This window comes from Ochotona princeps, chromosome 9 (genome assembly GCF_030435755.1).
Source record: "Ochotona princeps isolate mOchPri1 chromosome 9, mOchPri1.hap1, whole genome shotgun sequence".
Lineage (NCBI taxonomy): Eukaryota > Metazoa > Chordata > Mammalia > Lagomorpha > Ochotonidae > Ochotona > Ochotona princeps.
This window is the reverse complement of record NC_080840.1, coordinates 57,978,910-58,050,765: the sequence shown is the minus strand read 5'-3', so window position 1 is coordinate 58,050,765 and position 71,856 is coordinate 57,978,910. Positions and strand designations below refer to the sequence as shown.

Sequence of the window (71,856 nt, the reverse complement as noted above, 5' to 3'; positions counted from 1 at the left end):
ATCTGAATGGACTTTCAGACTTCTGGATTCAGCTTGGCCCAGCCCTGGCTATTTGTAGTCATTTGGTGAGTGAAGCAGTAAATGCAAGATCTCTCTCTTTCTCTGTGTAACCAACTTTTCTCTGCCTTTCAGGATAACAACACCTGGATGGGTTAGTTTTCCTTGGTTCTGAGCATAGCCAGAGGCTTGCATCAGTCAGTAGGCAATGATCCTTGGCATGGAGCAAAAGGGTACAATGACTTCAGAATGACAACGTTGATCTTTATTTTCAGCTGTGCTCAGGAGTTATTGGCTCAGGTTTCATACTGTGCCTGCTATTGCACAAATTCTTCAGTTTTGTTTTATCTTATTTTTGCTCCAAATGGGGGTTTTTAAGCTCAAAGACTCCTACATGCTATATGGAGTCAGTGACCCAATGCAAGACACAACAGAAGAGGAATCAATTGTATTTCTTGTTGTGGAGCATCTTCAAATTCCCTTTGAAAGCAGAAACTTTGCAAGAATGGACAATTGCACTCTGTTATTTTTCAAAGCACATTCCTGTCTTTCATCTCATGCTGTCTGTCACAGATATTAATGGCAAATCCAGGGAGAGAATTCAGGTTTCCTGAACTTTGGCTTCATATTCTGTTGGCCTCATTCTCCTGAAACACTCTTATCTCAAGAATGTTCTTCCAGCTACTGGGCAGATAGGACCAAGGAAGGACAGGAAGGGGGAAAGGAACAGAGATGTCAATAAAGAGAGAGAGAAAATGACAGAAACCTAGATAAAGAGATAAAGACAGAAAGGAGAGAGAAGGAAAGACTTACAAAAAGGAAAAGAGAACAAAAGGAGTGAAGGAGAGGAAGCAAACAAAAATAGCAAAGATTAAGGAGAGGAAGAATAGAGAAGGAAAGAAGAAAAGAACTACAGCCTGAAATCCTTGAAGGACAGTTGGGAGTTGTAACTTTCCACCACGGGGCACAGGAGTAATAATTCAGGGTCTCTGGGTGAGCAACACGCTCCTAGCCTCCAGAGAAGTGTGACGTCAGACAGCAGTCACACCTTCTTTCTTCTTGGCTCTGTTCCCTCCCCTTGAGGGAGAGCAGGTTGGCTTAGCTGCTCCCCCTTCTCCCTTGATGATGTATTTGGCATCTTAGAGAGTCACATGGAAAGGTTATCTGTCTGCAGGCTTCCTGACATTGTTCTCAGGCCACGGTCAGGTCAGGATTGTGGGTGCGTGGACACACCATGCACGAGCAGCCCATCACTTGCTCTCCAAGAGTTCCATACTGCTGTAAAACCACAAGGCATCTGGAATTCTCTATGATAAGATCAGGTGGAGATGAGGGAGGGAAGTGCAACTGATGAATAGACCTTTTCATCAGCATCAACTTGACTGTTTCAGGATTTAGACCATAAAAGATTTCCATAGTAAATGTGAGAAGGCTCAAAATGGTTAAAAATGTTTCAAAGGAAGAACTCTTCATAATAATTGTTTGTTTATTTTTATTTTATTGTCACACACACACAGAAAGAGACCTTCAATATTCTTGTTTACTTGACATAAATCTTCACATACATCCACAACAACTGGGCCTAGACCGGGCCAAATCCAGAGCTGGGAATTGAATACACGAGAGTGGCAGGAACCCATTTACTTGAGCCATCACCTGCTGCCTCACAGGATGTGCTTCAACAGGAAGATGAAATTAGGAATAGAGCTGGAACTCAAATCCTAGCACTCTATTGTGGATGCCAGTGTCTAAGCAGTGACTTTGCCACAGAGTCAAGGACATTTCTCAGAACATAGAATGCAAATGAACTTACATACCTGCATAATGGAAGATAATTTACGTAAATAAGCTGTAATAATCATCAGGATGGCCAGGTTAAGAGATAAGAGGAAAGAAAAGAAGAAATGCTGCTGAGATGTTCTGAGGTGCATTATGCACTGCTTTGATGCTTAGTACCACAACCATCTCAACCATTTGAGGGTTCTTTCTTACTTTTCAACTATACTCTGATTCACTGTACCCACAAAAGGATATCTTCAAAGGCAATCAGGCTCTTTGCTCAACATTTGGCCCATTGTAGGTACTCAGTAAGTGGAAGATTGGAACTGTCAGTGGGTTGTCCGCCACCTGGGATGCCACATTCCGTGTAAATGTCAATTCAAGTCCCAGCCACTCCACTTCCAATCCAGCTCCCTGCTGGTGTCCCTGGTGCACAAGATGGCCCAAGTTCTTGGCTCTTTGTCAAGAGTAGTAGAGGAGACCCAGATGGTGCTTCAGCATGGCTCAGCCTTGGTTGTTGCAAGCACTTGGGATACACCTGAGAAAGCAAGATCTTTTTCTCTTTTTGTATGTCTCGCTTTCCTTATATTTCTTTGAAATAAGCAAATTAATCATAAAATAAAATAAAACATAGAGGGTGTTCAAGGATCTTCTTAGGGGGCGAGAGGACTCAATTCTTTCTTGGATGGGAGTGTGGGAATCAGTAAGAAGGATGCTTTGGTTTTATGATTCCTAGGATTCCTCAAAAATTCTGAGACTCTATCCTTTGATGTCATTAGAAAAATTCAGAAATGCCAATGTCTGCATCCAAAAGAAGGGTTATTTAAGATATAGGGTGCTCTGTGGGTTGTTTTTTTGTTTTTTTTTTTTTGGCTTAAGTTCCAAATTTTTAATTTTCTCATCTATTTAACTTCTATTTGGAAAAGAAGAATTCTATTTTGGTAACACAATTGGAAGCCAAGAATCTGATGAGTTGCCTTTGCCATATTATTTTACATAATTGAACAAGTATGTTTTCAGAATTCCAAAAGCAGCTAACGACGTCACATGCCGACAAAACACAGATGGCCTCTGCCCAATGTACATACTCTGGGGACACTTTAAGATGGCTGTGGGGAAATGGAGTTAAAAGATGACCACTTTCTATGAACTTTTTGAAGTATCTTCCTAAAAAAGAATCAACCCATGTCTTTCAAGTCTGTTCCTAATACCATCTGTAAGCTTCCCTGAAGCACAGCCTGCTGAGTGAATGCACCCCCTGGTGATGCTTGGCCTCAGCACATGCAAAACATATTCTGACATTCTACCTGAGTAGGCAGTGAAAAATTTGAAAAGAACAAATATCCTAACTATGAAAGAAAAAAAGAAAATTTGAATAATACTTGGCTTTTGACAACCATCATTGCTTTATAGATACAAAGGATCAAACATCTAGCACTGTAAATCCTGGAAAGATCTGTCAGGTTCTGTGTTCTAGAGAAGAACTGGAGTGCTGAGGATAGAATTTCTTAGGTCACTGCAGACACAAATCATACTGTCTAAAAGATGGTCAGGAACTGGCCAGGAACCTCCGCATCTTATAACTGTTCCTGAAAGACTGGGAGTTTGAACCTATTTAGAAGTATTATTTGTGTTTGGACAAGAAAGATCCCAAAGGAAAGCTGTAGTGACCAAGTTAGAGTGACATAGACTCAAGCTGTAGCCATCCATTGCCAAGAAAGCTTTCTTCAGCCTCTGAGATACCTTAATGAAAGTGATATACAAATCTTAAGTGGGGTAATACAGAGTGTCTGTTGTGGCATAGCAAGTTAAGTCACTATTTGGGATGCCTGCACCCCATCCTAGAAAGTCTGGTCTGAGTCTTGCTACTTTGTGCTTTCAATCCTGTTTTCTGCTAATGTACCTGAAAGGAAATGGATAATGGCCCAAGTATCTGGTTTCTCCCACCCCCATGGGACATCTGGATGGAGTTTCTGGCTCCTGGCTTTGGCCTGGTCTAGTCCTCACTATTGCAAGTATTTGGAGAGTGAATCAGTGGATCTAAGATCTCACTCTCTGTGTCTTCCCTTCAAATAAATAAGCATTTTTTTAAATGAAGAATTTTGCTTGTATTAAGCAGAAAAAAACTGTCATCACCTGAACACAGTCATCATTTTTTTCTAATAGTGAGAGAAGTCATTATGTTTCTGAAGTCATGCTTTATGAAATGTTTCATCATTGTCAAGTGTGCTTATCTAAGAATGTGAATCAAAATATAATCAAGCCTGAATCTTATTTGAAGTTTACAGGAAATGCAAAGGTTGAAAAGCTTAACCATCACTGTGAGGAAGGAAGGAAGGAAAGACATTTAGAATGTGAGACCTTCTGCTACACACCTGACCGATTGTTTCTGCAGATCAATGGCATGGGAAGTTGGCCAGAACAAACCAACATGGACTTAGTTTGATCCAGATTAAAGCAAAGAAATGTTAAAAGAAACAAACAAAAACCTGGGAGTAGCTGAGAAAGTTAGACTATTGGATGAAGGAATTATTGTTACGTTGTCTTAGGTGTGATGTTAATCTCATGGTTGTATAAGCAGTTCTCCTTAAATCTTAACAAAAAGATGCTCATGCAGGTTATTATATGGAAATAAGCATCAATAAACTCCCTTAATGATTAAGTCAGGCTGAATTGAGTTTTCTTAACAATATGTGGATGTTGATGGTGTTTATCCAGTTGAGAGGAGACAATTGATGATTCAGGAAAGAATGTGGGAGAATTTCTGGAATAATGTTCCTGAGTAGGCAGGAAGAGTTATGTCCTGGTGCAGGGCCAACTGAGCTGCACACGGCCCCGGGCCAGTGTACAGTTTGTTACTGGGCGTGAAGAAGTTTGGTGTGGAAGTTAACAGTGCACATTGACAGCCTACATAGCAAGTCAAGAGCGATTTTATGCACATCAAGTCAACAATTTTACAAGTGGAGTGGGGCTGGCATTGTGGCCTAGCAGATAAAGCCCCTGCATATCCCACCCAACTCCTTGCTAACGCAACTGAGAAAACAGTGGAAGATGGCCCAGGTGCTAAGATTTGTGCACCTTCATGGGAGATCCAGAAGAAGCTCCTGGCTTTGGACTAGCCCACTCCTTTGGTTGTACTCATTAGGGAGTACATCAGTGCATGAATGATCTCTCTCTCTGTCCCTATAACTCTGTCTTTCAAATAAGTAAATAAATAGATAAAATTTTTTAAAGGGACTTAAAAGAGGATTTTCTCTTATCTATAGCAGATTTACAATTGATACAATATTTATAATTTCATTTTTACCATTTCTTGTTTCCCGAGCTTCTTGACCTATATCGTTAGGTGTGCTTCAGGTGGCCTGTGAATCCCTTGTAGTTGTGTGTTAAATGGGATTGCACACAAACACACATGTAGAAGTATTTGTGCCCTGGTATACATCATCTGCTGAAAGTTTTTATCAAGAATGAGAAGACCCCTTGGCCTGAACAATCCTTCCCATTTTATATAGAGTTGCTTGTGTGGATTGCTGTGGTTCAAACACATCTACCCTGTATTGATATTTGACTGTCTTCGTGTTGGTCTTGATTTTTGGGCCCTTTAAGAGGGATTTGATGCATTTCCTGCAGCAGGTTAATTCTTTAAAAAAAAAAAAAACATTTATTTATTTTTATTGGAAAGTCAGATACAGAGAGGAGGAGAGACAGAGAAGATCTTCCATCCCCAAGTGGCTGCAATGACCAGAGCTGAGCCCATCCAAAGCCAAAAGCCAGATGCTTCTTCCAGGTCTCCCACACAGGTGCAGGGTCCCAAGGCTTTGGGCTGTCCTTGACTGCTTTCCCAGGTCACAAGCAGGAAGCTAGATGGGAAGCAGGGCCACAGGGACATGAATTGGTGCCCACATGGGGTCCTGGTGCATGCGTGGCAAGGACTTTAGCCGTTAGGCTGCTGTGCCGGGCCCAGCAGGTTAATTCTTGAGAGACTGAGCTAGTTGGTTAAAAAGTGGGTCTGCCTCTCATGCCAGTCTTTTGCCTACAACCACTTGCTATTCTGTTTGCCATCATGAGTTGAAGCAGCACAAAGCCCTCCCCCTGCCCCAAGAACAGGTGCCAACATCCAAGCCTCTCAAGCTCAGAGTCAAATAGACCTCTACTGCCAGCCTCAGGCACTGTCGCAGCAACAGGAAAGGCACTAAAATGCAGATATTCCTTTTCTCTGTGTTTGAAATATTTCAATTCTAGCTCTGTCTCAACACAATTGTATGGCCTCCTTATTTAGGGTTCTCAACATGCAAATATCTTGGATTGGCTGCATTCCGCATCCCTTTGCTCAAAGACAGCTCTTAAAACAAACACTTCAAGGAAACTGGAGAGGCAGGCAGCTCCCTGTTTCACACCCAAACTGAGTGCAGGACAAGGGAACTGAGAACTTTCTGAAGCCTCAGGCACCTAGCACTCAGTTATTGCCCATCTCAGTTCTACCACGTTGGCAGGCTCCATTTGAGCAATTCTTTGGCTGAGCCACCCTCACACGATTAACTGTTTAAACAAATTCCAGAAAGCACATCAATTATTACTAATGAATTCCAAGTCAAATCATCCAGAACTACAAAGGACTGCCAGATGTTTCAGGCAAGGAGGAAGGAGGGGGTGGGAGCCATGGGGAGAGGAAGGATTCTTTCCCACCACTCTCTTCGCTTGGATCTGAAGGCTGTAATTTATCAGGCACCCAACATGAACAGGCGTCAGACACATTTGAAAATATTTCTTGGAGATTGTTCTAGTATTACTTCCATACTTGTTGATATTGTGCCTAACAGAAACTTTTCCCATCTATGACCATACCACCCTGAACGCGCCCGATCTCATCTGATCTCAGAAGCTAAGCAGGGTCAGCCCTGGTTAGTACTTGGATGGGAGAAACTTTTCCCACCTCTTTCACTTATTGTGAGAAGACAAAAGTGTAACAGATTTAGAGATCCTCACTGGCTTTTCCTTGCAGTTGTAGAATTGGGGAACACCTCATCCTGTAAAACAAACTGTGTATGATGATGAGTGCAGGAGGAGGCTGGCTTTATAAACAGAATGAGGAAAGCAAGACCAGGGAACAAAAAGTGTGTTGATCATTTCAAAGGAACTTTCTTTGTAATGATAAAACAGAGACTTCCCTATCCTACAAGCTATGACTGGTCTGTTTGACTAGTGTCTGTCTGTCTGTCTCTTTCTTGCTCACTCGCCATCTGAACTCTTGGAGCGTCAGATAAACAGCTTAGTGAGAGCTTGGTGGGGTGGAAATTTAGCATGAGTAACTCCATTTCGGGTTGGTCTGTTATGTCTAATGCAGGAGTTCAGTCCAAGCTGATGCCTACCACCAATTTTATTTAATTATATGTATTTCATTTTGTCCTCAGAGTATCTGAGGGAGGAAGCAAAAGTTGTGACTATATCCCATTTTTTTCCCAGATGAGCAAATTAAAGTACAGTAAAACACAGGTTTGTTTTTCTTTAATAGTAGGGCTGTGCTCTAAAACCAGATGTTCCTGTTGGCCATTTTCAAGCATCAGTGAGCTACTAGATACAAAAACTTTCCAAGGAATAGGGTGTGGTGAGTGTTTGGCTCAGTGCTTAAAGTATTACTTGGGACCCACCGCATTCCACGTTAGTTTACTGGGGTTGGAGTCCAGGCTCTGTTTCTGATGGCAGCCTCTTGTTAATGCATTTCCTAGCACGCAGCAGTGCTCAGGCACTTTGGTCCCTGACACCCAGGTCAGAGACCTAAACTGGGTTTCCAGCTCCAATCTCAGCTGCTGCAGGCGTGTGGGGGAATAAACCAGCAGATGGGAGATCTATGTTTTTCTGTCTTTCTGCCTTTCAGATTATCATACTCAGTTTCTGAGGAATAAGATCCTAAGGGACCCTATGACTGCCATACATTTGAAGGGATGTCTCTCAAGGAGCTCTACTGAAAGGCAAGAAAACAAATCCACTTGGATGAACACAAGACCTGAAGTGGGAGCCTGGAGGTGACAGTGGGCAGTCAACCAATGTAGGGTTGAGGCTCTTGGAAGGAGGGTAAGGAGAAAATGCCCTTTAGGCACTGAGATACCATGGGCATGGATCTGGGACATTTTTTGCATCACAGATCTGGTGCAAATGCATCAATGGTAAATCACAGCTCTTCAGGGAGCAGCTGCATTCCCTCCGGAAGTTTACTCCATGGTAACGTTGAATTAAGGCTTTCCATGAGAATTGGGACCAAAACCAAAACATGTCACAGGCAGCAGATCAGTGTTACAAGAAATGTGAACAACTTTTGAGGTGACTAATAAGTTGGGGAAGCCAGGTAGGAGATGAAACATATCTGACTGCATCCTTTTGTCTCTCAGAAGAGGGGTGTGCGATGCAGCCAGGATCGGCTGTTCACCAAGGCCCTTGCTTTTCCAAGAATGAGAATGCTGGTATGTTGAGATGAGAGAGTCAGTAAATCACACTCATCTGGTTGTTCTCACCCCCACACTCGTTTTAAGCATTCATTTATTTCCAGTGGGATTTAAACATTTAAAACTCATACTTTTATATGTTGAAATGAAGAAGAATTGAATGCTGAGAATGATGTTTGACCAACTTGTTAAGACCTCCATTTCCTGTATCAGGATATCTGGTAGTCTACCCGGCTTTGCTCTTAACTTCAGCTTCTTGCTAATGCACACCTGGGACACACTGGCGATGGCTCAGGTGACAGCTCATGTCACTGACACAGGGAGACCTGGATTGTGTGTCTTGCTCCTGGCTTTGGCCTAGCTATCTCTGATGTTTTAGCATTTGGGGAGTGACGCAACAGGTGGGAGATCTCTCTCACTGTCTGTCTCTGTCACTGCTTACTTGTCTTTTTCTACCTCTCAAATAAACAATTGATTAATAGGTGGGCTTTTTTTTGTCTTCCTTACTATAAATTCATTAAGGTAGCCTAGTTTTATCTAAAGATAGATTTCTAATATTATTTATTTTAAAAATAACACTAGTTAAATATTCCAGTAAAGAACTTCACGGAGAGAAAAGTCTTGTGAATAAGCTTTGCTTATCCTGTGTAGAGACTGCCGGATAAGGCTGAATTTCTGTTTGTGATTGCACTTCATACTGCATTCCTGCTCTACTATATGATTGATTTATAAAGGGCATACTTTGGAAAAAGATGTGGTCTGGGTCAGAGTGAATTTAATGGAATAAACGATCTCTTGCAATCACCAACATTCCAACACCATTCTCCAGGATGATTATTAGGCCAAAACCCACAAAAACGATTTTCTCTAATTTTCACTATACCATGTGAATCAACACAAAAAGGAAAAATCCCTCTTACTGGCTCATTAACATACTTCGCTTTTCAAGTTGAAGATCATTTTTCTTTTTTTTTTTTTTTTTTTTTTTTTTTTTTTTTTTTTTTTTTTAATTATTTATTATTTAACTTCATTAATTACATTGTATTATGTGACACAGTTACATAGATACTTGGGTTCTCCCCACCCCTCCCCAAACCCTCCCACCATGGTGGATTCCTCCACCTTATTGCATAACCACAGCTCAAGTTCAGTTGAGATTTCCCCATTGCAAGCGTATACCAAACATAGAGTCCAGCATCTTATTGTCCCGTCAAGTTCAACGGTTTCTTAGGTATACCCTCTCTGGTCTGATGACAGAGCCAGCAGAGTATCATCCCAGTCAATTGAAAGCTCCAACATACCATCAGCAAAAATTTACATCATTATGGAATTAATTGACATAGTAATGAGTAACCAATATGTTAAAAGTAAATGCGGGTTCCCAGCCACCTTCTGTGACCACCTCACCTATACTTCAATTTTAGTTTATACACAACATATAACATTCAAAACATAACATGTTATACATAACATCATATCATCTTAAATTAAGGCAAACATGTGGTATTTAACCTTTTGGGATTGGCTCATTTCCCTTAGCATTATGGTTTCCAGTTTGGCCCATTTGGCCACAAAGAACTGCATTTTGTTTTTTTTAATAGCTGAGTAGTATTCCATGGAGTAGATGAACCATAGCTTTCTTATCCAATCCTCTGTTGATGGGCATTTTGGTTGTTTCCATGTTTTTGCAATTACTGATTGTGCTGCTATGAACATAGGAGTACATGTTGGTTTCTCATAGAACAAGTGTTCTGGATATATTCCTAGGAGTGCTATTGCTGGATCATACGGTATGTTGAATTTGAGTTGTTTGAATATTCTCCATACTGATTTCCATAGAGGCTGTACCAGCCTGCAGCCCCACCAGCAGTGGAGTAGGGTTCCCTTTTCCCCGCAACCTCGCCAACAAGTGTCGTTGGTGCTTTTATTCATGTGGGCCAGTCTTACTGGCGTTAGGTGGTACCTCATTGATGTTTTAATTTGGATTTCCCTTATTGCCAGGGAACTTGAGCATTTTTTCATATGTTTATTTGCCATTTGGGTTTGTTCCTTTGTGAAGTGTCTGCCCATTTCCCGTGCCCATTTCTTGAGTGGCTTGTTTGTTTTGACATTTTGGTTGTTTTGTAGCTCTTTGTATATTCTGGATATTAGCCCTCTATCACCTATGTCGTGTGCGAAGATCTTCTCCCATTCTGTGGGTTGCCTTTTTACTTTGTTGATTGTTTCTCTAGCTGTACAGAAGCTTCTTAGTTTGATGAGGTCCCAATTGTTTATTTTGGTCTTGATTTCTACTGCATCTGGAGTCTTTTTTAGGAAGTGAGGGCCTACCCCTAAGTGTTCCAGTGTGTTTCCAACGTTTTCTTCCAAAAGTTTGAAGGTTTCTGGATGTAGGTTTAGATCTGTTATCCATTTAGATCTGATCTTAGTGTATGGTGAGAGATGTGGATCTATTTTTTTGTTTCTGCAGGCTATCAACCAGTTGTCCCAGCAGCATTTATTGAACAGACCTTCCCATTTGCCTGGGTTGTCGTTTGTCTTTTTGTCAAAGATTATTTGGCTGTATCTGTGTGGGTTTCCTTCTGGCGTTTCTATTCTGCTCCATTGATCTTCCTCTCTATCTTTGTGCCAGTACCAGGCAGTTTTGATAACCACTGCCCTATAGTATGTCCAGAGGTCCGGAACTGTGATTCCCCCTGCTAACTTCCTGTTCTTCAGGATAGTTCTAGCTATCCGTGGTTTTTTGTGCTTCCAGATGAACCTTTGGATCATTGTTTCCAGATCTGTGAAGAATGTTTTGGGCAATTTGATTGGGATTGCGTTGAATGTATATATTGCTTTTGGCAGTATAGACATTTTAATGATATTGATTTTACCTATCCAGGAGCATGGGATATTACTCCATCTTTTGAGGTCTTGTTCAATTTCTTTTTTAAGCAGATTGTAGTTTTCTTCAAATAAGTCTTCTACATTTTTGGTTAGATTTATTCCCAGATATTTCATACTTTCCTCTGTTATTTTGAATGGTATCTTGCTGGTTAAGTCTTTTTCCATCTTGGGGCTGTTCGCATACACTATGGCTGTTGATTTTTGTTCATTAATTTTGTACCCTGCCACTCTACCAAACTCTCGTACAAGTTCTAGCAGTCTCTGTATTGAGTCTCTTGGCTCTTCTACATAAAGAATCATATCATCTGCGTATAGTGAGAGCTTGACTTCTTCGTTTCCCATTTGGATTCCTCTGATTTCTTTTTCTTGTCTTATGGCCTCAGCGAGTACCTCTAGGACTATGTTGAATAGTAGTGGAGAAAGTGGACATCCCTGTCTTGTTCCAGATCTCAGTGGGAAGGGTTCCAGCTTTTCTCCATTCAGTATGATGCTGGCGTTGGGTTTTTCATATATTGCTTTAATTATGTTGTGGATTTTTCCATCTATGCCTACCTTGGTTAGGGTTTTTAGTAGGAAGTGATGTTGGATTTTGTCGAAAGCTTTTTCCGCATCTATTGATACTATCATGTGATTCTTGTTTTTCAGTTTTTGGATGTGGTGTATCACATTTATAGATTTTCGAATGTTGAACCATCCCTGCATTCCAGGGATGAATCCTACTTGATCTGGATGAATGATCTGTCTGATGTGTTTTTGAATTCTGTTGGCTAGGATTTTGTTGAGAATCTTAGCATCAATGTTCATCAAAGAGATAGGTCTGTAGTTTTCCTTCTCTGTTGGTTCTCTGTCTGGTTTTGGGATTAAGGTAATGTTGGCTTCATAGAATGAGTTTGGAAGGGTTGCCTCTTTTTCTATTGTTTTGAAGAGTTTGTAGAGGATTGGGGTCAGCTCTGTTCGGAATGTTTTGTAGAATTCTGGAGTGAAGCCGTCTGGGCCTGGGCTTTTCCTTGTTGGGAGGTCTTTAATCACTGATTCAATCTCTACTTCAGTTATGGGTTTGTTCAGGTCGTTTGTTGCCTCTGGGCTAAGTTTTGGCAAGTGGTAGAAGTCTAAGAACTTTTCCATTTCTTGGTGATCTTCTGATTTGTTGGAGTACAGTGCTTTGTAGTAATTTCTGATTATGGCCTTAATGGATGCGGTGTCTGTTGTTATGTTGCCTTTTTCATCTTTGATGCTGTTAATTCTTGCCTTCTCTTGTTTTTTCTTTGTCAGTCGGGCCAGTGGAGTGTCTATCTTGTTTATCTTCTCAAAAAACCAGCTTTTTGATTCATTGATTTTGTGTATGGTTTTTTTTATTTCTATCTGGTTGATTTCCTCCCTTGTTTTGATGATTTCTTGTTTCCTATTGTGTGTGGGGCTCTTCTGCTGTTGTTTTTCCAGTTCCTGGAGGTGTGTGTTTAGTTCCTGTATTTGGCGCCTCTCTTGGGCCTTGACATGAGCTCCAATTGCGATGAGTTTACCCCGTAGCACTGCTTTGGCAGTGTCCCACAAATTTTGGAATGTTGTGTCAGAGTTTTCATTGGTTTCCATAAATTTTTTGATCTCATCTTTAATTTCTTCTCTGATCCATTGTTCGTTTAGTAGCATATTGTTCAGCCTCCAAGAGTTTCTGTATTTCCTGGGGCATTTTGAATTGCTGATTTCCAGCTTCATTCCGTGGTGGTCTGAGAGGGTACATGGTATGATTCCTATCTTTTTGAAGTTATTTAGGTTTGCTTTGTGTCCTATCATGTGGTCGATCCTGGAGAAGGTGCCATGTACTGCTGAAAAAAATGTATAATCTGTGGCCTTAGGGTAAAAAATTCTATAAATGTCAACCAAGTCCAGTTGTTCTATTGTTTGTATGAGTTCTGTTGTTTCTTTGTTGAGTTTTTGTTTTGTTGATCTGTCTATAGTTGTTAGTGGGGTGTTAAGATCACCCACTATTATTGTGTGCATATCTATGTCTCCCCTTAAGTCCGTGAGTAATTGCTTCACGTAGCTAGGTGCGTTTGAATTTGGTGCATATATGTTCACAATGGTAATTACTTCCTGATGGATCAGTCCCTTCACCAATATATAATGTCCTTCCCTGTCCTTTTTGATGTGTGTCAGATTGAAGTCCACATCATCTGAAATTAAGACAGCTACCCCAGCCTTTTTTTCTCGTCCATTGGCATGAAATATCTGTTTCCAACCTTTCACTTTCAGCTTCTTTGAATCTCTTCTGGTTAGATGTGTCTCTTGTAGGCAACAGATAGTTGGGTGCTGTTTGATAATCCATTCTGTTAATCTATGCCTTTTGATTGGTGAGTTCAGGCCATTTGTGTTGAGAGTTAAAATTGAGAGGTTGTGATTTTGCCCTGCCATACTTGTTTTTGTGGGTGTTGATATCTGTGTTATTGCCCTTCCTTGTGTGGACTTTAGTGGGGAGACCTTCCTGTTTGCCATCTTTGCTTATGATTCACCTCCTTTTTTTCTGGAATTAGTGCATTTCTAAGGAGATTTTGTAGAGCTGGTTTTGTGCTGGCATATTCTTCTAATTTCTCTTTGCTGTGGAAGTATTTGATTTCGTTCTCAAATACGAATGAGATCTTTGCTGGGTACAATATTCTTGGTTGACAGTTGTTCTGATTCAGGATTTGGAAGATCTTTGTCCATTCTCTTCTTGCTTGTAAGGTCTCTTCAGAAAAGTCAGCCGTGATCCTGATTGGTTTTCCCCGGTATGTGATCTTTTCTCTGCTTCGTACTTGTCTCAGGATTCTTTCTTTGTCTTCGTTGGAGTGGAACTTGAGCACCATATGTCTGGGTGAAGATCGCTTTGGGTCATATCTGCTGGGAGTCCTCTGACCGTCCTGGATTTCAGCTGGATTCATGTTCCAAGTGTTTTGAAAGTTTTCCTGTATAATTTCGTCGAGCACCATTTGCATTCCTGATTCTTTTTCCGCTCCTTCAGGAAGGCCAATAATCCTAATATTTGATTTTCTGAGGTTGTCTTTCATTTCTTGTATGGTCTTATTGGCTTTGTTCAGACTTGTCTCCAGCTGTTTCATGAACTGGGTGTGTTCGTTTTGTGTGTCTTCCGTTTCAGAGATCCTCTCTTCTGCTGTATTTGTTCTGTTGGTTAGGCTCTCAATTTTGTGCTCTAAGTCAAGGATTTTACTTTTCATTTGTTGTATTTCTGAGGCTATGTGGTTCTTGAATTCCTTGAAGTCCTCCCAATTCTTCTCATTGTCTCTGACATATTTTAACATTATTTTTTTGAATTCCTTGTCTGGTAGATCTTCTATGTCTTCATCTCGCATCTCCGAAATAGACATTGGCTTTCGATCCTTTATTGGTAGGGTGTTGGCACTCTCATCTGGATCATTACCTTTTCTGGTATTTCTTCCCATTGTGTTAGTGTTTCTTTTTTGAGAGACCTAGGCACCAGTGTGCTGAGGGGTCTCCAAGCACTATCCTGTAGAGATCGGAGTCTGCAGGCGTGGAGTAGCAGGGTGTGGGAATTTTCAAGGCACTTTTGGTGCGTCTCCAGAACACTGGACCTCAGGGCGCCTCTTCCAGGGCCCAGAGGATTCAAAGCACACTCTCAGCTCGTCCCCTACAGGTATGCTACCACAGGGCGTGGGGGAGTGAAGGCACTCTCTGTGCGCGCACCCTGTTTACTGGATCACAGGGCTCGGAGCAAGGGACTATAGGGCGTGTTCCAGGTGCTCTCTGGAAACGCCTCCTGCGCAGGTCCGCCCACCCCAGCACTTGCAGGGGACCGACCGCCCCTGCGCTAGCAGGGAACTGCCCAGCCCAGAGGCGTGCTTGGGTTCCTGTGGGATAGCACCGCCCAGCTGAGTGCCACACCGCAAAGGCACAGGGGAGTATCCAGTGTGCCTTTTGCCTTTCTCCCAGACACAGTTTTGGCAGTCTCAAGGCACTCGCCCTGTGTCTCTAGAGGCTGGAGCCTGGGGGGGGGGGAGGGGCGGGGAGGCCAATTGTGATCAGGCTCTGTCCGTGCCCCTGGGGGGCCAACTCCCGAAGCCTCCAACCCACCACTGTCCCCACCCAACTCACTCAAACCTCAGGTTCTTGCAGTCTGCCTCTTCCTCTGGTGGGAATCCTGGCCGCCAGTGCGTCTCCCGACTGCTGCGTCCGTTGCTGGTCTCCGCGCGGGTCGCGATGGAGCCTGGAGGCTGCGGCTGGTACAGGTCCCGGGGGTTGGCGACCAGGGTGGGCAGATGCCGGCGGGTCCCGGTGATTCAGGGTCCTGGTGTCCGCAGCGGGGCAGGTCCTGGCGAGTCCTGGTGACCAGGGTGAGCAGATGCCAGCGGGTCCCAATCACCTCCGGTCCTCACGGCCACAGCGTCTTCAGGTCGGTCTTTGGGTGGGTTCGGCGGCTTTCAGCGTCTGCCCTCAGAGGTGACTCAGCAGGTCAGGAGCGGAAAGTCGTCTTCCCTGTCCTTTGCTTTGTTTTTCCCTGGTTGCTCTTCCGAGTTGTGTGGATTTTTTTGGCTCCACGCTGTCCAGGGAACTTCACGTTCTTCTCCCTGTAGTTCTATGCTGCTCCACTTACGCTTTTGTCGCGTTCTAGCCCTCTCTGTCTGTGAGCTCTCTCACAGTCTTCCTCCTATGTCGGCCATCTTGCGAGTCTCCCCTGAAGATCATTTTTCACACAAGTTAAAGATCAGTTCCCGCACCATACATTCTTTAAAATAATGGTGTGATGGTAAAATTAGAGTTGCATTGCCTTTTTCCTTCTTGTCCCTTTGTCCTCCTATTAATTGGATTTTAATTAATTTATAATTTAATATAATAGAAGAATCTTTAAGGTTTAAAAATTTTGAATTTTAAATGAAAAGCAGATCAAAATTAGAAAAAAAAAAATGTGAATCTCCATCAGACTCACCTCTGACAAACATGATTTTTTCCTTTCTGCTGGACCCTATGGCCAAGTGCCACACTGTAACAAAACCCCAGTGTCTCTTTAGGAGTGAGACTTGGAAGGCTTGTGCTGCATCATTGGGGAGCAGAAGTGCTGAGTGAGGCCACTGCTCAGACCTCCTGAACCAGCCGAGCCTTGCTTGAGACCTGCTTTCCAATAGTGAAATCATTCAGCATTTATTGAGTGTCAGCCGCATGCCAGGAGTTGGCTTTCAAAGTCCCTGCCTTGCAGGAGGTGCCAATCCTGAGGGCGAGACAGAACCATGAACAATATAGCCTCTCACTGGAACACGCACAGAGATGAAGAGATTATAGCAACAACAGCCAACATTCATGGGACATTGCCAAGGGCATGGCACTGAGCTAATGATGTGCCTAGTACTGAGAGAGTATGGGGAAATGACAGGAGAAGCTACGAAGGTGAGCGTCGGTGCTAGCAATGAAGAAAGAATGCAGGCTTGCCCCAGCCCGTCTCCCCCTCCCCCAGAAGATGACCTGTGATGGAAGAAATGCAAGAAAGGCCAAAACCAGCTGACTTCACGTCCCTTTATTTTCATTGCCTCTTAAAGCCTGAAATGACGGATATTTCTGAGCGTTTCTTCCCTTCCTCAGCCAGCCCTGAGCCTCATGTACTTTTATTCTCACTTAAGCAAAGAAGTTAGGGTCTGGAACAGGCCGAAAACGCATTTTTATTTAATACTAAAGATTAAAAAAAAAAAAACAACTCCACAGCAAAATGTTCTTGACTTGTGCACCATCATGGATACTAAAAGAATCGTATCAAAAACATGGCTTTGGGGCCCGGCGGCGTGGCCTAGTGGCTAAAGTCCTCGCCTTGAACGTGCCAGGATCCCATATGGGCACCGGTTCTAATCCCGGCAGCTTCACTTCCCATCCAGCTCCCTGCTTGTGGCCTGGGAAAGTAGTCGAGGATGGCCCAAAGCTTTGGGATCCTGAACCCACGTGGGAGACCTGGAAGAAGTTCCTGGCTCCTGGCTCTGGATCGGCACAGCACCGGCCATTGCACTGACTTGGAGAGTGAATCATCGGACGGAAGATCTTCCTCTCTGTCTCCTCCTCTCTGTATATTTGACTTTCCAATAAAAATAAATGAATCTTTAAAAAAAATGGCTTTGGTTTTTCAACTCTGGCTCCCAATTTCAACTTCTTGAGATTATGGACCCTGGGAGGTGACAGGTGATAGCTCAAGCATTTGGGTCTCCATCACTCATGGGGGAGACCTGGTTTGAGTCCCTGGTTCCAAGCTTTGGCCTGCCCCAGTCCTGCTCATTGTAGGGATTTGGGCAGTGAACCAGCAGGTGGGAATACGCTCTGGTTTTCTGTGTCTATGTGGCTGTCTCAGCAAACCCATTCAAACCTGGCTCCAGGATCTGCAGCACTGAATCCTGGCTGAGGAGCTGGTGTGTGATCCTGAGAGAGTCATCTCACTGAATCCTAGTTTATTCCTCTGTGGAATCAAACTGAGGATCCCTAATCAGTAAGGTTACTGCAGAGACTGAAAAAGGAGTTAATAAAGTGTGGTTTCCAGCACACCATCCTCAAAACAGTAGTTACAGTGGCTATTCAGTTATGCTAGGCTCCAGCACCTGGGTAGACCCAGACCTGGATACGTGGTGTGTATTTACATGGGCATGCATGTGTGTATGCATACTTTCATGGGTGTATGTTCATTCATATTTGTGTATACCCGTTCATGCATGCGTATGTGTATGTTTTTGTGTGTATGTGTATGTGTCTGTCCTTGACATGGAGCACAAGGAGAAGAAAACAACGGAGGGGGTTTTGCACAGTAACCTACTGGCTAAAGTCCTCGCCTTGCATGTGCTGGGATCCCATGTGGGCACTGGTTCATACCCTGGCTGTTCCACTTCCCTTCCAGCTTCCTGCTGGTGGCCTGGGAAAGCAGTAGAGGATGGTCCAAGGCCTTAGGACCCTGCACTTGCATGGGAGACCAGGAGGAGACTCTTGGCTCTTGGCGCCAGATATGTTCGGCTCCAGCCACTGCAGCCTTGTGTATAGTGAACCAGAATCTGCCTTTCCAATAAAAATAAATAAATCTTTTTAAAAAAAGAAATACAATAAAAAGAGGAGTCTGTAGCAGGGTTTCTCATCCTTGGCCCTACTGGCACCTTGAACTGAGTCATCTCTTATTCCTGGGGCTGTTCTTCCCCAATAGATGTCTACTACCCACTAGATGTCAGTACCCACCCTTCCTGTAGTAATAACCAAAAATGTCTACAGACATTGTCAAACTTCCCCTGGGCAAACTTCTTTCAGTTGAGAACCACTTCTCTGCACACTGGCATTTTACTGCTCATGTTGTCAAGCAGAGATCACAGCAATGAGAACAATGACTTAGCAAGCCCAGGCAGGTCTATGTTGTTTCAACTCTTGCCAGCAGAGCCCTCTTGGTTTGGGAAGTCAAAATGTTCCTTCCAGAACAATCAAACCCTTCAGGTTCCATGACCCAGCCACAGGTTTTCTTTCTTCTCCCAAATCAGCTCCTTTCCCAGATTGCCAGTATGCTCACTCTCATTTTGTCCCGGTGGACACTGTCTTGGCCCCTTTCTTGCCTCTACCCCAGCTGAAAAGCCTCTCACTTCCTTCCCACCCATCACTCCATCTGTCCCTTACAGAACTGTTTCCAAACCCTGCTCCCCGGGGGCATCTTTCCTCTGTCTAGTGTCTCTCTTGTAGTGTCTACTGGTTCTCTAGTGATCTTTATTCTCTCCAGCAATGTTCCCGCAATCATAGCCACCCACTCCTCAATGAACAGATTCTGAAAAGAGCATCATTTGATAACACAACCAGTGGGGGGAGTAAGCGACTTCATCACATGCAAGGACATGATTCACTGCTCTTGGCCATCTTTTCTGAGCTGCTTTTACCCAGTACTTGTGGTGAATTTTAAAATTGCCTCTCACATTTTCCTTGTTCTGTGTCTAGTGATAGTATGATTATCAATGCTCATAGAGTAGGTGATTTGCCCATTGAAAAAGCTCATCGAATACATGGACCACAAATTCAAACCCTATACCCCAGGCAATCTGTTCTCCCTCCTCATTCTTTCTTGCCTTTACTCCATGCTGTAAGTAACTTAAAATTTGATTTTAACTTATTTTCATTTTTTTTAAGTAGAGAAAGGCAGCAATCTACTGGAGTGAGAACAAGAGGAAGAAAAGAGAGAGGAGGGGAGAGAGAGAGAGAGAGAAAGACCGAGACCTTTCACCTCCCGATTCACTCTCCCAAAACTGCCAGAGCTAAGGCAGACCCCCAGAACTCAATTCAGGTCTCTCAAGTAGGTATGAAAAGCCCAAGTACCAGGGTGGTACTGTGATGTAGCAGGTAAAGCTGCTACCTACAGCCTTAGCATCACATACAGGAGACTCCACTTTTGATTGGGCTCTCTGTTATCGCACCTGGGAAGGCAGCATCAGATGGCCCAGGTGCTTGGACCCTTGCTACCTGAGTACAGACTAGACTAACTTTGGCCATTTCAGCAGTGAACCAGTAGGTAGTAGATTTCTTTCTGTATCTCTGGTTCTCTCTCTCTGTAACTCTGCCTTGAAATTATGTAAATAAAACCTTATATAAAAAGATAACTCAAATACCTGAGCCATCATCTGCTGCCTTTCAATATATGTGTTAGTAAGTTCGATAGGAAGTAGATGCAGGACTCAAAATCAGGCGCTCCAATGGAGGATGCAGGCACCCCAAGGCAGCCTTAGCCATTGTGCCAACTGGCCTGACCCTCCAAGTTAATTTCATTTTCCAATTCTGTTTTTTTTCTGGAAATTAATTGTCCAGTTTTTGATAGCTTCCTTATTGTTCAATTTTGGCTGTACATTTATTAGTAATGTTTAGTGAGAGAAATGACTTAAAGAGTTAAATAAAGGACTTGGAGTGGAGAGGGAAAGCAAGGTTTCAGGAGAACATACTGTGAATTTGCGATGTTCCTAGCCCACTTATGTCAAAATATATTCATATTTTCAGGTTTTCCTTTCATTTAGCAAATAACAGTATCGAGGACTACTTAGTATACTTTAGAGGAAGATGTTTAGGCACAGCCTGTTCTTAATGAGCCTAGTTGCCAGCAAATCTTATTCAGAGTAATGAGAATGATTCGTCTGAATGAAAATATGGAATAGACCACTGTGTTTTTGATTTAAAAAAACAAAAAAAAACAAAATCCCTGGAGTACTCGGGCATCCTGGTTTTCATTAGCTACATCTGGTAATGTGTCTATGAGCTGTCAGACTGATCACTCCTCTTCCCAACGAAAGGACTAAATGGTCATTTCTTGGACTTGCCCTCCTGCTTTTAACGTCTTCTCCATCATTGGACCAACTTATTAATGAAAAAATTGTACATTTTTCACTGTTATTGTCCCCTTTTCACTTCTGTGGGTGCTTACTGATGTCAGTTTTGTCTCTATTTGTGTGGATAATCATTTAAGACGGTCAGCAAGGATTGGGAATTGTGGTATAGGATGTTAAGCCGCAGCCTATGATGCTGACATCCCATACCAAAGTAGTAGCTGGAATCCTGACTGCTCTGCTTCCTTTCAACTTTCATGTTGATGTACCTGGGAAAGCAACAGAAGATGGACCAAGTACCTGGGTCCCCACGATTCACATGGGAGACCTGAATGAATTTTCAGTCTCCTGGCTTTGGTCTGGTCTAGCTCTGGCGTTTGTGGGCATTTGGGGAGTAAACCAGCAAATGGGAGATTCTCTCTCTCTCCCTCAAAAAAATAAATAAAATTAATACATACGTTTAAAATTTTTTATTTGAAAAGCAGATGTACAGAGAAGGAGAGACAGAGAGATCTTCCATCTGATGGTTCACTCGCCAAATGCAAGAGCCAGAACTGAGCTGAGCTGAAGCCAGGAGCATCCTCCAGATGCAGGGTCCCTCTGCTGCTTTCCCAGGCTACAATAGAGAGCTGGTTGGGAAGTGGAAAGGCTTGGACATGAACCAGTACTTATATGGGATATGGCACTTAGAGGCAGAGATTTCGCCAGTTGAGCCAACGTGCCAGGCCCTAAAATAAACACTAAAAAAAGGACTCAGCATGCTTGCTACTCCTTTGACTACGTAATAGTTCCCTGCTGCTCATAGCAGCTCATGTCCCTGTCCTAATCATTTTATGGATCCCTGGAATATGCAGTGATAGAAAACAACCCTGTAGCAGTTTTTGCCAGGATAAAAGTTTCAGCTAAGTTATGCTGCTTCAATCCAGTTTTACTTCAGCTTTCCTGCTGCTCATCCAAATTGAGTTTATAGTGCCAGAACTCCTGTTTTCTCGATGTGTTTCTTTTTATGAAATGTCTTTCATAGAGTTGCCAGAGGATCAGATGAGTTCAAAATGTAAAAGCACCGAAGACAATACCATCATAAGGACTCAGAAGTAAGAATCTCTACTATTATGTAAATTGTGATCAGAGAAGAGAATCTAAAAGTAGTTCTTTAATTTTAATATTTGATGGTTTTTTGTTGTATAAATTTTATTATTGATACTTTTTGCATATTTGGTTAGGGTGCGAAAGTCAAGGGCTAGAGGAAAGTGGGTGTGATCATTGTTTTGGCATTCTCTTTTTCCTTCCTGTGTCTGGGGGGAGGGGAGAGAAAAGGGGAGAAGCCACACCCAGCCTCCCAACCATCCCAGGGTTCCTGATGTGGGGCATGCTCTGAGGGTCCTGCTCAAGTGGTTTTGATAGTTCAACAGTCTTGAATTGCTGCCAATCTTGCCACTCCAATCACAGTGAAATTTCTCCAGAATCCACAAGTTGACATAGTCCACCTTAGAGTCCTGTTTGCCCAAGTATTCACTGCCAACTTTTTGCTGGGGTAGTTGATCGATTTGTTCTATCCTCTGTCCTCTGTTAGGGTACCAGGTGTCTTCTGTGGGTTCCAGTGTACTGCCAAATCCTCCATTTGCACCTGGATATGCTGTCCACTGCTCCATCTAAGCCACTGAGGTGGCTCAGCTCTGACACATGCATTCCTCGGTCAGACCATGGAAACTGCAATTCCCTTCATGGTTAGAGTTTTGATTCCAGTGATTCAGTTGCAGGATCCCTGAAGAACCTTCATCTGAGGTGATCCCAGACCTGATTCTTGTATGTACATGCCAATACAGGGTCTGGCACAGTCTGTCACCCAAATCGGCCTACACATACAATGTTAGTTACAATTGCTGGGTCAGTTGTCTGCAGTCCTGTCTTCTAGGCAAATCAATGGGTGTTGTAGTTCAGTCTGATCCTGCCCACCACACACTCAGCCCCCGTGCAATCAGTGGGAGTTGTAGCCTAGTCAGAGAGAACCACAATAACCCTACCAGGCCTGCCCCCTGACCTGGTTCCCATGCTTGCCAGTATGTACAGCAGACTGGTTCTGTCTGTCCCATGTCCCATTCAGTTCTCATATGTACCAATGGGCTTTGAAGCCTAGTTCAACCCAATCAGCCCACTATCTAACCCACACATGTGCTAGCAGGTGCCACTCTCTGTCTAGCCATGCCTGCCCCTACTCCTGGTTCTCATTCACACCAGTCAGAGTGGCCCACTCCCCCTCCCAGTCCTGGACCTTGCACTCTCCAGATGGTACTGCAATTTAGCTCGACAGAGTTTCTGCCTTCCCACCCATGACAGCATCTGCTAACTGATGCTGCGGTAAAGCCCATCCAACCCTTACCTCCCTCTGTCTTATGCATGTACCAGTAGGAACAGTCTGCCCAGCCTGGCTTGTCCCTGATCCAGCTTACATGCAGGCCAACAGCTATTGTAGCCCTGCCCGGCCTGGTCTGCCTCTGATCCCAGCTCTCACGCTTACCAGTGGGAATAGTGGCCCAGCAGGGTATCTCCCTGCAGCCCCCCTAATGGGTATGCTCACTCTCCCCCAGGTCTCACATGTGCTGGTTGTATGCTGTGGCCCAGTCTGGTATGTATGGTCTACCTCACCTGGGCCATTTATCAGTGGATGCTTTAGCCTAGCTCAGCTCAGCCTGCCCCCCAGTTCCAGCTTACACTGGTGGAAACTATAGCCTAGCCAACCCAGCCAGCCCGGCCAGCCCAGCCAGCTCCCAGTCCCAGCCCTAGTGTGAACTGGCTGGTATTGTGGCCCGACCCAGCATGACTCACACACCATTCTGGCTCTTGGATTTGCCAGTAGGTGATATTAACTTGTCCAGTCAGGCTCACCCCAGATCTGAGCCAAAGGTAAGCCAATGGGCACCATAACCTGGCCTGGTCTGGGCTGCTCTTTGTCTTGGTTCTTGTACTCACCTGCAGTGACTGTGTCCCAACAGAGGAGTTGCCAAGCTCTTCCATCAGAATCTCTCCCAGTACCAGATCTCAGGCACACTGGTAGGTCCATGGGCCAGCCCTGCTTAGTCTACCTCCTGTCCTTTCCTGACCATCCCTCACCCATTCTGGTTCTTATTGTTGGGTGCTAGCCTACAATAACCTGGTCTAGCCTGGTCCAAACTCAGACATAGCTTACACATGGCTCAGCAGGGACAGAGACCTAACCCAGCCATTCCTACATCCATCCTGGTCCTCATGAGCTCCAATGGGTGCTAGAATCTAGCCCAGTCTTGCACACTCCACACCCAGTCCACACCCGTGCCGAGGAAGATTGCATCCATATCCCAATCAGACCACATCCCCCACTCTGGCCCCTATGCTCACCAGTGGGACCCACAATCCAGCCAGGGCATTCCCTTAGTACCCCAACCAGACCTGATCCTAGCCACTGATCTCGCGTGTGCCAATGGTGACTGACCTAGCTTGGCATAGCTGCTCACCTGTCTCGGCCTTTACTTTGGATGCTGCACCCTGGCCTGGCACAAGCAGCTCCCATTCCCAATTTTCTCTGGTGGGTGCTGCAACCTGGCCCTGCCCAGTCTGCTCTCATCCCTGACTTACGCAAACCAGTAGGTGTGGCAGCCTAGCCTGGCATGACCTGCACTCTATCCTGGTTTCTGCACTTGCCAGTGGATTATGGTTTGCTTGGTCCTGCCCAGTCTGCCCCCTTCCAAAATCAACTTACTAACAAAGGGAGTTACCTTTCCAAGCCTGCCAAACACCCAGGCCTGGACCACATGCTCATCAGAGGGAGCTATGACTCACTAGGGGAGTTTCCCAGGTTCCCCTGCTGGGGCATTCCCAGAGCCAGATCTCGCACATGTCAGCAGGTGCTTGACATTCATCCAACATGGCCTGTCCCGTCCGTCCTGGCCTTTGTATGAGCTGATGTGGCCCGACCTGCCCCACACTCTGGTTTAGGGTGCTCATGCAGTGCTGCAGCCTTAATCTGCCTACTTGTTCCCAGTCCCGGTACTGGTGAGCATTGGTGAGCTCCATGGTCATGCCTAGCTCAGCCTATCACCATCCCAACTCTCAAGCTAACCAGTGGGATTTGTAGTTCCATAGGGTTGGGCCCATAAATCCCCCACAGAATCTATCCCTGGACATGGTTCTCTTGTATGCTCGTTGGTGTCATGGCCCAGTCCAACGTGGCCCATCTGCTGATCTGACACTCACTGTCAGGTACTGGGATCTAGCCCTGCCACACAGGCCTCCAGTCATAGCTTATGTGTATGCTGGTGTGTGGTAGTCAGTCATGTTTCATGCTAACAAGCCCAACCCGAGACTTCCATTTAGGTTGGTGCCTCAGTCTGACACAAAAATATCTTCAGGTCTCTCCCCTCCAAACCACCAGGTCTCAGTCCCTCACTTACCTGCAGTACAGTGGCCCTGTCATTGGGTGTCACTCAAGATTCATCCCTCACCTACATGTATTATGGCCTTATCCATGGATGTCCCTAGGCAGTAATTCCATACCCCCAAGATCCTAGAGCTCACTGCCAAGTGGCCAACGGGTGGAGCCTGGTACCAGTTGGCTCACTGGCAGCCTACAAGCCCAAGACCCTTCTTCCACTTAGCAGCGCTGCATGGAGAGCTAGGATCCCTAACAGGAAGTCTGGGCTAGCACGAGTATTCCCAGCCACTCGTGCTGTGCCATGCCGCTGTTCAGAATTACCGCAGGAGTTCTTAACCTTTATCTTGAAATGGAGTCAGAGAGAGAGAGATAACAAGCATGAGTCAGGATGTGAATCTTCATTATCCCTCAAAGTTAGAAATATCATCTATGGATGATTTCCTGAAGCAATAAACATCCCATTTCAAAGTGAACTACAAACAACTCAACTGAAAATTAGGCAGAATTGGTCATTGTGGCACAGATATGAACTACCTTCTGTGATACCTACTTCCCATATCAAAATGTTGATGTAAGTACCAGCCACTTCCCTTCTGATCCAGCTTCCTGTTAATGCATCCTGCGAGGCAGCAGAAGATGACTCAAATGCTTGAGCACCTGCTACCCATATGGAAGATCCAGATTAACATTTGGCTCCTGGTTAGGGCCTGGCCCTGCCCTGGTGGTGTGAACTTTTGGAGGGGGAAAACCTCTCTGGTTCTCCTTCATTGTCTCTGTGACTTTCAAGCATATGAAGAGAATTAATCATTCAAAGCTGGACAAAAGACTTGGCTAGACATTTCTTTTCTATCTGCTGTTTTACTCCCTAGATATCTGTGACAGCCAGGACTAGCCACATAGACACCGGGATCCTGAAACTTCATCTGGGTTTCCCACATTGGTGCAGAAGCCAGAAGACTTGAGCCATCTTCCCCTGATTTTCTAGGCACATTTGCAGGGAGCAGGATTGGAAAGAGCAACAGGGACTCAAATCAGTATTCCAGTATGGGATGCCAGCAATACAGGCAGCAGCTTAGCCCACTGTGGCAGAGTTAGCTTCTCAAATTTCTTTTTAGATGATATACACAGCCAACTAGCATATGGAAAGGATCTTCACATCATCAGTCATTTGGGGAATGTGAATCAAACCACAATATGGTATCACTTCCCATTCACCAGGATGGCTATAACAAGTGTTGGTAGCTGATGGAGAAATTGGAACTCTTGCACATTATTGGTGGGAGTGTAAAACAGTGCAGCTGCTGTGGAAAACAACTCAACAGTTCCTAAAAAAGTTAAACACCGAAAGGCTGTGTATCCTTTTGATTCCACTCCTAGGTCTATTATAAAGACTTGAAAACAGATATTAAAGCAATTAGATTTATATACATTTTCAGAACAGCACTATTCAGAACAGCTAGAAGGCAGAAGTCACCCAAGTGTCCATGGGAAAAATGAGCCAATATGTGGCATATCTTTGTAGTGGGATATAATTCAGATCAAAAAGTGGAATGAAATACTGGCATATAGAATAGTATGGATGTATATTGCAAAGTTAGGTTAAATGGAAGAAGCCAGACTCAAGAAGCCACATATTGTCTGAGTCTATTCATCTTAAACAACATGGTTAGCAAATCCATAGGGAAGGGAAGAGTCAACATTAGATGCCTCATAGGTATAGAATTTCCTTTGGGGGTAATGAAAATGTCTTGGCACTGGATAGAGGCAGTGGTTGTGCAACCTTGTGAATGCACAAGGCACCCGTGTTGGCTAGCTTTTATTAGTCCACTACAAACCCTGGAGTTTGTTCATTTTCTTCATCCAATCCAATGAAGTCAAATTACATTGAGTCTCGCTTTGATGCCATTGACTGAATCATCCACATTAAAATGGCTCATTTTATGTTGTATGAATCTTACCTCAATTAAACAAAAAGCTGAAATGAATCACCCATTTGTCAGGGAGGGTAATTTTTCAGGGCATTCAATCCATCATTGAAATGGAAGGCATGTTTTCTGGGTTCCTGTAAATCTAGGAAAATTTGAACAAATGCAGTCTTTGAAAAGCAAAAATCCAAAAGAAAGCTTGTAGTAAACTTCAGACATCATGTGACTTTTCAGAATAAGCTTGCATCCTTAGTGCCATGAAGAGCAACACGTATGTCATCCTTGTTGTTGGAACCATCACAGCATTGAGGTCCTGGGCTGCTGTGACTGCCCAGGGTTGTAGGCAATGCAGAACATCATGGGACAGCCTGTTTGGTGGGAGAAGGCAACCTACAGAAAGGGGGAGAATGCTGCCGTCAGTGAAAAGAGATGTATTGGTGCTCCTGTCAGAACCTGCTGGCATGCCCTCAAGTGATTTGATTCAGAAAGGTAACTAGTGAGGTGAGTCTGAAGCACCACTGCTGAGCAGTAGAGAATGGGAACAGTGTCATGGTTAAGAAAACAATCTGAGTATCCCCCAAAGAGCCATGTGTTAAAATCTTGGTACCCAGAGTCTGGCATTAGTGGGTTAAGCATGGGCTTTAATTGGATAGTGGTGTCTGAAGTGCAGCCTTGAGAAGGGATTAGATTGATTGGCTTGAGCTGGTAGGGTGCAGCCCCTTCGTTGACTCATTGTGGCTCCATGGAAATGAAGGGAAAATGTGCTTCCTATCCCTGCCGCTTCCTGATCCTGACACATATTCTGTCACCAGACGCAGACTAAGGAAACCATCTAATCTTGGACTGTGAGTCTCCAACACTGTAAACAGAAATAATCCCTTCTTCTAAGTAGCTTCCCTCAGGTGTTTTATTTAAAGTAGTGAAGAACTGACAAGTAAAGATGGTATTTGTGAGGGCAGAGTTGTCTGCTCATGTCACATCAAACATGGCTATCACAGTCAACCCTGTTGGAATTGAACTGATTTTTAAAAAAACATCTATTTGAAAGACAGTTACACACATGCACACACAAAAAGAGAGAGGGAATCTTTCATCTGCTTTAGTCTCTAATAGCTACAATGGGCGGGGGTAGGCCCAGACAAAATGAAGAGCCAGGAGCTTCATCTAGATCTCACATGTGGGTTCCAAGACTTGGCCACCTTCTGCTGCTTTCCTAAGCACATTAGCAGGGAGCAAAAGAGCCAGAATTTTAACTGGAACCCATATGGGACGCCTGCATCACAGGAAGTAGCTTAAGCTATTATGCCACAGTGCTGGCCTCATAGAACCGATTTTAAAATGACAGTTGAGCCAATCCAAATGCTGCTTTTCATTGTATGGAACCCATGGCAGCTCCATTAAGATCTGTGGTTTTAGGGTCCGGCGGCGTGGCCTAGCAGCTAAAGTCCTCGCCTTGAACGCCCTGGGATCCCATATGCGCGCCGGTTCTAATCCCGGCTGCTCCACTTCCCATCCAGCTCCCTGCTTGTGGCCTGGGAAAGCAGTCGAGGACGGCCCAATGCATTGGGACCCTGCACCCACGTGGGAGACCCGGAAGAGGTTTCTGGTTCTCGGCTTCGGATCGGCGCACCGGCCCGTTGGGCTCACTTGGGGAGTGAATCATCGGACGGAAGATCTTCCTCTCTGTCTCTCCTCCTCTCTGTATATCTGACTTTGTAATAAACGGAATAAATCTTAAAAAAAAAAAAAAAGATCTGTGGTTTTAGGCATATAAAGCCTTCTCCTGGCTGTGGACCACGCAATCTTTTTCTCTACATCTCTCCTTCGATTCATGTGTCCTGTTAGTTTAGTTACGCTTGCTGCCCTTGTCTTCATACTTACTTTGTGTTGCTTCCATTTCTTAGCTCCTCTTTTTGTTTGCCTGCTGATGGCCCAGCTTGCATTATACCATTTTGCCCAAATACTCCAGTGACTAAATCTTTTCTTTATTATATGCCCAACTCATGAAACCCAATTGCACTGAGTCTGGCTTTGATGCCAGCTGGCTGGCATCTTTCCTGGTGTTAATTATTGAAGAATTTGTTTTATTATTTGATAATAATTATTATACGTGGGCATCAATGAGAAAAAATGGTCCAAGAATGGAATGTGGACTTTGAAACAGTTCCAAATCCTAAATATCTTGTCCACAGACAGTGTACACAGAGCTTGTTAGCCCCAGTGGGAACGATGCAATACTGGTGCCTACCTTGAAAAGACTTAAGGCAGTGATGCACATAAGAAAAAATGGGAAATACAAAAAGAAGTTTTAGGGGAGTGAGTGAAGGATGCAGAAAGACAAGGTGATCTGTAGGAAGAGATTCCTGGAGCACCAGACCTGAACAGCTTTGTTGTTAATAGGGTCCGAGAATGGTTTTAGTTCATAGATTTTCTCCTGAGGTGCATAGGTGGTTAAGACCTTGGCCTTGGAAATCAGAATGAAACAAGTATTCATTGACCTCCACAGTGACACAGGCTATTTTCCAGCAGACTCTCTGCCCTGCTACATCCCCTGTTTTCCCCACTTTAAAATGAGAATAAAACTGATGACAGAGGGTCTTCATCTTTCTGAAAATCCTCCTTTTCACACCTACCGCCCTTCCTGTTCTTGAAAGGAAGATCCTGCACATCTCTAACCTTTTATGTTGTATATATACATATATATACATATATATGGTTATATATACACATATATACATACACATATGTCTACACATACACACACATATATGGTTTTATATATATATATATATATATATATATATATATAAAACCTTAACATCTATAAGGTTCTTGCCACACAGTGAGCACTCAGGAACTGATACATGCTCCAGTAATTATTATAGTAGCTGAAGAAGAAGTTCTGTGGCTCTTGTGGAAAGATGTTGTGTGAGGGGCTTATGGAACAGTCAGAATAGGTTGATAACAAACACAGCTAAATGTTTGACCCAATTGTTGCCTTTAGGATTACTCTGTAAATTAAGGTAGATCCTGGGCAGTGTTTGGCCAGGGGGCTGGGGCAAAGGGTCCCTTTGCAGCATGGCAATACAGGGAGTGCCCGAGCCAGACCGGACCCCAATGCCTGGGACTCAGGCCAAGGTCACTGCAGCCACGTGGTGACTGAGTCCTAGGCTTTGGGCGGCCATTATGTCTATTTGGTACCACCTTTACCTACTGGCTGCCCAGTGGTGAGCTCTAGGGTTTTTAGGGTATGTAATTGCTGCCTAGGGACATCCATCGATAAGGCCATTGTGAGTGTAGGCAAGGGATGAATCCTGTATGACTTCCAGCGATGAGGTCACAGAACTTGCTGGCAAGTCTGGGGACTAAGATGTGAGGGTTTGGAGGGGAGAGTCCATAAGATCTGTTTGGGCCACACTGATTCACCAGCCCACAAGGGAATCCTGAGATGGGCTGTTAGCATAGAGCATCACTGACTGCCACACACCAGTCCACAAGAAAGCTATGGTTGAGGGCCTGTCTGGCAGGGCTAGGTGCTGGTACCCGACTGAGTACTGGAACAGAGGATGGGTCACTCTTGGCAAGGTCAAGACACTAACCAGCATGTGAGAGAACCAGATCCAGGGGTAGATTCTGTGGGGGATCTGTGGTCCCAGCCCTATGGAAATACAAGTCCCACTGGTTAGCTCAACAGTTGGAATGTTGATGGGCTGAGCTAGGTGTGACCATGGAACCTGCCATCATTCCCGGGTAAAGGAAACAACAATATTCTGGGCAGGTCAAGGCAGCAGCACCCAAATGTGCATCCTAAAACAGGGTGTAGGGTAGGCCGGGCTGCAACTGGAAGGGTGTGGACTGGGCAGGGCCGAGCAAACCTTAACAAGGAAGAAGAGTAATCAGGCTAGAGCACAGGTCATGCTGAGCTGGACGATTACACCGACTGTTCTACATGAGCCAAAGGTGCTAGGCAACAACATTGAAGGCAAAGGCCAAATCAGGTGGGGGTATACCAACTGGATCAGAGCAACCACTGGCACACATAGTCTATGGCTGGGAACAGGCCCAGTTGGGGAGCTATGAGAGTATACACTTGCTGGGCTGGGGTTCCTACTGGTGAGTGTGAGGGCTGGAGTGAAGGCTCTGTTCTGGTCTGGATATGATTATAATCTCACTTGGCACAAGTGTGGACTGGGGCTGGTGTACTGAACCCGGCTAGACTCAAGCACCATCTGGTGCTCGTGAGAACTAGGGTAGATGCAAGACGAACTAGGCTAGGTCTCTGCCCCTACTGAGCCATGTGTGAGCTGTGTCTGGGTATGGACGAGCCTTGGCTGGGCTAAAACATCCAATAGTAAGAACCAGAATGGGTTGAAGGCCAAACAGGAAGGGCCATTGTTCCTGCAAGGACAGGAGGTGGACTGAGTAGGGCTGGCCCATGGACCTACCAGTATGTGCAAGATCTGGCAATGGGAGAGTTTCTGATGGAGGACCTTGGGAAAGTCCTCTGTCAGGACAGAGTCCCTACGGGTGAGCTCAAGAACCACAAGAAAGAGCAGCGCAGACCAGACCAGGGAAGAGTACCCACTGGCATAAATTTGGGACAGGTCAGGGCAGACCAGGCTGAACCAGTTCACATCACTCACTGGCAAATCTGAGCACTGGAACAGTGTGGGTCAGGTCAGGTTTGGTCGCAACACATACAAGTACACATTATGGCTGGGGTTGGGTGCCTGCTGGGCTGGGCTAAGCTGTAACCCTCACCAGCATCAGCTGGAATTGGGGGTGGGCCAGGCCGGGACAGTCTACAGCACCCATTGGCAAAAGTTGAGGCGAGGCAGGCCATGCCAGACTGGGCCTCAGCACCCAACCAGCACAGGTGAGAACCAGGGGGGAGGCGAGGGGACAAAGTTAGTAGGGGGAATGTGGAGGGCTCTCCACTTTCACTGGAGAGCGTGAGTTGAAATAGGGGCAGTCCAAACCAGGTAGGGCTACAACACCTGTGGGCCTCATGTGAGCTAGATCAGGGAAAAGCCATGCTGGACTGATTGTTCCTACTGGTGCAAGCATAAATCAGAGTGGGCGAAGGTTGTTTGGCCATTACAGCAGCTGGCAGAGGCTGGCACTGGGGGCTAATGCTGTCAAGTTTAACTGCAGAGTCACCTGGAGAGTGCATGATGTGGGAGTGGGCCCAGGAAGGAAATAATGGGCACCTCCCTCTTGGATTATCACTCCCACTGGAGAGCATGAAAACCAGGATTAGGAAAAAAGAAAAAAAAACAGAATTGGGTCAGGGGTGGCTGAACAGAGTGGCACCCACCAGCATGAGTGTGGGCTCGATAGTAAGGCTGGTTAGGTTGAAGCAGGCTTCAATGCCCAGTGACATGCGTAGGAGATAAATGGGATGTGGGACAGACTGAAAAAGTCTGCAGTACATACTGGCAAGCATGGGAACCAGGGTAGGGAGCAGCCCTAGTGGGGGTTGTGGAGCGTTGCCCCAACTAGGCTGCAGCTCCCACTGGTTTGCGTGAGGGCCGAGTGTGAAGTAGACAGAATCAGGCTTGAGTGCAACACCCACTGGTTTGCGTGGAAGACAGGGCTGGAAACAGAACTGACCCAGCAATTGTAACCACCAGCATGTGCATGAGCTGACTGGGGCGACGGACTGTGCCAGACCCTGTATTGACAAACATACAACAATCTGGTCTGGGGATCACCCCAGACAGTTTCTCTGGGGATCCCTCCAACTGAACTGCTGATCTCAGAACCCCACTACGAAGACACTGTGTCAGCCAGTGGATTCTGAAGAGATTTCATTGTGCTTGGAGCAGTGAGATTGGCAGTAATTTGAACTATCAAAACTACATGAGCATGACCCTCAGAGCATGTCTAACACTGGGGATCTGGGATGGGTGGGAAGCTGGGTGGGGCTTCTCCCTTTGTTTCTCCCTTTACCCCAGATACAGAAAAAAGCAATAATATTAATGTGGAAACAATGGTCTTACCTGCTTTCCTGTATCCCTTGACCCTTTGTACCCTGATCAACTATGTAAAGATTATCAAAATAAAAGAATAATTAAAAAAAAAGATTACTCTGTAAATCGCCCTCATCCCATGGCTTTGGAGAGAGTCAGCAGTTACATAAAACTGTCGAGGGGCCTCTCTGTATATCTGCTTTTCCTATAAAAATAAATAAATCTTTAAAAAAAGTTTCTACCAACAGCTTCACTGTTTTCTACAATGAAAATACTCTTGTAAATGTCTTCATTTCCTTTTTCTCTATATCAGCAGCTGTTGAAAATTCATTCTGGGATGAATTATCAAGTGTTTTCTATTATTCAAAATGACCTAAGCATTAACATTTCTAATAAATAATTCTTAAGACTAAAAATTGTTTTTGGGAATGTATTGCAGGAATCCTCCAACTTCTCTGGTAGCATCTGTCTGACCTCAGTGTGTGGGAGCAGGACAGGGAGGCACATTTCAGGGCAAGAACTTCTTTCTTACTGGGAACACAGCTGGCCAGTGGTGGGCATGGGAGAAAAATCTGACCTACACCAAACAGCTGCCTCCATTCTTTCCCAGCTAGCACCTTTTTCCACGGGCAACATGACTTCTCTTTTTTTCCCAGAGTTCTAGAAAAGTTCATGTAAGATTATGTAAGAATGCTCTGTATGCATTCACAACAAAATGTAACTGCTAATTACTGTTTTTAGCAGAAAAAGGAAGTACCCTTTATGAAATTTGGCCTCTGAGGCCCAGAATTTAAACTACAGCTTGATAATTATAATGCTAATTTAATCTACCTGATTAGTATCACTTCAGGCTTAGCTAAAATATTAAAATAAGTTATTTTTTTAGTAAGAGAAACACAAAAACCCTTTGAGATCCTTGAAATAATCCTAAAATCAAAGTCACAGTGTTAAGCGAGATGGACACACAGGGCACAGGCAATCCTGAATCTTGTCTCAAATGAAAGAAAAATTTTCGCATGGATAATTCTGTGAGTTCAAATGAGCTTGATTAAGTCAGAAGTCTGTCTGCTGCAGCTGACAGGAGTGGGGCTTCGAGAAGAAAACCCCAGAACATGGCAGAAGTGCCGTTTTTTTTCAGGTGAGCAGAGTAATAGGCGATAGTCAACAGAGGGTGGGGACACTCTCTTCACTCTTCTCTCATCAGAAGGCGTGTAATCTGCCCAGCTTGCTCATGATACAACAAAAACTTCAGGAGGGTGTGATGGATAACTTCTTTCTGTTCTTGTGATAAGGAACTCAGAATGGTGGAAGGCACTTCTGGCTTGCTAAAAGCACATCTGAGCAGAAGCAAGCATCTTGGGCACTTTTGTTTGTTTTATCTTTTATCTTTTTAAATCAATTTTTCATCTTGTACACTTTTTCTTTAAACTTAAAACTTCTTTTTTTAAAAGATTTATTTATTTTATTACCAAGTCAGATATACAGAGAGGAGGAGAGACAGAGAGGAAGATCTTCCGTCTGATGATTCACTCCCCAAGTGAGCCGCAACGGGCCGGTGCACGCCGATCCGATGCCGGGAACCAGCAACCTCTTCCGGGTCTCCCACGTGGGTGCAGGGTCCCAATGCATTGGGTCGTCCTCGACTGCTTTCCCAGGCCACAAGCAGGGAGCTGGATGGGAAGTGGAGCAGCCGGGATTAGAACCGGCGCGCATATGGGATCCCGGGGCGTTCAAGGCGAGGACCTTAGCTGCTAGGCCACGGTGCCGGGCCCCATCTTGTACACTTTTAAAGAGACTCCCTTTTCTTATTCCAACAGGAATGTGACCCTACTACCTATTAGCTTATCCATCACAAAAGTACTCCTAATAAGCCTAAAAATGATTCAGCAATCACTCTACTGAGAAGTGGGCATGGGGTCTAGCCTAGTCAGGAACTCGAACCCAAGGACATAAGGCACCCAGTGTCCAGTAACTGTGGTGTGACTGACTCAGCATCACACCCCTGGGAGCACACAGCAGGTGACTTCCAGTCCTAGAAGCTTTGTATCCTAGACGCTGGGAAGAGAAGGGGGCAGGGAGGAGAGAGAGAGAACAAAGGGGGCAAACAGACACACGGAAATAAGCAAGGGATGGAAGCGGAGGAAAGAGAAACATAAATGGGCTGTGTGTTTCAAGTCAGTACATCTTGAGTCCATCACTCCAATCTCTGGAGAACAGAGTGAACTGGGCCTGTTTGTTGTCCTGGCCCTGGGTGGCTCCTGGGGAGGAGGTGGAGGAGGTGTGGCAGGCTCTCCCCTGACGGATCCTACAACTCAGCTTGGCTTTGAAGTTGACCTGAACGATGCTTTCATCGGGTTTTCAATGCTGCTGTGGCTATAATTTAAACTTGAAATGGGAACAAAATGTTTGTACTGTTGAGTGAATCCTCTGTTTGAGGACAGTTTCTGTGTCCAGATGGCTTCCCTCTGTTCTCCTGTTCTTGGGGAGGCTCTTAGTCTCCACATATCACAATCAAAGCCTGAAAAACCCCTGAGTCCTAGAGCAGGTCAGCAAAATGTGCATCAGGCCAGACTGTGGGATTTAAACCATGAGAGTGCCACTCCCAAGTGTTTCCTGGTTGCTTCTCCCTCCCTCCTTTCCTCCTTCCCTTCTTTTCTATTCTTTTCTTGCTGTCTTTGAAAAAATTCTCACAGGGTTCATTGCAAATGTTCATTATAAAACATCAAGAAAGGGCCCAGCACAATGGCTCAATGATTAAATCCTAACCTTGCAAGCACCAGGATCCCACATGAGTTCCAGTTCATGTCCCAGCTACTCTGCTTCCCATCCAGCTCCCAGCTTGTGGCCTGGAAAAGCAGTAGAGGACGGCCCAAAGCCTTGGGACCCTACACCCACATGGGAGACCTGGAAGAAGCATCTGGCTCATAACTTTGGAGTGGCTTAGCTCTGGCTGTTACAGTCAATTGGGGAGTGAACCAGTGAGTGGAAGATCTTCCTCTCTGTCTCTCCTTCTCATAATAAATCTAATTTGCCTTCCTAACAAAAATGACTAAGTCCTTTGTTAGAAATCCAGAGTAACACGTTTAATCAAAACTAATACAAAACAGTGAATCACTTCATCTAAAGTTAATCTCAGTTAACATCTAATAATTCAAATTTCCCATCTACCTTTCTTTTTTTCACTGTCTCTCACTTTGTGTGTGTGTGTGTGTGTGTGTGAATTCACACATCAATAATTTTTCTACTAGAAATTGTTCTCTCATTGTTTCTTTAAGAAATAATTTGCTTCATTCCCCAAATGTATACAGTAACTGGGTCTGGATGAGGTCAAAGCTGGGAATTCACTCCAGGTCTCCTATGTGGATGGCAAGAACCTAGCTACCAGGAATCATTGCTGCCTCTCCTGCTCTGCACCAACAGAAAGCTGAAATGAGGAAACAAATCCAGGTACTCTGATGTGAGACATGGGAATCTTAACTACTCAGTGAAATGGCTGCCCGCAGAACAAAATTACAATTGTATGGCAACACTTATTACCCTCAATTTGTCCCAGCTCTATACAGAATCTTGTAGCAGACATTTTACCTGTGAAGATGGCTGTGTTACACATTGGAGTCCCTTGGTTTGATTCCTGCTAATGGCAAGCTTGAGAGGCAACAGGTGATGGCTTAAGTAGTTGGGTCCTTCAAATGCACATGGGAGACCGGGAATGGATACTCCAGCTCCCAGCTTCATCCCAGTCTGGGCCTGGCCATTGCAGGCATTTGAGGGAACTGACAGATGACAGCACCTTTCTCTCTCTGCCTATTAAATAAATGAAAACATGTTAAATAGTATCATCTCATTTGTCTATCTTAGTAGAAATACTCTAATTTGATCTAATTTTCAGACCATGGAAAACAGCATGATTTTCAGATCACAGTTAACTGGGAAGTTCAACACTAAAATTTCTGTGCATGGGGGTGCTTTGGGGCTGACTTTTTAGGGATCCAGAGAAATGCCGATATCAAAACTTTCTTTCTAAACAAGTTTTTCTGATCTCTATCAAAAATATGATTGAAAAGTATGAAGTAGGAGAAGGCATTTGGTATAATCATTGAATTGCTGCTAGAGATGCCCAATTCCTGTATCAGAGGGCATGGTTTAAGACCTGGGGCCGCCACTTCCAATACAGCTTGCTGCTAACATGCATCCCAGGAGGCAGCAGTGATAGCTCAAGTACTTGGGTCCCTTCCACCCAGGTTGGAGACCCAGACTGAGTTTTGGCCCCCTGCCTTTGGCCTCATCCATGACAGGTGAACAGGCAGATGGCCATCAGGGTGCCGAACAGAGAAGCGCAGGCCCAACCCTGCCTTAGCAGCTATTAGGAGAACGCATCTGGATGGTAGGCTTTGGCTTCCAGGCCTGGGAGGCATCCGCACTCCTGCTCGAGCCCCCCAATCTGTGCTGCTTTGCTAGGGTGGCCCTAGCACACTGATCCAGGAATGAAATGGAACATGTGCACATGTGTGAAAGACAGGAAGACAGTTGTGGGGAGGGAGACAGATGGGAGTACGGCCGGCTAGTTCCCAGGGGTGGCAGAGGCAGGCAGGACAAGAAGAGGCATCTTTTTTACAATCTGTCAGATACTTGTAGGCAGGAAAGCCATGGAGCAGGGGGGCATGCTCATTGCTTTGCACACATACTATACCTCTGCTGTGGGCCAACAGCTCCTGCCACTCTTGGGAAGCTGTGAAAGCAGGGACTTGCAGGCAGTGTTCCTGGTGGTGTCAACCTGGGCTTCAGTGTCCATGCGCACTGTGGCATGTGGCCTGCAGTGGTGCTGATGCTACATCTGACTGCAGCCCCACCTCTGAGAGTGTTTGGGACAGCAGCCCTGCTACTCTCTTTGCATGTCATCTTATTTGGAGTGAGAAAACAGTTTCTTTAGGATGATAATTTTATCCTTGAAACTTATTAAAGGGTGCATTCATTTGTTAAACCACATTTTTTTAAGGGAAGATCTATTTATTTTATTGGAAAGGCAGATTTTAGAGAGAAGGGGCAGGGAAAAGTCTTCCATCTGCTGGTTCACTCCTCAGTGACCACAACTGCCAAAATGAGCCAATCCAAAGCCAGGAGCCAGAAACCTCTACCAGGTCTCTCCCACTCAGGTGCAGGGTCCCAAGGCTTTGGGCTGTCCTTAACTGCTTTCCCAGGACACAAGTAAGGAGCCGGATGGGAAGTGGAGCAGTCAGGACACAAACTGATGCCCAAATGGGATGACGGCACTTACAGGAGGAAGATTACATTTTTAATCCGCCAGTCTATATCCAACTGGCATTCATATCCACTTAACTCTTCAGTATGTAGTTATTTATTCTCAAAATAATGACACTTTGATTTTTTTAAAAAAAGGATCCTATGGGAGCCAAGAAATATAATGAGGTACTTAGGAAACATTTTCCCACAGACTCTTTTATTTGATACTTGCAAGACCTCTGTTGTGTGCTCAATGAAGATTTTACTGTCCAATTTTACAGAAGAGGAAAACTAAGGCTTGTAGAGTTTAAGTAAATGCTCTGATTCACACATGCAGGTAGTAACAAAAACAAAACTTAGTTCTTTAAGCCTCCAAGTCAATCTTCTCCATCCTTACTTACCAAAAAATTGAAGAAACTGTTAATAGAAAATAATTCCACATAGTTTAATGTCTTCAATTTTAAATAGCCTAACTATACCCTATTCATTACAAGTGCAAGAAGTTATTATGTAAACCCAGTTATTAATATATTTACTTAGCCTCCTTAATGCCAGGCTCTCATTCTGTAGATGTATAACCAACTGTGAATAGAAGTTATTTAGAAAGGAGCCAACATTTTGATGTACGAGTTTAAGCCGCACGTTGTAATGCCAGGACCTTGTTTTGGAGTGGTTGTTCAAGTTCCAGCTACCCTGCTTCCAATCCGGCTTCATGTGAATGGCCCTGGGAAAGTAGTGGACGACAGTCTAAGGGCTTGGATTCCCGTATGTACAAAGGAGACCAGGCGGGAACTCCTGCTTGCTGACTTTGGCCTGGTCTAGCCCTGGCTGCTGCGCTTTTTTGTGAGTGAACAGCAAATGGGAGATCTCTCTCTCCCTCTGTTTCTCCTTGTCTTTGTTACTCTACCTTTAAAAATAATTTTTTTGTTTTGTTTTTAAAGAAAATATTTGGAAGGACGGAGGACAGAACAAATCAATCAACTACCCCAGCCATGTGTAGGCAGTGAAAAACTGGGCAAACAGGACTCTAAGGTGAACTATGTCAGCCAGTGGATTCTGGAGCGATTTCATCATGATTGGAGTGGTGGGATCAACAGCAATTCAGAACTGTTGAACTATCAAAACCACTTGAGCAGTGCCCTCAGAGCATGCCTCATGTCAGGGAACCCTGGGATGGGGTGGGAGGCTGGGTGGGGCTTCTCCTTTTATCTCCCTCCTTACCCCAGATTAAAAAAAAATGTGGAAACAATGGTCTTACCCACTTTCCTGTAGCCCTTGACCCTTTGTGCCCTAATCAACTACGTAAAGATTATTAAAATAAAATAATAATTTTAAAAATGAAAATATTTGCAAACAATTCTCCTAGACATACACATACAGACTTATTCCTCTTTTGTCATTATTCCTTAAGCAGTACAGTATAACAACTATTCACATAATGTGAAGTAGAATAAATGCCTAGAGATGATCTGATGCATGAGGAAGGATGTGTGCAGGCTATATACAACATTTAACATAAGGAACCAGAGGGCCTGCAGATCTGGGGGCAAGTGAATGTCCTGACACCCATGCACCACAACAGCCTCCAAGAGAGGACTGGAATTTGTTTTTGTAGTAGAAAAAAAATGGGACTCAGAATTGGGCAAAAGTAGATTGAATGTCTCCAATTTAGCCAAATTATTTAAGATCAACAAACTGCAGCTTACTGAACTATGGGCAACAGATAATAGCACCTGCTTTATTAGCATCAATGAGATATTTCAAACATTCAGTACAGTTCTTGGTGCCAAATAGTACTTAACAAATGGTAGCTTCAATAGCTTCATAAATCAGAGAGGATCAGCATGCAAAGAGTGTTTTCTTTCAAGCAAATGTCTAAGATCAGGGTCAAAGTCATACCATGCAGCCATGACTGCATTTACACCCACACAGGGCTGCTGGTTGGTCAGGGAGTGCCCTCACCTCCCACTTACTTGTCAGAACTAAATGGAGTAGGAACATTCCTCTCCCTGGAAGGCACACATTTCTCTCTAGCTTGTCACGGGGCGCCTGTTAGGGCTTTGTGCTGTCACTGGCACAGTTAGAGTTTTCCGTGTAGGAAGAAAGAACCGTTAGCTGTAAGATCCCGGCTGTGGACCAGAGAAAGCTGTATGACCATAAAAGAAGCAACATTATAATTTCTCTAATGTCATCCAGATGATTTTCTCGTTCAGACTTCTTAAGCCTTGCTTATAATCCCATGTTGCCTTGCAGTGTGAGATTGATCCTGGCACTATTTATTCTCTCTGGCAGTGTTTGCTGGGCATGGGGATTTCTGTCTGTCTAATTTTGGAATTCTCTTTGATATGAACCCCTTATGTACTCATGCGGATGAGCACAACGTGCTTTACAAAGTGTTTAATGTCTAAAACTGTGGACAATTGGCTGAGGATCAGCAGGCTTCCTGTAAAGACCCAGGTAGTAAATATTTCATGCTTGGCAGGTCCTTCCTTTTCAGTCTGCACCAGTTGCTCAGCTCTGCTGCTGTGACTTGTAAGCACAGATGCGCGGAGTTGCTTTCCAACATAATTATGGTACACACTTATGGATGTTGAATTTGGATTTTCTTTTCATTTTCACATGACACAATATAATACTCTCCTTTTGCTTTGCCTTACCATTTAACAAACAAGATTTTTCTTAGCTTACAGGTCATCCCAAAATAAGCATAATTTGTCTATCGCTGAGCCACAGGAGTTTATGACTCTTTTTAGAGAATCAACATTGGATTTACCAGAAACATAAAAGAGCTTCTCAAAATCTTTCATTCTCTTGTTGAACTTCTGAGCAGAAAAAATATTCAAAAATTGCTGGAGACAAAACTGTAACACTCACTTCCTGGTTTTAAAAACAGATTTTGTTTTGGACCCAGCATGATGGCTAAATCCTCACCTTATAAGTGCCCTGCGATCCCATGTGGGCCCAAGTTTATGTTCCAGCTGCTAAGCCTCCCATCCAGCTCCCTACTTAAGGCCTGAGAAAGCAGTAGAGGATGATCCAAAGTCGTCGAATTCTGCATCTGCATGGCAGACCTGTAAGAGGCTCATGGCTCGTGGCTTGTGTCTTGTGGCTTTGATCTGCTCAGCTCAAGCTGTTGCAGCCATTTGGCGAGTGAACCAGTGGATGGAAGATCTTTCTCTAGTTTTTCTCCTTCTCTCTGTAAATCTCATCTGGCTTTTCAAGAAGAAATACATCTTTATAAAGCATATTTAAAAAATATATTTTTTTAAAGATTTATTCATTTTATTACAGCCAGATATACACAGAGGAGGAGAGACAGGAAGATCTTCCATCCGATGATTCACTCCCCAAGTGAGCCACAACGGGCCGGTGCACGCCGATCCGATGCCGGGAACCAGGAACTTCTTCTGGGTCTCCCACGCGGGTGCAGTGTCCCAAAGCATTGGGCCGTCCTCAACTGCTTTCCCAGGCCACAAGCAGGGAGCTGGATGGGAAGTGGAGCTGCTGGGATTAGAACCGGCGCCCATATGGGATCCCGGGGCTTTCTAGGCGAGGACTTTAGCCGCTAGGCCATGCCACCGGGCCCTAAAAAAATATTTTTAAGGGAAATTTACAGGGGGAAAAGAAGAGAGAGATCTTCCATGTGTTGGTCTACTCCCCAAATGACTTCAGTGGTAGCAGTTGGGCCTGTCTGAAAATAGGAACCAGGAGCTTCTTGTGAATCTCCCACATGGATACAGGGGACCAAGGATTTGGGCCATCTTCTGCTGCTTCCCCAGGCATATCAGCAGGGAGTTGTATTGGAAGTGGAATAGTTGGAAGTTGAACTGGTACCCATATAGGATACTGTCACTGCAGGCAAAGGGTTAACTTACTATGCCATGCTGCCAGCCCCGAAATCATAATTTTTAAATCTATAACATTGCTTCAATAATCACCAAGACTCATATACATCTATTCTAGCATCTGCAATGAGCCTATTCTGTGGAAAGAAATGTCTGTCACCCAGTTGACTCTTGGGCCTCAACCTAGAGACAGGAGACTTGAGCTTTGTAAATCTGCTTCTCAGCTGCATTACTTGTAGTCCACCATGTGGATCCAGGAGGCCACATGAGACCCCATGCTTATGTCTTATACTGCTCCTTAAATTGAGTATTACCATTTTTGACTTAGAAGATCCTGAGAGATTTTCTTGGTTCATATCATGAGATTACTGTGGGAAACTGAAGCCCAAAGAGTTTAACAAACTTCCGAAGATCCCAAGCAGAACTAAAGCAAGGTCCCTGGACTCCCAGGACAGTGCTCTTTCAATTGCACCACTCATTCCAACCCCAGAGTTTAAGGGTAAAACAATTACTCATAAAGAAAGCATACCTTTTGTGTTGAAGTCCAGAGCAAAAACCTAACAACTACTAATTATGAACTCACTGTTACATAGTAAGGACTATACTAGGCACACATAGATTATGAAATTTAATCCTTACTTATCTCCATTTACAGATGAAGAAATAGGAACATACAGTATACAGCAATTTGTTTTATATACAGTAAATTACAGTTCAAATCTACTTTTTTTTTATTAAAACATGAGATCTTTTCACATCCTTATCCTGTCTCTTGGGCATGTTTGTTTCAAGATACAGAAGTTGCAAGCGAAACTGGCACACACTGGATGTGTGGCACAGGGGTTAAGAATGGGCACTGTGACTTCCAGGGCACTTCAGGGGAACCCCAAAAGTCCCTGGCCTGTTGCTTAGATCTCAGGCTGGCTTTCTTGGGGCACCCAAATCCTTATTCACCTCCAGAAAGGGCCAGGGTGAAACCAGAACATCAGACAGGCATTCTGATTGATCCCTTAGTGGTCCATGGGCTGAAATTGAAATGAATCCTCAAAGCCCATCCCTAGAACCAACGGTGCTGTGTAATAATGGAGGGAGGAAGGGGTGCTTTCTTGGGGAAGGAAAATCTGAATGTGGGGTTTTGTTTTTTTTCCATTCACTTGAAAAGCAGAGTGATAGACACACATACACAGAATAAGAGAAATAGAGAAATCTTCCAACCACTGGCTTACTCCCAAAATACCCACAATGTCCATGGATTTTCCATATAAGTAGGCGAGGCCAAAATACATGAGCCATCACCTGCTGTCTCCAAGGTTACAGGAAACTGGATTGGAAGTGGAGGAGCAGGGACTCAAGGTGTCCCAAGTGGTGATTTAACCCACAGTGCCAGAATACCCATTCTGAGAATGAGTGTTTTACATGTAATCAGTGAATTTACTTGATCAATGATGGAGAACTGGCAACATAAACCTTAGCTGTGATATCCTTGCCCACCAGAGTAAGGAAGGAATATCCAAGCCCAACAGCCACATCCACCTTACACAAGCATTTCTGTTGCCTGTGTGCATAGTTCGGTGTTATTAAATGAATGGATATGAGCCACAAGTTATCAAAGCATTTCTCAGTATTGAATCAGCACTTTCCAGGGGAAAGGTAAAGGAGCTAATATTGGGCCCAACACAGTAGCCTAATGGCTAAAGTCCTTGCCTTGCACAAACCAGGATCCCATATGGGTGCTGGTTCATGTCCTGGCGACCCTGCTTCCCATCCAGCTCCCTGCCTGTGGCCTGGGAAAGCAGTCGAGGATGGTCCAACTCCTTGGAACCCTGCACCAGTGTGACAGAACTGGAAAAGGCTCCTGGTTCCTGGCTTCAGATTGGCTCAGCTCCAGATGTTACGGCCGCTTGGGGAAGATCTTCCTCTCTCTCTTTCCTCCTCTCTGTATATCTGACTTTCCAATAAAAATAAAATAAATCTTTTTTAATGAGCTAATGCTAAGCCAATCCTAGAGAACCTGAACTCAGAAACTCCTCTGCCTCCCTGCCTCAGTGCCTGTATCTCAACACCCTCCCTTGACTTCAACTCTTCTGTTGGATCCTAGTTTCGTGAAGGAAGCCTTAGTTTTACCTTATATTTTATCCATTTGACCTTTAGCATCTCACTTCAAAAGGACCAATGCCTGTAAACCAAAGGTCAGTGCCAGTTCTGAAGAGAGGGCGAGACTCAAGTGCACAGGACACTGCCTGGGTCCTTTCCCTTTTAACTTCCGCTTGAACAAATCACATGGGTATCCATGAAGTGTTGTCTGTGTTAGTCACACATAGAACAGTGTAATGTATATCTTGCAGTCAAAGGTGTCTGATGCTCAGTAGGAAATTATGTAGATAGCCATGTGGTATTCTATCTCTGACAAATGCCCCCAACATACATTAAGTGTCAACTTCTCTGTCAACCTCAAGAGAGTTCCTTGCCCTCGTAGCATCTCGAATCCCCATCACGATTCTTCATCTATCTTACACAGATTAAAAAGGTAAAACTTGGGATGATTGACCTAGTGGTTAGGACAGCTGTGTTCCCTAGTGAAGTGGTTCAGTTTGATACTTGGCTTTGCTTCTGACTCCAGCACACTCTGCTAAGCAGCAGGTGAGAGTTCAAGTATGTTAGTTCCTGCTCACATGTGGAAGACTGGGATGGAGTTTCAGGATCCTGAGGGTTTGCAATGTGAACCAGCAGTTGGGATCTGTCTCTTCTCTGTCCTTCTTTGCTACTTAAATAAATAAATTTTTTAAATGCCAAATGTATTTTTAAAAAGATTTTTGCATTATTTTTATTTGAAAGTCAAGGTTACGAAAGGAGAGAAAGAGAGAGAGGCCTCCCATCTGCTATGTCACTTCCGAGATGGCCACATTTAGAGCTGGGCAGATCTGAAGCCAGGAACCAGAAGTTTCTTCTGGGTCTCCCACGTAGGTACAGGGGCCCAAGGTCTTGGACCAACCTCTACTGCTTTCCCAGGCCATAAGCAGGGAGCTGGGGCAGAAGTGGAGGAGCTGGGACATGAACTGGCTCTCATAAGATGTTTGGTGCTACATGTGGAGGATTAGTTTGCTAAATCACCATGCTGACCACCCCTCCCCCGCCCAGTGCAAGTTTTGAATGTATTACAGTACTAAATGCAGTGCATAATCTTACGCCTCTTCACTTTCCACTTTCATCTCCCCTCTTTTCCAGCTTTAAGTGACACGGAGAAAATTACAGCATTTTGGAAAGAATACATTCATTTCAGCTCTTGTCCTGTGCTGTCACTAATTAATGCATGCCTCATCTGTCTGTCATGAGCTCATGTTTCTTTCTAGGAAAGCAGGGCTGGATGAAGCCACGCATGTGGATGGCCTGTAAATGACTGTATGATGTGTTCTGATGGACAGGTAGGCCTCTGTTTCCCTATACAATTTTACCAGTCTTGGGTCACTTCCAAAGACAACACCTTAGAAGATAAGGTATCCCTTAGGGGGAGTGTTTGATTATTTCCTAAATTCATCCATGAGGGCTGGGTGATTTCTGTTCTCTAGACATGTATAAGGCAAGGAAAACAAAGAGATCCATTGTTAGCTTTGACTGCATCCAGTTTCCAGGGAGGAGGTGAACTCCTTGCTTTAACCAAGGGCTGTCAGCAGCATCCTCTGACTCCGCCCGGCCCTGCAGTGGCAGCTGCTTTTGCTATGGCCGCTGGGGCAGGCTTATCTTGATGTTCTCAAGACCGTGCAAGCTTTAACTTGAGATTGTGGGCTTCTTACCATGTAACTTACCACAAATGTTTTATGTTCGCCATTAAAGCAGTAATCACTTACTTGTGATTTTCTTCCTTTGTTTCTTTAAAAACTTCATTCTTAACTTCTGTTTGTGCATTTAAGAGTGCTGCCCTTGTCTTTGTTTGGTTGTAGGGATAAATTATGGAATGGGAGTGGGTAGACAGTAGGACCCTAACAGACATGTACGTAGTGCCCATGTGGAACTTGCGTTGGAGCCTCTTGGGAGAGTGTAAAAAAAAAAAATGGCATCCAAATGTGAAATGAGGACTTGGAGACTGATTGAAAGAGACTCAGAACTGGACCCAATCCCCAAGTCCAAAACAAACCTCCTCAGCACAGATACCCCAACTTTTGGGTTTTGAATTTTGGTTATGGCTTTGTCTGAGTATAAGAAAAGATTGATGGAAAAATGGTGTCTGAGCAGGCGTGTGGCACAATTATCTCACTCACTTAAACCAGAGTCATGTTCTGTCAGTTACTTACCTTTTTATTTTCTCTTGACTGAAAATGAACTTGTTAGGGGGTTATTTTCCTTTTTGTCTTTCTGGAGCAGTTCCAGATTCTTACAGCCTGACAGAGTAAGTGCTTGCCTAAGGGCGTTCTGGAGAGCGGGCAGCACAGGAAAGGGTGTGGGGGTAAAATGCATGAAAGAATTAGTACAAAACGGGTCATCAAACCTGCAACACAGCTTGCAGAGGATATGATTTGCCAACTAAGTCACTCACTACCAATGATCAAAACCTAAAAATATATAGGAAAGAAGTATATGGTCTGTATTTAAACTAAAAAAGCAAGAGAGACTTGCAAGTGGGAAATATCTGAAGTGGAAAATAATTTTCCAACATTGAGAATTTTTTCTTATAAACTCACAAAGAAAGAATTCCTTCTTGATTTTAGAATGTATTTTCTTTGGACAATAACATAACACTGGCCAAACTTCACTTGTGATTCTAGTTTTTAAGATACAGTTCTTATAATGTATTCAGTCTTTGTAAAACAACTTTACTTATTTGTTTTCATTTTATTTGGAAGGCAGAGAAAGCAGAAGTATGTGTGGGGGAGAGAGAGAAAGAGAGACATAAATAGGATAACTCTCAATGCACTGGTCCACTCCCCAAATACCAACAAACAGTCAAGGCTCCGCCAAGCCACACCAGGAGCCTGGACTGCAAGCTGTGTTTCCCACAGGGTGGCAGGGACAGGTGTCTGAGCTGGCAGAAAGCAGAAAGTGAACGCAGCACACCAACTCAGGCACTAGAATACGGGACACTGTTGTCCCACGTGTTGCCTTAATCACTGTTTTAATTCCCTGCCCCCAATATATTAACTCTCTGACTATATGGGACTTTTTGTGTATGTGTGATCATTTTATTGTTTTACTACATTTGTGGTTGAGCAGTGGTTTTTTATTTTTACTTTTGTTATTTTTCTGATGAGTAACGAAACCTTGAGAAGTCCTGGTACGGGAAAACAGGAAAATTCATCTCTGAAATGGACTTTGTGTGCTAGGTTCATACATGCAGGAAAAAAAAAAAAAACTACTCCAAATCACTTAAGAACATAAAATAAATAGATGGAAATCCAGGTTGAAGTGCAGGAAAATGATATACGTTTGGATAGAAAGAGGGAGGAGACATGTCTATCAAAAGTCAGGTCAATATTTTATTAAAGTGCAAGTTATTTCTAAAATATCACGAAGCAGGATTACCTTTTGGGAATGGACTTTAACAGAAAGCAAAGAACCACTGAGATTTTATCCATTCCCTCCGGTTCATTAATCGCCTGTTCAAAGCGGCAAAGCAGTAACTTTCTGGGACAGAAAGCTCCATTATAAGACCCAACAAAAAGAAGGAACGCTTCTTGGGTCTTACCTTCTTGCTTCTCTGTGCCCAGTGGGGAGAAGGGGAGAGCTAAGCACTGGCGAACTGCTGTGCTAAGAAACACAACTCAGGGCTTTCCTGGGCCAAGTCCCAGGAGTGCCTGCGAGTCGGGTGCTGGCCATAACTATTTGGCACAGGTCAAAGGAGTTAGGATCAAAATGCCTGTTCGCCTGCGTGCCACCCCACGAGACGTTATGAAGCAAAAGTTTAGGACCAAGGTAACCTCCCTGGCCAGGCTCCATGTTGGGCAACCCCGCCCTCCGGGAGCACCTGCTGTCTCTGCTCTCCGGGGGGCGACCTCCAGCCTGGGGTGAGGGCGCAAGCTAAGGTGCCCGTGCGCGGCCAGGGACGCGACCTGGGGCGGCTGCGGCGCCCTCCCCACCTGGGCAGGGGCACTCGCAGCCTCCCGCCCGGAGGCCCCGACGGGCGCAGCGCCAGGGCTGGGGAGGGGCCGCGCGAGGGCGGGAGCCGGGCGCGGGGCAGGGCAGGGCCGGGCTGTGCCTCGCTGGGCTCCCTCCCGGGCAGCTCCCGGGCCGCAGCTCTAGCAAGAGCAGACACTTGTGCGGAGCGCGTTCGTGGTGTCTCAGGCGCCCAGCGGCCCTGGCCATGAGGACTCTCTGGATGGTGCTGTGCGCGCTGACGCGCCTGTGGCCCGGCGTCCTGGGCGGCTGTGCCGAGGCCGGGCGTTGCTGCCCTGGCCGGGACCCTGCCTGCTTTGCCCGTGGCTGGAGACTGGACAGGGTCTATGGGACCTGCTTCTGCGACCAAGCCTGCCGCCTCACCGGTGACTGCTGCTTTGACTACGCCAGGGCGTGCCCAGGTGGGTGGCTAGGCCCAGGGTGGGACACCAGCTCTTCATCCTCAGCCAATCTGCGCAGGGTAGGGTGCTGCGCCCAGAACTGCATTCCAGGAACCAGCTCCTCCCAAGCCCTTCCATCCTGGCATGTCCAGTGTCTGCAGCGCAGCCCACTGCAGCCCACCTGCTGGGTACAACCCTCCTGCCATCTCTGGACTCCAGGCTCCCAGGCACCCCTCCCACTGGGGCTGGCTGGAAGGGGTTGGCTGGAAGGGGCTGCAGGGTTAGACTCCTCTCTATGGTTGGATTCTGGGACTCAGGGACTCCAGCTGGATAGGGCCACCATGGCCATTTGGAGAGGTGTCAGGGACAGGTCTCAGGTGTGCCTGGCTAGGAACACCCCAGCAAGGCTTCACCACTCTGAGTCCGTTAATTCTCAGAGGTCCTTGTGCCAAAAGCTTGCTTGGGGAAGGCGCTTTCTGGAAGAAACAGATTTTTGGAAGTCTAAGGGTATTCTCACCTCTGGACCCCAACAGTGTAGCACAGCTGGAGGTGCGTAGTAAGGTTGTGGACTCCAATTTTATCTCTATATAGTCTAGTGTGATTTTGAGCTCAAGGTGCCTGCTACGATTTAATCTTGCTAGTTTTTCTTTGGGGTTAGTCTTTTTCTTTTTGGAACATTTATTTACTAACTTACTTATTTAAAAGGTAGAGTAGATGGAGTGGGGGAGGGTACAAAAAGAACTCCCTGAGCCTAAGAAACAGTTTGATGAAAAATAAAGAAATAATAATATAGAGGGACAGAGAGAAAGAGCTATGTTTTTGCTGTTTCACCCTCCGGATGGTCACAGTGGGCCAGCTAGAAACCAGGACCTCCATCCTGGTCTCCTGTGTGGATATCGGGAGCTCAAGTACTTAGAACACCCCTCAACTGCCTTCCCCAGCACATCAGCAGGAAGTTGGACTAGAAGCAGAGCAGCACCTGGGATCTGAACCCACCTTCTGATATGGAATGAGGGTGTCGCAAGGAGTGGCTTAATATACTCCACCAGATTGTCAACCCCCTAAGATCAGTCTTTTTATCTTTAAATTTTCTGTAGCTTCTCCCTCTTGCTCTTATAAGGAGTCAGTAAAAGAAAATTGAATTAAAAGGCAAGGTAGGAGATGAAGAACAAGGTGGTGTCCAAGAGAAGTCAGCTTCACAAAGAAAGGCAACCCTGCTCCCTCTTAGTCACTTTGCTTTCAAAGCCCCACCTGGGTTTAGGGTTTATGGTCAAGGATCTAGCGGGTGAGCTCCTCAGCATCTTCCAGGGGGAGGAACCCAGGGTTGTGTCATGGTCCAGGGACTGGTTCTCTTTGCTGCTTGAGATGGATCCCAGTGCATGGCCAGGCCTGCTGCTGGCACCCAGAGTAATGGACCAGGACAGGGGTTACAAGCTAATGATTTCCTTATGAATAGCGATATTCTTTTTCAGATGCTTCTTGCCCCTGCCTGTGGCAAGGCCAGGGTGTTTTACCATCCAAGTAAGGTGCAAGTCAGACGTTTAGGAGAGGCAGGGCCTGCAAGCCTGAGCATCCTGACCTCGCGTTTGCTCTGCTTACTGGATAACTCAGGCAAAGCCTCTCTCACTGTGACAGAATCTCTCTTGAGTGGCTTGCTTGCATGTTTGAGGTAAGTAGAGGATCCATGCAGTCCAGAGGACATACCGGGATCTGTGACAAGCAGGCACAGGATAGAGAATCCCAGTGGAAGCCCCAAAGTGTGGAAGATATGAATGGACTATATTTTTCCCTGGAAAAAAAAATCTGTATTTTTGCCCTGAAGTGTTGTCACGTAACTCCATATCTGCTTCCTGTGTGCTGTGTGGTGCCTCCTTTCATCACTTCTACTCACACACTGGGGACCGTTATTAAGGAAAACACTGCTCCCCTGAATGCAAGCATTGTGAAGGTGAGAAATTGACATTGATAAATCTAAGAGACGATTCAGGTCCTGGAGTAGATGGAACCAGAGTTCATCACACTTCTCAGAATGCAGCACACTTTAAAAAGTTTTGAGTTGTGTATTCCTGGAATTTTCCGTAGATTTTTCAACCATGGTTGACTCCAGGAAACTAAAATGATGGAAAATGAGATCATGGATAAAGGTGGACGACTACTGGAATAGGAGATCCAGGAGGTGGTGTGGGAGCAACATCTTTAAATAGCTGAGAGATTCAAGGAAGACTACCTGGAGGAAGTCATGGGCCGCCTAGTAGTGAAGAATGAAACCAGGGTCTCCAGGAGAGAGGCCGAGAGGGCTCTGGAGTGTAGGCCATTCCTGGTGACATCAGCCTGTTTATACCAGGCCGTGTGCTCAGCCCTAAAGGGCGCAGGACAAATGGCAGACTCGGCCCTGGAGAAGTTCCTGCAAGGTGAGCGCTGTGAGAATTCACTCAAGTCCTCACAGTGTTTCAGGGAGCTACTCAAATCTCCCTGGGCCTTTATTTGGCTAAAAAGAAATCTCTGACTTTCAGGCGAGGAGGTAGAAATAACAAAACAAAGAGTCTATTTTGGGAGCATGGGTTTATCGGTTTATCCCTCCTGGGGACAATGTAGGAGGCAATCACAGCAGGTGCATGCTGGGAACAGGGCTGTGAGTGGTGGACAGGAAATGGTGTCTGGAGGAACTGCCAGAGGAGTGCCTTCGGGAGACCCACAGGGCTAAGGGGAGCACTTGGCAGGGCAAGCAAGCAGCAACTGCACGCCCACAAAGGCACTTTGATGCGCCTGAGTTTCTTGGGGTGTGAGTAGGGGGGAGAGAAGCAGAGGCAGTAGGAGGCTGGCTTGTAGGTGACACCTAGCCTGCCTGAACTGTCAGAGCTGACAAAAGGAGGGAAGGACCCCTGTGCAATTGAACAAGCGCCACAGCTATGCTGACTATGGATGCGTAGCCCGGTGGCCCCAGCCCTGCCTCACAGGCCTAGAGCTGAGCTGACCAGGCAGCTGGGAGCTGGCTGGAAGGCAGCTCCTGGAATGCAGGCTTCCATTCACACAGCCTGCCTCCCAAACATTTATTTTTGACATGAGCATTTTTTTTCTTCCCAGAAATAACCTGAATACCTCAATTTTGCCCTTTGAGTCAGAGGAGGCTGGGCTCAACCTTTACACTGCCAGTAACTTGCAGGCCTGGTGACTTTGCAATGTGTGTGGCAGCCTCTGGGGCCCAGAACTAGTGGGTACACTTGGTGAAGGAGGGGAGGGAAGGAGATCATGCCTGGAAAGCCTCCAGCTCAGTTCGTGGGAGGCTCTTCGGGAACAAGCGTACTGTTGATTGACACTGGTGAATACTTTATGTGATTATTTATACAATAATTCAAGATAATACATTGCAGTAATTTCTGTGATATTGTAAGTGTAGTGAGTTAAGTCACTTCTTGTGATGCTGGCATCTCATATGAGCATTGATTCAAATCCCAAATGCTTTGCTTCTAATCCAGCTCCTGCTAATGTTTCTGGGAAGAAAGCAGCAAAAAATGATCCAAGTACTTGGGCCTCTGTCATCCATATGGGAGATCCAGCAGAGATACAGGCTCCTGGCTTCAGCCTGGATCAGCCTGGCTATTGTGGCCATTTGGGGAGTGAACCAGTAGAGGAAATTTCTCTCTCTCTCTCTCTCTCTCTTCCCATCCCTCTGTCTTTCAAATAACTAAATCTTTTAAATGACCCTTTAAAAACAACAAAAAATCTTTTATTGAACTGTCACCCATGTGTCCAACATTTATACACTCTGTCACATTTAATCCTTCCAGCAGTTCTGTGAGATAGGCAGGTATGACCACACTCCCTAACTGACAGTCAGCGGGCAGAGACATAACCTAGCAGTGTAGATGTCATGTGGGAAGCCTGCATCTCATAGTGTGATGCTTGGGTGTGCAATCTTCCTGCTAATGCACACCATGGGGACAGCAGGTGAGGTTTAGGTATCTGAGTCCTTTTCATCCATATTGGGGATTGGCTGGAATTCCAGGCCTCTTCATCCCTGGGTGTTGCAGGCATCTCTAGAGTAAACCAACAGAGAGAGTCTCTCTGTTCTTAAAATAAGTAGCATTATTATTAAAAAATGTGCCTTAAATTCTGAAGGTTTTCTTTTTCTCATTCTTTCTCTTTCCTCCCTCCCTCCCCCTTCCTTCCTCTTTTGTTGTCTTTCTTTTTCTCTTACTTCTTTCTTTCTTTTCTTTCTTTCTTTCTCTTTCTTTCTCTGTCTCTTTCTTTTCTTTCATATTTCTTTTTGTTTTTTCTTTTTTTGTTTTTCTTTCTTTTTTTCTCTCCCCTTTCTTCTCTTCCTTCCTTCTATCCTTCCTTCCTTCCTCTCTCTGTTTCTTTTCCTGTGACTCATTTGGTAGCAACAATCTTTCCTGACCTGAGCTGATTAATGGAAAATTATTGATAGTCATTGTTTATTCCATTTTATGTGACTCTATCTTGCATGAAAATAATAATGTATCTACAAGGAGCAGTCCCAAACACTGTAGCTAGGGAGGAAGGAATATCCAAGATAGGATTCCCTTCTAATATGTTTAATTCTGAAATTCACTTGGCTTAAGGATCTGGAAGACAATGGTCCTGACCTACATTAACATTTTACAGATGCATAAGCTGAGCCTTTCAGGGTTGCTGTTGCTCAAGTTAGCGTAAGTGAACTGTAGAGCTTGAACTCATAGCCGCTTGATGCCAAGCTGCTGTTAGCCACTTCCATCTGTGCCAATTCAAATAGGCCTATGTTTATATATAATTTATTCCTAGGTAAGCTAAGATCAAGCATGGTTACTCTCTCTATGGAACCATTCTGCCTCCTAGAATCTCTTGTACCTACCCAATCTTATAAAGAGAGAACTTGGAAAGTTCATGGAAAAGTAGAATTGAATGAGAAGCCTAGGGACTGGCATTTGGTTTAGTGGTTAAGATGTAATTTAAGAAGTCCACATCCCCGGTAAAAGTGCATGCGTTCAAGTTCCTGCTCCGATTCACATCCAGTTTCTTGCTAACGCTCATTTGGGAGGCAACAGTGATAGCTTAGGTCCCTACCACCCATGTGGGAGACTCAGATTGAATTACAGGTTCATCCTGGCCCAGCTCTGCCTCTTGCAGACATTTAGGAATAAGCTATTGGATGGACGAATATTCTGTCTCTCACTTTATTTTTTAATAAGTTTATTTTCGGCTTGGTACAGTGACCTAGTGGCTAAAGTCCTCACCTTGCATAAACCAGGATCCCATATGGACGCTGGTTCTAATCATAGCAGCCCCACGTCCCATTCAGCTCCCTGCTTGTGGCCTGGGAAAACAGTAAAGGATTGCCCAAAGCCTTGGGACCCTCCACTCATGTGGGAGACTTGGAAGAGGCTCCTGGCTGCTGGCTTCGGATCGGCTCAGCTCGGGCCATTGGTGCCACTCGGGAAGTGAATCAATGCAGAGCAGATCTTCCTCTCTGTTTCTCCTCCTGTCTGTATATCTGACTTTCCAATGAAAATTAAATAAATCTTTAAAAAAGTTTATTTGGGGACCTTTTTTGAAATCTTTGCAGTCCTTTCTGTAACATATATTTCCATGAACTGTTTGAAGCTCCTCCTACTAACTTATTTTTTCTAACTACTGATATTAAAATGAAACTGAATTAGTATAGCTAAGTATAATTCACTTCCAATCTCTCTGATTTTTTTCACCTTGATAAATGTACGTTTTGGTATGGCTAAAAGATGTAATACTGGCATTTGTTTTTTCTGAGTAGATCATCTTATTGTTAAATTATATTAAAATATTATTGAACCCATGAAACTTTTAAATGGAGAAAGAAATCTATTCTGAAATAAATTATCTCAGAAAGTCTCATTATGAAGTTTGCATAGGTTTTAGTACAAACAATGTGTCACAACTCCCCCTTACCCAAACTCTCAAAGGAGAGAAAATCCCCTGCTAGCTGTCCCAGGCCATGGGTGGGAAGAGGTAGAGTCGGGGAGCAGATCCAAGCCACCTCCACCTTGGAAGAACTTCTGGGAAGCCTGAGCTCTACTTCAGCAGCTGGTCCTCAAAGTCTGTGTTCTGCAGTCACAGAAACAGTAGGCTTAACTGACTGTACCAGCAGCAAGTTAAGAAAGGCTAGTAAGTAAGCCAAGTGCAGCAAGACAGAAATTAAAGAGTTTCCATGGAACGGTGAATTCCAGGTTTATGAAGAGTTCAGGAAACAAACTTGCCAAAAAAATATGTCAGCATCCTATCCAGAGAGAAAAGGAGCAATGTATTAAAAAAATATGAACTCTCAAAGTCACCCAAGGGAAGGACGTGATGATTTAGGGAGCTGAGGCCTGACAGGAACCAGGACAGCCCGAGAGTCATCATGCGGCTTCCCCTGACCTTGCCTTGGCTGTCAGTGAGCAGGGCCTGGAGCCAGTGTCCAGCATGACTCAGCTTCGCAGGCTTTGGCTGCAACCCTCCGTGTGCAGGACAGGGAGTGAAACTGTTAACGCTTACCCACCATTTACTCTGTGCCAGTCACCCTCCTAAGCACTGAAAAGCTGCTCACTTCCCCAGGCCTCACACCCAGCTCAGCCTATTCCTTTATTGTGATTTTGTTTGATGGGTAAGTTATAGAAGCATAGAAAGCTTAGGCAATTTGTTCCGATTTACAGCACTAATGAACAGCGGAGTGAAATTTGGACCCAGGAAATCTGTGCTGTTCTGCCCAGAGACTTGGGGTTTTACAGAGAGTGGTGCGTGTGTGTACCAGCAGGGTGGGCTCCAACACAGGTCAACACTGGTACAGGAAGCAGCCTTCTCCGTCAACTCTGTGTCCTCTTTGTAACCTCCTTGTGATCATCATGATGCCACTTCTTCATGGCTGGGGTGGGTTTCAAGTGGTTAAGCCCTCATCCCATACTTGAGTGTCTACTTTGAGTTCCACCTCTTCTGCTGCTGATTCAGTTATGTGATGACGTGACTCCAGGATGCAGCTGTGATGGCTCAAGGGGGTGAGTCCCGGTCATCCACCTGCATCATCTGGACGGAGCTCCAGGTTCCTGGCTTCAGCCTGGCTCAGACCTGGCTGTTGTCAGCATTTCTGGAGCAAACCTTTCGATGGAAGATCTCTATCTATCTGTCTCTATGTTTCTCTGCCTTTCAAACGAAATAATGCTTTTTTTTTTTTTCAAAGGGAAGTGTTTGTTGAAAGAATGTGAACAGTTATTGCACCATGAGACATTGTCCATGGCCTTGGAGGCCACTGTCATCTGGATGCTGCCTCTTTAAAATAACATTTTTCTTCCTTGACTGTAACACTCACTTGCTATAGATAATTTGGAAAATGCACAAACACACACCCATAATACAATTCATCCAGAAACCTGTTACCAAGAAAAAAACGTTTAAAAATTTGTATCTTTTTTTTTTCCTGGATTGACATGGTATGTCGAATTATCTCTACTTCACCAGATAGTCCATCTCACTGTCCTAGCATTTCATGAAGTAGTCTAGTTTGCGTATAAGGAAAAACACAACCTATTGGAGCCTAAATAGTTTATTTTTTGCATGAGGGAAAAAATACTTGATCATTTTATTGGAATCTTTTGAAGGGCTGATAGGCACGGGGTCCCATGAGTCCCATTTTATTTTCAGAGAGGCTCTATTTTTTTTTTTTTTTTTTCAGAGAGGCTCTAACAAAGTACCTGGGTAAAGGTCTATAGACAGAGATGGGAAAGAGCAGATAACACAGACAGTTCAAATTGTGTCCTCTGGAGGAGGGGGCTTTTTTTTTTTCTTCCAGAGATTATCAAGAAACAATAGTTTTGCAAAAATGGGCACCACTATAGACAAAGCATAGAGAGAATTGTCCTTAGGAATGATTTGGAGTATTTGGACTTGACGCCAGGAAGCAAGCTCTCAATCGTGGGTGGCCTTGAACTCAGGTGGCAAAGAGCCAAGCAGGCAGGGCTGGATTACAAAGGAGAGCACTCAAGTCTATGTGCTTAACCTAATAGACCCTGATCCACAAACACCAAAGCTGGCCTCGCCCTGAGGAGGAAATAACAAACAATATTCATCAAATGAAGGGTTCTGGCTACCCGCTTAAATTTGTTACTCTGAGTGTGTGGGTATTTGGTGGCAGCAAGCAAAACAGTAGACAAACATTTTCTAATTATCCGTTGGTACCTAAAGCCTGAGAATAAGGGGTCGGGGTTTAGTTGGCACAGCTTGCCAAACTGTGAGTGGCCCTGGGGAAAGCCCAGTGGTAACTCTGAGACTGAAGATGCCAAAGCCATAGGCATCATCAATGTGAGGAGTCCACACTGAGAGAAGGGGACCCGCATGGAAGCCTTGGATTGGGTTCCACACTTGTGGTTTCAGTCTGGCCTGTTTGTTGTGGGCATGTGAGGAGAGAAAAGCAGTGGATTGGAGCTCTCTGTGTGTCTATATGCCTCTCTCTGTCTCACTGCATTTCAAATGAATAAGGTTAAAACTTTTAAAAAGGAAAATATTTAGATTTGAAATAATAATAATAATAAAAATGCCAGTGATCCTTGGATGGGACTAGCCAGTCCTGTTAGAACAAGTGAAATGCACCCTACTTTAGTGTGTGGATTCCTTACTGACACACGTGTAGCTTACTGCCTCATTCTTGGCCACTCTATTTGGCTGAGGTAGTAGGGCTGTCTAACAGTTGGAAGAGTTGCTCAGTCTGGACTCAACACCCTACATTCTGACCCAGACTGTCCAGCAGCTGCGAGCCAGAGGTGCCGAGTAGGCCAACTGTTGGAACTGAAGCGCCCTTTCCATGTCTCTTTTCATGCTTTCTTCTCTATTTCTGTCCTCTGCTTCTTAACATTGCTTCTTGGGATCACCTCCCAAAGAAATTACTCATATTCAAATCAATGTCTGTGGGTGAATTTTGGAGTTTTGAACAAAGAAGAAAAGAAAAGAGCTTGCCAAGCTTCCTGTCACCCTTCCAGTTAAGGTTTCCTTCCCCTAAAGGGATGGGGCTGAGGTCATCACTTCACTGTGAAGCCTTTGAGACACTGTGACGGGCTTGGAGTCAACAGTGACCACCCCACTCACTAGGTGATGCAGTTTGGTGACAAACAGCGGTGGAGCTACATGCGAAGATTGAGTCTGTTGTAGTGTGTAGAGATGTGAATTAGAGAAGTGTTATGAGAAAGGAAACAATACTAATGGAATAGTTCAAAAGGAAATTTGTCCCATGCAGCTGTAATATTTAACTCACAACATATCTGTCAAGAGTTCTTGTACTTGCCCTGTCTTCCATGACTAAAGATCTCTTATGACCTCTATTGGCTTGCATTTCAAATAATCAGAAATTCACCAGTGAGTCAAGAATGGACTGTTTGGGTGCAGAATATAAATAACTAAATCAATTTTCCTACACAGAAATTTTGTGAAATGCCTTTTAATTCATATAATTCTATGTAATTTTTTTTTTATTTTGTCCTATAAGTAAGTCTTTGAGCTGTTGTCCTAGGCCTTAGAATTTTCTGATTTTCTGTGTGGGACTTCTAAAGTCATGGATTGGAAAACAGGAATAGTATTTCATCACAGACAAATCCGAATCGATAGGAACAACAACTGATGCAATGCTTCTGTGATTTTGAGGTCTTCAACTGTGGGACCAAACAAGCGAAATACAGACTCTAAACATGAGACACAAATGTCACAGAAATTCTAAGATAATTCAGTCAGAAAACTCTCCAATGTTGTCTCTTATCATATGCATGTAGTCTAACCTAAGACCAAATTCTTAGTTAACACCATGGCAAAATTTTATTTTATCATGATATCCAAATATTATCTTTGAAACAAATGCATATTTTGAAATATGTATTATTCAGTATTGTTCAAGTCCAATGCATCAAGGACAAATTAGCCAGATGCAGGAGTGAAATGGTGTGGAGAGGTGTTCAAAGAATGAAAGCCAGTATAAATTTTCTTAACCAGCTCCCAGCCTGGGGTCTCTTAAGATGAAATCATGGGATTATGACAATAGAAAGGGAGAATCCAACAAGGGATGACAAGAGGCACTCCAATATGGGATATGGGTCCCAAGTGGGGTCTTAATTGGCAGGCCGAATGTCTCCCAACTCCCACCCAAATGCTTTCTTGTTGAAAACACTATGAACTTGAAAGTATGAGGATATTAGGAAAAGTGGATCACACCTTGTAGAGTGGGGGGTGAGGGTGGGGAAGAGTTTAAATATTTAGATTAGTGGTCCATCCTCTGACTACTCATTTTTTAAATATTTAATGTCAAGTCCTGAAATGGTTCAATCTACAAACTAACTATAGTCCTTTTTAAATTTTTTTCTGTTTCATTTTAGTACTGATTACAAAGTTTAGGGGGTTGTAAACACATGTGGGCATCCAATTAGGATGGAGAGGATTGGGGTCAGGGGAAGGTGTGTGTGAGATAAGCACCTCTATTTTCCCTTCTGTGCCTGTCGGGAAGAAAACACAGTGCTGCCCGCCGTCAGACCACATCAGCTCCAGGGGTTCCATGTGTTCTTAGAGACCCTGATGAAGGGAAGAATGTTCCTAGGGTGTTACTAGAGTGGTCCTGATTGTTTCAAGAAACTGTCAGCTTCGTTGTACCAGAGGTGAGACGTTCTATCTAAGGCCTATTGGCTGTCCATGTCTACTTCACCGTTTCCACAGACCTAGGTCCTTGTTAGAGCCTGGCCTGGGGTATTGTTCAACCTGCCCCTCCCTCTATCCTTTGAAGAGACACTGGAAGTGCTCTGTTGGCTTAGATGGGCCATCTGTCCTGACTTTAGTGTGCATCTGGGTATGTTCTCCATTCATTAATTGCAGTCAGCAACTGAGGTGGCCCAGTCCTGCAACATGTGCTCTGGCATTGGACCACATGTCTGTTTTTCCCTGAGGTCAGAGATCAAGCACAGCAGTCTAACTGGGGATCCCCCTGAGAGATTCCACTTTTCACCCGGGAGGTCCTCAGACCTGGCTGTCTTGTGCACTTGCTGATGCAGGGTCAAATATACCCCATACTGCACACCAGCCCATGCACTTATTGGGGTGGGAGCACATCTAACTGACCAGTGTCACCCCAGCCTTGAATCTCACATGAACCTCTAGGTGCTGTGGCCTAGCCCAGCCCAGCTTGCCCCCAGTTTTGGCTCTCATGTATACCAGTGGGTACTATGGCCTAGTAAGGGTGATCCTGAAGAATCCCTGCCAGACCTGTCCCCAGCAGGTATTGCAGCCTAGCCAGGCTCAGCCTGCCCCCAGCTCCAGCTTTTGTGTATATTGCCAAGTACTGTGACTTAGTCTAGCTCAGCCCACTCCCAGGTCACCAGCAGATACTGCAGACTAGCCTGATCCAGCCTGCCAACAGCTCTGGCTTTAGTGTGCACTGACAGGTGCCGTTGACTACTTGGGGTGATCCTAAAGACCCTCTAAAGACCCAAACATGGCTCTCATTAATGCTGGTGAGTGCTACAACCTAGCACGGCCTGGTATGCCCACATCCCTGGCTGTTACATACCCCAGTGGGTGAATTGGCCTAGCCCAGAAAAACCTTCAAATTTCCCCATTCAATCTACCCCCGTCCCAGCTCCCTTGATTATCTGCTGGTGAATTGTCTTAGTCCAAGGAAGCCCTCAGAAATCATTTTAAACATGTCAAACAAGTCCTCAGTGGCTCTCATTCTGATATGTCCCCAGTTCCCTGGCTTCAGCTGATATGCATATCTGCCCTTTCCTGACCATGCCACCATCAGGGTAGCAATTATAGTGGCATGATGGTCCTGGCCAGTGTGCTCTTACATTGATGTGGTGGACACCCCACCCAACATCTTCTCAATTGAAAAAAAAAATAGGTAACTATGCTGACACACTGGTATAGTTAACAAGGTTTGGCATTAACCAGGCTCAGGATTCCAGCCAGGTACTGGCTGCTTTTCTCCCAGCATTGTAACACTTGCTTAGGTACAAGGCAACCCAGGCAGTTGCTTATAGCTGAGGAACTTCAGTCCTTTTAAAAGACTTCATAGAAGTTTCAGTGGAAAAGTTAAATGTGAAATCATCTTGAAGTTAAAGTCCTGGTGAGGAAGTTGAATCTAATGTTCTTTCCTCAGACTTGGTAAATGCACTTCAAAATCAACAAAAGAGACTGACTTGGCTTGACAATCAAGTGAATCCCAGGATGCCCTGCTGGATCCCAGGGTACATGGCTGGCAGTTGACAGGACAGCTGAGCACTGAGGCATACAGCAGGTGGAGGAGAGTCGACTAACAGAAAGAACGGCACTCTGGACTCTGGCCACGCCTCTTCCTGCATGACTACGGAAATTATTTACTTTTCAGGGTCTTAGTTGGACATGTCTGAACATGTACTCCCATAATCTGAATCCATGAACCATGGAGTGTGAAAAACAGAGAAACAGGAAAGCCTAAAGCGTAATAACCCCTTGTGCAGGGAGCCCCAAGTCCCACAAACTGATAAAAATGGACAGGGGTAAAATTGGATGGGATTCTTGGTGGGTGAAAGTATTTTTTTCATGTATCTGTTTTCTTTTTATGTTTTCTACAATGAATGTGTATCACTGTTATAATTTAAATGTTATGAATGGGAAGAAAACGGGTGGTGACTGGAGGGTTAACAGGGACTCAGGTACAGTGTGACAGGAAGACTAACTTCTAGTATTCCATAACACAGTAGGATGACTATGGTTGGCAATAATGAATTGCTTATCTCAGAATAGCACACAAGATTCTTGAATGCTGTATCACAATGAAATTATAAGTGTTTTAGGTGATGGATATGCCAGCTACCTCAATCTGATCATTATGCATTGCATACAACACACTATGCTTCGTATGTGTCAGTTTTTCGGATTAGAGAAAAAATTTCTATGGGCAGGGGCAGATAGGGTTCACATTAAGGCAACAAGAAAGCAAAGGCCTGATGTAACCTGGGAGTATGAGGAAGCACCCCGAAGCTACCTATCACATGCACCTGTGTGTGGACCCTTATATGGGCCCACCTTTAGGAGCCTGAGAATTCTGATGATCTCTTAGAGGGTCCGTGCCTATCAGCTCATCTTTAGGTCTCAGCTTAGGGTGACATTTACACGGAGTTGCACTGTACTGTTTGTGTTGGCAGGGGCAGGCTGCCAGGTTGGCTGGGTTTCCTGCTGTGAGTGTCCTGTTGTGCTGTTTTTCAGCTCGCCCATGCTTTGTCGGGGAGTGGAGCCCCTGGAGTGGCTGTGCAGACCAGTGCAAGCCAACAACCCGTGTGCGGACACGCTCGGTGCAGCAGGAGCCTCAGAATGGTGGGGCACCCTGCCCACCCCTGGAGGAGAGAGCCGGCTGCCTGGAGTACTCCACACTGCAGGGCCAGGACTGTGGACATGCCTTTGGTAATGGTATTTTCATGGTTGCTGCCTGTTATCTTTCGTGGCCATTTCATCCTGCAAACAACCAGAGGCTGGGCAGGGAAAGTTCCATGCACTGCAGGGAGTGGGATAGGGGGTTGCCCACAGTAGACAGGAAGCTCAGGACACACATAAAAGGGAATTTATGGCCAGCTGCACACCTGCCTCCCTTCCCTAGCTTTGCTCAGTGGGCACAACCTATGGAACTTCTCATTGTGTATGGACTGAGTTGTGAAAGAAACCATGTGCACATGATGTGCACTGAATCCCATCAGACTCGTAGTAAGGACTTCCATCAGAGTGATGGCGCTGCTTTAAACATTGGATAGTAGGAGTCTAGTGCAGTCATGCTGTGACACCGCACGCTGTAGTTCTTGTTCACATAGACTCAGACACATGGGGAAACGGGAAAGAAGTGCATTTCTAAGTAGTGTTGAAGTGCTTGTCTTGAGACACCTGCCTTTGCTTGTCAAGGTGACTGGATTATGGCTGGTGTAATCAGACCCAGGATTTAAAAAGCTCATTCTAGGTGAGGGATGACCAACAGAGAGGCGAGAAGTCAGACCTTTAAAGAGCCAGGATCCAAACTAAGCTCACAAAGAAATCAGCTGGAAGGTTGTAGTGGAGGGCTGATCAGGATTGAATCCCTTTGGGTGAAACACTGTCTACACAGGATAGCCAAGACCGTGTGCTTCTCATAGGGAAGTGGAGAATTTCATGTGAACACAATCCTCAGCCAGCCAATTTGTTCTTCTTACTCCATACACAAATATTTATTTGCTGGGTGTCTGCTTGATGCCAGGCATGGACTGGGCACTGGGGTTATAATAAGGAGAGAAGCTGAGGCTACTGCTATCATGCGTATCGTGGCTTAGTGTAGAGGGGTACAAGAATTAGGTGGTTCCATCAATCCACAGCTATAGTAGCTGGTGCAACTGGCAGTTTATGAGTGAGAGACAGCTGGGGAAACGAACAGGTATAATAAGGTGATTCTCCATGGTCTTAAGGGAAGAAAGGGAGGGGTTTCCCTGGAAATGGGGCTGAGGTGTGAAGAGCTGCCTGGCCAGATCACCCCACGTGGTTAGACTTGCTGGTGGGTATCAAAGTTTGAAGTATTTGGGGGCTGATCACGGGAAAGAAGCTGTAATACAGCAAGCTTTCTCAGGCACAGCTTGGACAGGGTGTCCCAAGAGGGGTGGTCTGCATGGCGTGAAGCAATCCAGAGCACTGTCAGGAAGGTGAGGATAGTATGCGGGCTCTCAAGAGAGATAGGCCTGAGGGAGACAGTATGCCCCAGGTATCTAGAAGATGTCATTCAGCATGAAGATATCACTCGGAATGAAGCCGCAGAGAATGCAGCAGAGCAGTGGCAGTTTTAGGACCACAAGCCTCTGCCTTATCCCTTCTGCAGGTGCTAGGGAGAGCTGCATAAACAAGCAAACCAGACAGACTACAAACCGAAAGCCAGCAAGTAAAAATCTACTTGTTTAGATATTCTTTATACATGTTTTAAAAACATTTTAACCAATTTTCAGTTTCTTGAATCTTTTCAAAGAGAAATCCTTCCATCCATTGGTTTACTCCCCAGATGCTCACAATAGCTGGGGCTGGACCAAGGAGCCGGGAACTTCATCTGGGGCTCCCACATGGGTAGCAGGGACCTGAGGACTTGAGCCATCACTGTTGTCTTCCAGGAAGCACGTTATGAGGAAGCTGGATGAAAGGAGAAGAGGCATGACTTGAACTACACGCTCTGATACGGGATACAGATATCCAAAACAGCGACTGAAGTTGCTGTTCTGTTGTTTAGCTATTTTTAAAACAATTGGATTTGTAAACATTTAAGCATGAAGCCAGCAAGATTTTGAGCTAATGGGTCTCAGCTTGCAGAAAAGAAATGACCCAGGCACTGGCTTTGGCTCATTTGTGTCACACCATGGAGGCCCAAGGTGCATTTGAGAAGCCACAGGAAGGTTGGTGCAGGCATACTGTTCAGGATCCTGGCCTTTATTAGTAAAGCCTTAAAAACCCCACACAGGGGCCAAGTCAACAAATCTTTGTCTTGAAATGATCACTACGGTGGTGGAGGAGCTGCTGGCAGAGGCAGAGAGGAGCCTGCCATGAACACGGTAGCAATGCTAGAGGCCCAGGGAAAGCTTGGCTTTGAAAGCAGCCACTCAGAGTCATCATAGAAGATCACAGCCACTCCACAGGCACTCCACACTGCAGAAAAGGTTCAGTGCTGTGGGTCAGTAGTGATACTGTTTTAAAGCTAGAGTGCTGGGATCAGTAGCAGGGCTGGGACTTGAACTCTGCAGCTCTGCTGCGGGATGCTGGCACTTCAGTCAGTGTCTGGGCAACTGAGCCACGTGCCTGCCTCTATTTTGCTTTTCAATGTCATCATTACAGCTAAAATTGCAAAAACAGATTCTCAGAACAAATCTCAATATTAATTTCCTTGAAGCTAGTGAATAAAATATGATCACTGAAACTCGCATATTTATGATCACATAGTCATTACATTTTTCATGTTGAAGTTAATGCATATAATTAAATTTTCTTATAAAACATTCAAAAGGTGAATGATTTAATTGGGTGCACATTACTATATTTATGTGGATTTTATCCTGTCAGGGAGCTCTAGGCATATTAGAAACTGTAGGCTTTTTGGGTAGATGTTATTTGTCAACTTCCCATTTATTCTCTTTTGAACCGTATCTACAGACCATTGAGTCAGAACCTGATTTTGTGGTACTCTATTGTGTTGGAGAATATTATGAAATTCTCAAAGCAAATGAATTGTACTTTCATGTTCAAAGTAAGTATGTGTGGTGCCATGCTCTTCGAGGTGGAAGCTGTTGCAAAACTGAACAATGGTGGGATGATGGAATTCCAGAAAAGCTGGCAAATAGCCTAAGAACAAAAAATATATTACATTTCAATACTGTCGCTGGGAAGGGGAAAGGGTGGTGACATTTATGGAACGACTTTGTTCCGTGTGCTTCCACACATAAGCAGAGGTGGGACTGAAAGCAAAACTAATTTCTAAATTATGGCCCACTGCTAAGTGAGGGAAATTCACTTTATGGGGGAATATTAAAAAGTAGTGCTGGTTCGGAGAGCTGCAGGTGGTCTTACTCCTGTTCTATTCCCTGATGACTCAGGGTGAGGGGGAAGGAGGTCCTCGGGGTTGAACGTGTTCCCCTGGGGCTGGGGTGCCGCACAAGGGGAGACAGGGTCCCAGGTAACTGACTTGCTTGCAGGATGTGCTGGCGCTATGGAAGCCTGAAGCTCAGCATGGAGAGTAAGCTTCAAAAGCAGATCAGGTACATGTGCATGTGGTACGGCAAGCTTGAGATGCATGTACCCCACGTTAGTGTCAGCTCCTCCCTCTGCCATCAGTCAGCCCAGCCTCCTGCTGATGCGCAGCCTGGAAGGCAGCAGGCGATGGCTCAAGCTCTCCAGTCTCTGCCACTCTCGTGGAAGACCAGCATGGAGTTCCTGGCTCCTGATTTCAGCCTAGTCCAACCCTGGCTGTTGCAGGTATTCAGGGAGTGAACTAGCAGAGAGCAGATCTGCTTTTCTCTATCTGTCTCTGTCTCTCTGCCTTTCAAATAAACTGAAAATTAAAATATTAAAAAACATATCTTGAAAAAAATAAAAACACAAGCAGCCACACACCATAGTGTGAGTCTGTGGGCATACTCCTTCACCCCCAGCGGCTCTCACGGCCCGAGGGGACTCAGGGAAGGAGGGGTTTAAAGTCTCCCTTTTCCCTTCTCAAGTCTTATTTAGCCATATATTTCTAATTTTTTATTATTTGTAAAGAGACAGCAAGAGAGAGATAGCTCACTTGCTAGATCACCCCCCGCCAATGCCTCCAACAGCCAGGGTGGGGCCAGACAGAAGCCAGGAGCGTGGAACTCAGTTTTAGTCTCCTCTAGGAGTGGCCTCCAAGGGTCGCGTTAGAAGGAAGCTGGATTCCAGAGCAAAGCTGGACCTCAAAGGTACTCCTATATGGGAAATGGAGTTCCCAAGCAGTGACTCAACTGCTGTGACAAATGCTGACATCTCATGAAGGGTAGAGGCTAGGGGCGAGAAGGGAGAAGAGAAGCAGCATTTTAATAACACAGGAAATGTGCTGCATTGAAGTAGTGAAATTTTATCATGTGTCTTATCACAAGGCAAAGTACACATCTTGGCACCAAGGAGCCTGGTTTGGGAAACACAGCCTGGCTCTGATGTATTTAGATGTGAAAATCAAACTAACACATGAAAAAATGATTTATCACTGTTCCTGGAAACTAAGAAATACATAATTGTTAGGTTATTATTATCATTATTATCATAACTTTGGGTTTTTTCCCCTAAGGATTTCATGTCAGCAACGATTGTCATATACTTCTCTACACACCCTAGCCTCACTCATTTCCCAAGTTACACATTAAGTGTCTCTGAACTTCTATAATAACATGTACTAATGAGAAGATCACGGAAGTGCTTGGAGCCGAAGGACCAGATCCTGAAGTTTACATGGCCTGTGATGTCACGTGGGCTTAGCAGTGACTGTGTTTACGCTGTGAAGTAACTTGCATGTGTGTCGGAAGAACAGAAAGGACATGGGTAAACAACCAAAAGCCTTAGATGTTTGTTTCTCTGCCAATTCTGAGAGAAACAGAGAAGGTGCCTCACTGAGACGTGCCTCCACTTGTTCTTTTTCATCCTGCCTGTGGATTTTAGGAATGCAAAAACTGTAGTCACATCTAGAAAGCGTGACATCCTGTCTTTGGAAAACAAGTCAGGGCAGCAGGAACGGGCAGCACACGCTGGGATTCGGGGGTTTACTCTGCATTTAGGCAATTTTCATAATGAAGAGATTAGGAAACCACATAACATAAAAACTCTACCTGCATCTTTCGTTGTATTTTCCCTGGAAATTGAAAAGCGACTCCTCTTTAGAAAATCTAACAAGAACTGAGGTCTGCTATTCTGGGGCAGGAAGCAGCCAGGAAAAATCCACAGGCAGGTTTGACTCTGAGTTCCCTTCCACCGTTTTGCTCATGTAGATGATGACTCTGGTGCTTGACAAATCAACACAGTTTGTCGCCAACATTGCTGGGATCACCCAGAGTTAGGAAGGATGGCTGGGTGATCTCAGCTGTCTGTGCCAGAAGGGTCTGGGTGTTTCTGTAGCAAAGTCACGACTTCTTTCATTCACTCATTGGCCCATTGATTCACGGTGGGTTTATGGACTTTCCAAGTGTGTGTGAAACCGTGCCTTCCTCCAGATGACAACCAAGTGGAATCATGAGGTTACTCCAGGTGCTGTGTTTGTACAGAAATGGGGTCTCTGTAGATTAAGTCATGCAACACGGATCAGACAAACAAAATCAGATAGCACAGGCGGGAGGCTCCATTTCCGTGAGCCAGAGCTTCAGAAGGGGGAAATGACTTGGGGAAAAGAAGAGGGTGGGAAGAGAAGGGAGGGGAGGGATCCCCTGCCCATTCCATTTCTACGAGGTCCTGTGGAATGCTGGCTGGCACTGGGCAGCCCACTGGGGCACTCTGTGTTGGGCACAGCTTACAGCTCTGTGCTTCCTTGTTCCTTGTGTTTTCTGTTCTCTTGTCTTCTCTCCTTCCATCTCCTTCTCTCACTTTTGTGTTCCTTCCCTCTCCTTTATATCTTCTCTCTCCTTTTTGCTCCTTATCTTCTTTCAGTATTTCCTTTTGCTTCTCTATTTCTCCAGAATGATCTTTATTTGAAGATTTGTTTATTTTTATTGAAAGCTAGATTTACAGAAAAAATGAAAGACAGAAAGAAAGATCTTCCATCCACTGTTTCACTCCCCAAGTGGCCACAGTTGCCAGAGCTGAGCCAGTCTGAAGCCAGGAGCCAGGATCTTCTTCGAGGTCTCCCACATGGGTGCAGGGTCCTAAGGCTTTAAGCCATCCTCCACTGCTTTTCCAGGCCACAAGCAGGGAGCTGGAAGGGAAGTGGAGCAGCCAGGACACAAATCAGAGCCTATATGGGATCCCTGCACATGCAAAACAAGGATTTAGCCCCTGAGCCATTGCATCATGCCCTCTTGCATTCTTTTTTCTTTTTTTAAATATCTGTTCCCTTTCTCTTCATAATCTTCATGTCTTCACCTTTTCCCTTGTTTCCCGACTCCCAATCTCCTTATTTCCTCTTGGTTTTTCTTCCTGTCCTCTTTTCTTTTTTTCCAGGGTTATTACTTTTGCAAAATGTGTTTGCTGGGAGCCTGCAGCTCCCCCTTTTATCTCTCCATAGGTATACCAGTCTTGACCAAATGTGTCTTGTCTTGGCCTACTCCTTTGATTGGGAAAGGGAAACCTTTAGACAAATGTTATGCCAAGTTTGGGCAAAGTTTCTCTGGGAACTTGGGCTGCATGTGTTCAACATGATTCTCCCTTCTCTAGTCCCTGCCTTTATAACTACCTCTGCATTCAACAAGGAGAGGACGAGGCACACTGCATCTCCACAATGGGCGACACGCACAGAGGATGCCGGGTAATTTGGTCTTTGCTTATTTGTATGGTCAAGGCCTGTTGAAAGGTCAGCTTGGTCTGGTTGTTTTCTTCTGCTATTTGTTCACTGACTTGGAGTAAAATATGACTTCACTGCACCAGCTGGGGAAGTGGCTTGCCTTGCTGCTTCTGTGGGGCTGTGGAGCTCTGTGTCTCATTGAGCTCTGAGCTCTCAGAGGGAACAGGCTATATAAAAACTGGATAGTAGGATTTTATCAGGCAACTTAACGGTGAGCCTTCTTAGTTGCCTCAGTGGGACCATAGATTCCAGCACCACTTCAGCTCATTCACTCATTGACCCATTGATTCACGGTAGATTTTTCTTATTTGTTATGGAAACCTGTGGCACCCTTAAAGTCCACACTTCTGTTATCAGGCAAAGGAGACCAGAACAGGTTGCTTATTCGCATACGCACACTATCACGCTCCAGCTACAGGATTTGGATAGGTTGTTCCACCTTAGTAATTTTCTTCTTTTTAAATTGTTAGTTAAAAGGGACAGTGACGCACAAACACACAGAGAGAACACCTTTGTCTAGTAGTTTCATTCCTCAAATGGCAGCAATGGCCAAGACTGGGCCAGGCAAAAACCAGGTGCCTGAAACTCCACCCAGGTCTTCTATGTTGGTGAGGGGTGAAGTTCTTTGAGCACCTTCCACTGGGACTCTAACAGGCATTCTGATAGGGTATGCTGGCATCGTAGGTGGTGGTTTAACCCACTGCACCACAATGCAACAACTTTTTCCTTAGGATAAGATTCATTTCAATATCTAACACATGCACTTGGTGTGAGCATTTTAGTGGGTAAACAGCATTGAAGATATGTCAGGGTTACTTTATCTTATGGAAGTTGATTGAAACTGAGTTACAGAACTTCCTACCTCAATTTCCTAGTGGCCTTCTCCCTAATAAATAATGCCTGTCATTGTTAAAGATCCTTGATCTCCCAACACTTTTCATTGAACTTATTAGAAGCAACAAATCCAGAGAAAGAAATTAACTTATAGAGGTGAAGATGGAGCAAGACTCATCTACAACACTCAAGGGTTTCTGCTAAATGTCATTTCCCCGAAGAACTGGAGAATTGTGTGGCCTTTAAGTATAAGACTTTAAAATATTTACCTATGTCTGGGGGACTCCCTGGGGTCCTGAGGGTAGTCACACATAATGCTAGTGCTGGCCACTGCCCAGTATAAGGGGCTAATAACTTCTAGCACAAAGAAATATGACTCAGCCCCCTGCCACACGCTGCCCCAGTTCCCGTTTCTTTCATTTGTTATGCCCAATAAAACTTTGATGTTGTCTTCAAGTCAGAACTCATCAACACAGCCTAGGATCGTGCAGGAAGACTGAGTGAGGAGTGTAGGGAAGGTCCCCTTGGAGCTTTGGTGGGGCAGAGTGCACACGTGCCTGCTCGGCTGTGAAGAACAAGGCCTTCTGGGTTCTTTCTTTAAAGGATCTTAGGCTTCTCTATGTATTTTTTCTTTCATTCTTCAAACTATCAGTAAAAATTTTAAGGGTTGTTAGTCTAATAGAGTATGTGTTTTTATACACAATTTAGTGACCAGATTGGAATGTTGTAGCATATCAAAATTCTGTAAATTGATGTGGACCAGATGGTTTAGTCATGGATTGAGAAAGAGTCAAGAGGTTCCCTGTGGCTGGCACACCCGAGTTCAGCTTCTGAGAAGCGTGAAAGACACCTGTGACTCCTTGTCCCTTGTGAAGACGAAGCTCCTGGGAGATGGCAATTTCCTAAGACTACATGTCAGGCCACCCCTCATCACAGCAGGTGAAATGATTCCTTTGTTGCTCCAGATACTGTATGGAGTTCAAGACAGAGTCCTTGACCCCTCACTGTGCTCTGGAAAACCGGCCCCTGACGCGCTGGATGCAGTACCTCCGGGAGGGATACACGGTGTGTGTGGACTGCCAGCCTCCGGCTATGGACGCCGTGAGCCTGCGTTGTTCTGGGGATGGCCTCGACTCGGATGGGTAAGCAAGAGAAACTGCTTGAAGGATTTCTCTTATTTTCCAAAATCTTTAATCATCCTGTAGTTGGGCGCTGGCCCTGGACATCTTATCAGTTAAATCTGGTAACACTATTCCTAAGGGAAGAGCTGGCAGCTCCTGCACAAAGTCCAGTTAAGGTCACATGTGGATTATGGTTTTAAGTATATTAGTGCAACTGGTAAAAGTACAGCTTAAATAGTAATATATTGGCCTTTCCAGTTAATAATTTTTCTTGCAGTATATTTTAATATTTAATAACTTGAATTTATGTATATTATTCCCCTGTACCTAAAGGCCTCCTGGGAGTATACCATATGGACAATAAAATGGATAAGGAACTCATATCAAATAGAAACTCAATATTTAGATTTAATATTTTTTGAATACTCCATTTAAATTCTGACATTAAATGAATTTATAATTTAATTCGTACTCATAAAAAATATTCAAACCCTGGCTAAGGTACCAGTGTCTTTAAAAATCTAAATTTGGCAATGTGGCCTTGCTCTTTCTACTTCTCTGATTTTTTTTTATTATGGAATCAAAGAGTTGGAAGGTACTAAAAGAGATTACTTGGTTCAGACCTTTTAAATTATATAAATATGCATGAAATAACAAACCATTTAAAAAATACAGCACTTATATTTTCAGATTGAGTAGGAGAAAGGAATGAAGTGGCTCCAAATTACTACTCTCTGAGTATGAGGTTGTCCTCAAACAGGAATTAACTGCTAACTTGGCCTTCAAAATCATTTATTTATTCTTATTGGAAGAAGAGATGTAAAGAGATAGTAGAGACAGAGAAAGATCTATCATCTGTTGGTTCACTTCCCAAATGGTCGCAATAGCCTGAGTTGAGCAGATCCAAAACTAGTACCCTTTAGTCTCCTTGAGGTTTCCCACACAGGTACAGGATCCCAAGGCTTTGAGCCATCTTCTGCTGCTTTCCCAGGTCACAAGCAGGGATCTGGATGGGAAGGGAAGCAGATGGGACATGGACCAACACCCATATCGGATCCTGGCACTTGCAGGTAGAAGAATAGCCAATTGACCCTGACCCTGGGTGATTTGGCACTGACAGAACTCAGAGAAGAAAACTCTGTTTGTGACCATTAAACATTTTTTAAATATGCAATACACTTTAAAATTCTGAGTGATTGATATTTTGTTTGTTTTTTAAGGAAACACTTCAATAATTCTATGGTTTGTTTTCAGTGTCACTAACATTGCCCAAATATTGTTTCAGGAATCAGACTCTCCATTGGCAAGCAATTGGCAATCCTCGATGTCAGGGAACATGGAAAAAAGTCCGGCGAGTAGCCCACTGTTCTTGTCCAGCTGTTCACAGTTTTATTTTTATTTAGATTGTGATGAAAATACTCTAAAACGTGTTTGCAAACATGCTAAACACTGTCAATGTTCAATGTCATGGTCAATACTTGATAAAACCTCAAAAGCGGTTTGGCTGAATTCCCTGAAGTCAGACAAGGAAAACTGAGGCACCAGTTCTCAAGGAATGCCGTGCCTTCACTGTTGTTTTTTCATTAGGCTGACAACTCACTACAACTCCCGTGCTTTTT

The 71,856-nt window shown here is 44.7% G+C and overlaps 1 protein-coding gene across 1 annotated transcript; it reads left to right on the top strand.

Moving 5' to 3' along the window:
• The first annotated feature begins 47,742 nt into the window (after positions 1-47,742).
• Positions 47,743-71,653, top strand: SBSPON (somatomedin B and thrombospondin type 1 domain containing). Its single transcript, XM_004588045.4, has 5 exons — positions 47,743-48,307; positions 61,505-61,699; positions 68,156-68,246; positions 70,082-70,258; positions 71,523-71,653. The coding sequence occupies exons 1-5, from the start codon at positions 48,094-48,096 to the stop codon at positions 71,638-71,640; spliced, it is 795 nt and encodes a 264-aa protein (XP_004588102.2). The 5' UTR covers positions 47,743-48,093; the 3' UTR covers positions 71,641-71,653.
• Positions 71,654-71,856: the final 203 nt, after the last annotated feature.

Excerpts from the sequence above, each read along its gene's own strand:
- SBSPON (XM_004588045.4), top strand. The coding sequence starts at position 48,094 with ATGAGGACTCTCTGGATGGTGCTGTGCGCGCTGACGCGCCTGTGGCCC. Across the intron at positions 48,308-61,504 it reads CTACGCCAGGGCGTGCCCAG|CTCGCCCATGCTTTGTCGGG; the intron begins GTGGGTGGCTAG and ends GCTGTTTTTCAG. Across the intron at positions 70,259-71,522 it reads GATGGCCTCGACTCGGATGG|GAATCAGACTCTCCATTGGC; the intron begins GTAAGCAAGAGA and ends ATATTGTTTCAG.